Genomic DNA, 60948 nt, shown 5'->3' on the forward strand with positions numbered 1-60948 from the left:
CACCCCTTCGGTTTCTTTTTAACACCAAGGAGCTAAGCAATACACTAGTTTAACAGCATATACCTCATCTTGGTAGCAACCACATACTACAACATGTCAAAGACTGCTAGAACTATGTAATAAAAGTAAAGCAACCATGGTATTGTGGAGTTCCGAGTAAAAATGAACTTAAGTTGAACAGCTCACTAAACATTTTGATACCCCGGAGGAGGCTTGAATGGTTCATTCTGCTATGTGCATTAAGAATTATACAAAGCTAAGCAGCAAAGATGAGCTCACATATTTTGATTACAGAAGATAACAGTAGGAACACAGTCCCCCACCCCCACAATAAAAAAGCCCATCAAAGAATTGTATAAAGAGCTAAACACAAGTAATGCCCACCACTCACCAGGAAATATTAATTCTCAGGTAACTAGCTTGAAGTATAATTTTCTAAGAAGCAGATAAGGTGGCATCTTGTATGAAATGATTTAACTGAAAATTTCTCTACATAATTGCAAAAATCAGGTAAAATTGTTTTCCTTCTCCCTAACAAAAATAAAGAAAACAGGGAAAGGAACCAGACCAAACTTAATAGATTAAAGGAAATTACCTTGAGAGCTTCTTTGAGAATGGGTTCCTGGATGGGATTGAAGAAACACGCATTCACCGGAGACCCATTTGGCTTAGCAGATGCTGAGAACAGTGAAGGTAACCGTTCCCCTTTCCATCTCCTCTGTATCAAATTCTTCACACAGAAACAAGGCAAAATAAATTTCAGAATTAACAAGAGCTACAGTAACAGTGACAATTGAACTGTACTGACTGTGGTACAAGAAGGTGATGCAGCAGCACAATTCAAAACCATAGACATCTTCAACCTTGGGGTTCAGTACTACTGTATGTCGCAACCGGGAACCTTCGACAAGCAAGTGTAACAGACGAAACGGGCATCCGGATTCAACCCCACAGGATAAGGCCCAACGTACCAGCTCAAAGCCAAACAGATTTCGGGCCTATGATGACACCACGGGCCGGCCCAATAAGGCAAGGGTCATTTGCACTTTTGTCCCTTCAAAATCAAGTACACGCATAACTTATGCATCATAATATCCATAAGTTATACCAGAGCCCTAAAGAATTTATGCCCCTATAGATATAAGTAAGGGTAGGCATGGTACGGTATATACCGATTACCATACCAAAAACGAAATTTTTTATACCAGGATTTTGGTATTGTGGTATTTGGTATGCATTTTTAAGATGTTTGGTATTCGGTATTTATAAAGAGTATACCGAAATACTGAATATCATACTGAAGTATATAGTTACATATACAATTCATATATATTAGTATAATAATACTAACAAGTATATAATCTAGCATTATAGTATAAATTAATTGTTTAGACATTGGAATTTTGACTAATCTATCTTGATTGAAATGGCCTTTTTTGTAATTGATTTACGGAGGGAATTGCTTGTGTGCAAGGTGTTAGTACGATATAAATGAGACGTTTGTTGAATAGCCGCAGTAATAATTTTTATTATATGAGTCTATGGAAGTCGATGTCAAACAAACTATGGATACCGAATTATCATACCACAAATACCGAAACCGAACCTAAAAATACCGACCTTACCGAATTAATTTGATATGATAATGGTATAGTATTTTTAAAAATCGAAATTACCGTACCGAAGTTTCTAATACCGTACCATGCCCAGTTAGGCATAAATTCAATTTTGAATGACAAAAATTAAAAGACCAATCCATTTGAAGGGCAAAACTAAAGACCAGTCCATTTGAAGGACAAACCTTGCAATTACTTGGTTCATCAGTTGGACTTGCAAATTCATCATTTGCACTTTTGTTCCTATTTTTTGCTGGTCTTTACTTTTTGACCCTCAAGATGCATAATTTTTTCACAGCGCATTAGTTTATATATAATATCTCATAAGTTATTTCCCCACATCTTTAATGAATTTATACCCTGCAAGTAAAGGTGGCAACCGGTTCGGGCTAACCGGTTTTAACCGGTAACCGAACCGGTTAACCGTGTAAATGTTTACCGGTCCGGTTCCAATATTTTGAAAACCGGAACCGGTTAAACCGGTAAAACCGGAACCGGACCGGTTAAACCGGTGAAAATTTAAAAAAAAAAAAAGGATATATAGTATATAGTACATATATATAAGTATATATAGTATATATAAGTATATATAGTATATATAGTATATATAAAATATATGTGTATATATTAAGTTATACCTATATATAAGTATATATAGTATATAGTACATATATATTATATATATATTAAGTTATACATATATTTAGTGTATATGTTAAGTTATACATATATATAGTATATATATTAAGTTATATAGTATACTTAAACATATATAAGTATATATAGTATATATAGAAAAAATAGTATATATAGTATATAAGTATATATAGTATATAAGTAAGTATATATAGTATATAGTACATATATATAAGTATATATAGTATATGTAGTATATATATTAAGTTATACACATATATAAGTATATATAGTATATAAATATATATAGTATATATATTAAGTATATATAGTATATATGTATACATATATTTAGTATATATATTAAGTTATACATATATATAAGTATATGTAAGTTATACATATATATGTATACGAAAAGCACTATTCTGTATTGCTAACTTGCTGTTAGGCTGTTAGTCAGTAAATATTTAAACTTTAATTATAAAGTTGTATAACATATGTAAATATACCTACAATATACTAATAAATACTATAATATATATATATATATATATATAATACAAAAAATAAAAAAAACAAAAAGATTTTAACCACTCCAAACCGGACCGGTTCCGATTTGGAGTTTCAAACCGGTTAAACCGGAACCGGCCGGTTCCTTAACCGGTTACCGGTCCGATTCCGGTTGGAACCGGTTAACAGCTTTACCTGCAAGGCATAAGTTCAATTTTAAAGCATAAAAATTAAACACCAACCAATTTGAACGACAAAACTTAAAGACAAGCCCATTGAAGGCCGAATTGTGCAATTTCTTCTATTGGATTTCGGCCTATGATGCAGGATGGACGGGCCCAATAGGGGCCATTCAGTTGGAGCCCAATAGGGGCCATTCAGTTGGACTTGCACCATCAATCGGGCAATTTGCAGGATTGTCCTTCGCTGGGGATGGTTTTTAATTTTCGTCCCTCAAAATGGTGATCTTTAACTTTTGGCCTTCTGCCTTAAGGCAGAATTTGAGCCTTAAAGTCAGAATTTGCAAATTTTTGCCTTACGACAGAATTTTGCCTTGCGATTTTTTTTTAATTAAACTGGGGTTCGAACCCACAATCTCGGAGTATTAGGCGAAGGCCAAAACTTAAAGACCACCAATTTAAGGACAAAAATTAAAGATCACCCCAAATGAAGGACAATCCGCGCAAAAAAAGTCCAATATAGTTGGTTGTACATGGGCCGAAGTACCTATATAGCCAATTTTGAGATCTTCATTTAAGTCATGATCTAAATTTATAATTTCTTTTGTAAGTTTAGCCATTTCATATTAAAATACAACAAAATAGTGTTGAAAGTTATATATTTTGTCTGAAATTTGAATTACTAATTATGCAAGTAAACTTTCCATATACGTGTTAGAAGTTTGATTCGCTAATGTCTGAAGCTTCAGATATATATGTTCAAAACTGAAAATAATATTTTTTAATTTGAACTACCAATATTCTTTGGAAAATTATTTATCTGTTCTGTTGGTAATTGTACTGCTATGATAATTTTCTTTTCCTATATATGTTCTTCACATTTTTTTTAATTTCTCCTTGATTGTTTGTGTCACGCCCCGAATCATGGGCTGGGCGAAACACGGTACTCGGTGCCTTACTGCATGTGACCGAGCGAACCACATGGCTTGCTGAATCATCATGAGACATAACATGCGCGGAATATAACGTGAATGCATGATGAGCCCTTATAAGACGTAATAATGTCATAATACTTAATACTAGTTTAAACATCAGTGCGAAAATAACATGAATGAGCCAAAATGGCTATATGACTCCGAATGTCTGACACAACATAATTGACTTGTCTAGTCTGTGAAACCTCTATCATGAGTCTGACTAGAAAACATACTTACTGGGACAAGACCCCCAACATACCTTAGATGCATAACTAATCATAAAGCAAAAAGTTGACTAAACCCCGAATGAGATAGGGCTCACCAATAAGCTGATACGAATGCTGTCCTACTGAGCAGATGTGCCGTCCTGTAAATCAGTACCTGCATCGTGAAATGTAGGCCCCCGGGCAATAGAAAGGGAACGTCAGCACATTGAATGTACTGGTATGTAAAGCAACTGAATGAAATAACATGGGACATGAGATAGCATGATAAGAACTAAAACTATACATGAGCATGAGCATGAGCATGGATATATATATATATATATATATATATATATAAAACATGGTAAGTAGGGAGAGCATTTTATAAACCGACAATAAGATATCACCACGTGGGTACGTGGAGTCTGGGACCTCACCGGACTAGCAGAGCCCCCATACCTTGCCAGGGTATAAGGTGGTAACGTGCCTGATAGATCCATTCAGTGTAAAATTAAGGAATCGTCCTATTTGGACGGAGCGATCCTTGTCCTACGGTGGCTACATAGTTTCAGGCTATCTGAGCCTTCTCGGCAATTCGTGCAACTCCCAAAAACATGAACATGATATAATTGGCTAAGAAGCCCATGATTTTCGTGAATTAACTTGTACTTGACTTGTAATCATGATTTCACGAAATAACTTGTAAACATGATTTCATGAAATAGCTTGTATTTAGCATGTATGTATCTTGTATCATGGCATGAAAGTAATTATATAATGTAGTTGCATGAAAACTTGTAGGCATGTAGGATATTCATGAAATAATCATTTTAAGCTAAAAACATGCATGCAAGAACCCATGGAATACAAGATATGGATTTTCATGGATTACGGACTGATTCTCAATAATCATATGGAGTTATTAAGAATACAATGATAGAATAATAGCAATTCATACATAATATAATCATGAACATGGACCTAGGGTTGTCATGAGCATGATATAAAAACCTTAGTTTTCGTAAGGATTCATACTTTATGGATTAAGAGGCGTAGGGAAGAACAATGATGTTCCCACACGTAGATAGCAACCCTACATACCTGGTAATGCTCCAACACTTGAATTAAAGACTTGAACTTTGAAGAAGATTTCCAAAATTTTGAATCTTGAACCTTGAGATAGGTTTTCTTGAAAACCCTAGGTTAGGAATAATGATTTCTTGTTTAGATTACAAGGATATATATTAGAATTGACTTGGAATGATTAGAATAGGCTTACCTTGGTGTTCTCGATGATGGGAGAGGGTAGGAGGTCATTCTAGGGCTTGAAGGAATGAAAAATAATGATTTGAATTGATATGGACGAATATATACTGTTCTGGAAAATTAAATTTTACGCCCAGTAAAATACTGGCCGTATTTTGAAATACGGTCCGTATTATGTGTGGACTGCACTGCGGCTCTTCAGTAAAATGGCCATAACTCTTTGCACAGATGTCCGTTTGACTCTCATAATATATCATTGGAAAGGTATTTCAAAGGTCTACAACTTTCATCAAGAACTTTTTCCCAAATTCCAAATACGTATTGAAATAAGGGCCGTATTTCAAAATACGATCTGTATTTAACAATGTAACCTCCAAATGCCAAATTTCAGAATGCTCAGAAATCTTTGGTACCAGTTTACACTTGAAATACGGGCTGTATAATGAAATACAGTCACTGTTCATGGGCTTAAACCCCCATCTTACAACTGAAGAGGAAATTTTAAATTCCCACATTCTTTATCTGGTTTTCTAAGTCTAGGATCATGGTCAAAGCTTAGATTTAAAATACGGGGTGTTACAGTTTGATTTCCTCCCAAAACTTCAACATGCTTTTAAGTGAAAATGCATATTCAAACATAATTTTCAGCTTTCAAATACTTTTTCTTAACTTCAAATACTATTTTTTCCCCCAAATATCACTGAATCCATGGCAAAATACATATTATAAACGAGGTATGATTTTTGGAGTCCGGAACCAAAATGCCCCCAAAAAACCACTTTGAACCAAAATACCCCACAAAAAAAAAATGTTACAAAACTATCTTTAGCGCAGTAATTTACTGCGCTAAAGCAGTTCACGGAGACGGAGCCGTTAACTGCTTTAGCGCAATATTTTACTGCGTTATAGAAGCAGTTAAAAAAAATAATAATTCTATAACGCAGTATTTTACTGCGTTATAGAAACAGTATAAAAAAAAATTGGCCAACTTTATTTTTTGCAACACTTAGTTTTTTGCCATACTTTGACCAACGATTAGTCGTGTGTCAAGACTCTGAAATGTCAATATTTTATATAGAACCTGATATTTTTTTTCTGCGTACAATAATGTAGGCTCAATACATTAAGGATACGTAAACGTTTGGATCGTCATTTTAGGGGTTGAAAAGGTTTTTTATTTTTAGGGTTTAGATTTATTGAAAATAAAGCCATTGCCAAAAGGTTTTTAACTGCTTTATACTGCGCTAAATAATTTTTTTTTGTATAGCGCAGTAAAATAGCGAGCACTAAAAAAAAATTTGGCAATTTTTTTTTTTTTGCAACACTTAGTGTGTTTTTTCATACTTTGACTAACGATTAGTCGTGTGTCAAGACTCCGAAACGTCAATATTTTATATAGAACCTGATATTTTCTTCTGCGTACAATAATGTAGGCTCAATACATCAAGGATACGTATACGTTCGGATCGTCATTTTAGGGGTTGAAAGAAAACTTACTTCGGACACCTTTTCAACCCCTAAAATGACGATCCGAACGTTTACGTATCCTTGATGTATCGAGCCTACATTATTGTACGCAGAAAAAAAATCAGGTTCTATATAAAATATTGACATTTTGAAGTCTTGACACACGACTAATCGTCGGTCAAAGTATGGAAAAAAAATTAAGTGTTGCAAAAAATAAAGTTGGCCAATTTTTTTTTTTATGGTACTGTTTCTATAACGCAGTAAAATATTGCGTTATAGATTTTTTTTTTAACTGCTTCTATAACGCAGTAAAATACTGCGCTAAAGCAGTTAACGACTCCGTCTCCGTGAACTGCTTTTGCGCAGTAAATTACTGCGCTAAAGGTAATTTTGTAACATTTTTTTTTGTTGGGATATTTTGGTTCAAAGTAATTTTTTTGGGGGCATCTGATTTTTGAACCGTTTAAAAGTCACATAATTTTCAACAACAAAATAAGTTTGAGTAGTTTAAACCACTGACAAAATTAGAACTGCAGAGAAGTGCCAGAAATCTAGGGTGGTTGTGCTGCTTTTCTGTCCCTAGGTTGACTATTACAGTGGCTCCTGTAATTTCATATGCTATTACTAGTAGTTGTAATATTTATCGAAAGTCATCGCCTCACCTTGCCAAAAAGATTCAAGAAATGACATTTTTTTATTTGCATATGTCGGGATTGTTCCTAACAAAGCAAAAACAATTTCTCCTCAAACATTAATGACAAAGCCAGCGATCTAAAGGTGGGGTTGAAGCATTCATCATATTATTATCATCCTATATGTATTTACTACTATATATATTATGGGGCTCGACAGAACTTGACTAGTCCAAACCTCGAGCCTTTAAAAACAACCAAAGGTTACATAACTTGAAGGAGAAGAGAATAAAATTGGGAATGTAACAAAAGAAAGTCAAAAGTATGGATCTTAGCTCTTAAGACTGGATGAATAATTAAAATTAAAGAAATCAGATTAGAAAACTCAAACTGGATCATATACTAATATCTAACTTTTCTACAACTAAAGTTTTTTTATCCTAGTCTTTTGCTCCGACACAACATGAAAATTTTCATTTTTATCGACTCATCTTAAAAGAATATCTCTATACAATTGTATCCATAGGTGTAATACAACAATCAATGAAGTAAGCGAAAATCATGAAAGATCATATTTAAAATTTTAGAAGAGACAAAAATATTAGGTGATTTCATCTATACTCTTTAAGTTTTGGTGGCCAGAGTTATCTATGCGTGTGAGAGATAACATATATCCAATAAAATAGTTAGGGAAACTAATTCAAATATTATCACCATAAAAAAAGAAAATCCATATAATTAGATTATTTAAAAGCTTGAGTGCGTGCTTGCACTATAGTGGGGATGGAATAGAAAGATGAATAACTTATTGAAATCGATCAAATTATGCTAATGATGTAAATTTTTGAGCTCGAAACTTTTCTAACCCAAAAAATAACGTTTGGAACCAAACTAATCCTTAAAAAAAAGAATCAAACTAGGCTTCACGCACAGAATCTGAGCGTGAAAGGGCTAAAGTGTACATTTACACTTTGGTCCTCTGTGCGTGAAATCCTGTTTTTCCCGACTCCAACCTTTGTTCGTTGGAAATTAAACTCAAAATTAATCTTTTTCCCTTACTTTGACCGAAGATTAGTCACGTTTCAAAATACCGGAATATAAATATTTTATATAGAATTTAATATTTTTTTTAGCGTAAAATAATGTCGGCTCATTACATCAAGTATACATATATGTTTGGATCATAGTGTTAGGGGTTGTAAAGTGCCTTGAAGTAAGTTTGGAAACTTAAGTATACATATATGTTTGGATCATAGTGTTAGGGGTTGTAAAGTGCCTTGAAGTAAGTTTGGAAACTTGTTATCTTTAAGTTTTAGGGGTTGTAAACTTGTATTTACACCCCATGCTTGATTTGACTACACGCCATGCATGCCAATTTCAGCTTTTTTATATCACATAAAGGATCAATTTGACAATACATTATGCATGCCAATTTCAGTTTTTTATGACACATAAAGGACCGATTCGGCAATACATCATGCATGCCAATTTCAATCTTTTTATGACCCATAAATGACCGATTTGATAATACAATGATGCATTGTTTGACCATTTTATTAGACATTAATTCATATTGCGCAACATTTCAATGCGCAATACAAGTGTATTTATACCCCATGCTTGATTTGACTACACGCCATGCATGTCAATTTCAGCTTTTTATCACATATAAAGGACTGATTTGACAATACAATGCATGAAATGACGAAAATAGTGACTATTGTGCAACATTTCAATGCACAATAGGGATTAATATGAATCTATTTAAGAAGAACGTTGGAAGAGGTAAAAACTCATCCATTTCATAAGTTTAACTAGAGGTGTTCATGGTTCGGTTTGACTCGGTTTTTGGCTAAAACCAAACCAAACCAGTTAAGGCGGTTTTTTTTAATATTCAAACCAAACCAAACCATTATAGTATAAATTCTATCGGTTTCGGTTTTATCGGTTTTATCGGTTTGGTTCGGTTTTTCCGGATTGTAATAATATATTTTATAATGCAAAAAAATTGACAAACTTATTTACAAACTTGCACTTGTTATTTGCCCATGTTGGGATCGGATATATGAATCCTTATAAGTTACTATCTAAAGCCCAAGCTAGAGCTATAAGAGAAGAAGCAAATATGGTTCCAATAATAACAAACATGAATATGTCCACTGGAACTATGTCTGATGTTCTAGTAAAGTATATAAGCTAAAATGATAAGCTTGCTACTTTACCTTCCTCCAAGATGAAACTATTTGAAAGAAAACTGAAAGCAGGGATCAGCACAGCAGCATATGCAAAAATAGCCTCGAAAGAAATTACAAAATTTCCACCACGAGGAAGATAGCAACTACTACATAGTAGTACAATCTCCACAGCAACAAAATTAAGAAGGCTAGCCCAAAAATGGTTAATTATATACATTACTTTTTCATTAATCAAGTTGAGCAAAATAACAAGGTCTTTAAACAGTCCTCCGAATGATCAACACAAAAGAACCACATACCCAACTGTCACCAGAGAAAGATCACTTAATTGCTTGCATAAAAGTGTGATTAAATACAAAAAACAAGTCAATAGCATAATCCAAAAGTACTTCTGGTGAAGCAGCAGCAAAAACCTGAAAATTAACTACCAAAGAGCAAAACAGTTGCACTACGAATTTCAATTGCAACATCCAAACTAATCAATGCTCAAGGTTGTGCCAGCATATTCTGAAAAAAAGAAAGAAGAAAGTTTAACAAAGTAGGCGCTAAAACTTTTTAAAACATAAAAGACATATTCATAAAGAGTTAAATGTGTAAATTTACCTTTTTCAACTATCTCAAGTTTCTGAATTTCTTCTAAAAGATCTTCAAGCTTGCATTCTTTGGAAGTTGATCTTAACCATTGTTGAGTGCGAATAAGAGCTTCTACTGTCTTTGGAGATAAAGAACTTCGATAAGAGTCAAGAATCCGACCACCGGTGCTAAAAGCTGATTCAGAAGCAACAGTAGAAATAGGAATAGAAAGAACATCTCTTGCCATCCTAGAAATAATTGGATATCTAGCCGAAGAAACTTTCCACCAAGCCAAAATATCTAACTCTTTGGTCTTTTCCAAATCATCTACCAAGTACTTCTCAAGTTCTGATTTATTTTCAGTATTGTCTTCATCTGCCAAATATTTCTCCCATTGTGATTGCCACATCTCGTCACTATGCATGGTATCAATTTCATCATTCAATCTTGTTTGACCACCAATTTTATCGGTATGAGTCCCACAAAAAGAGCTCATGTAGTAATCATACAAGCGACTCAAAGTATCCATCACCTTTTTCGATTTTTCGGCTCCCACCAAACAACCATAAGAGTTTTTAAACAGATATTCCACATATTTTAACTTGTATCGAGGATCCAAAACAACAGCAATGAATAATAACTTGTTCATACTTTCAAAAGTACCCCAGTATTTGTTAAATTTAAGCTCCATCTTTTTAGCCATGCCACTCAAAATAGAATCTTCACTATGAACATATTTGCAAATTATCTTTTGAAGATTAAAGATCTCATGGAAGAAAGAATTGGAAGTAACATATGAAGTTCCTGAGAATTTCAAAGTTACCTGGTAGAAAATCTCAAGGAACTTAATGAAAACTTTAACATTCTTCCAATCATCTATCGATGGATGCCTTCCCACATTATTTGTTTCTAAACAATACTTGAGGTACTTGTGATCATCATCATACATTCTTGAAAATGCCTTTTCAAATTTTACAGCTGTATCTAGCATCATATATGTGGAGTTCCACCTAGTCTCAATATCTAAAGTCAAAAGACCATGAGTGTCAATCTTAACCTTCTCGACAAACGACTTAAAGGAATCAAACCTTCCAGCTGAGGACTTAACGTATTTGATAGCATTTCTTACTCGAGAAATAGACTCATTTTGTTCACTGAGTCCTTCTTTCACGATCAAATTTAGAATATGAGCATTACATCTAACATGTAAGAACTCATTTCCTAAGATGCCTCCTTTCCAATCCTCAATTCTTCTCTTCAAGTGTTTAATTGCAGAATCATTAGCAGTTGCATTATCTAAGGTCACCGTGAATATGTTCTCAATTTCCCAATCAAATAAGCACGCCTCAATCCCCTTAGCAATTGTCTCACCCTTATGATCTGATGTTTGGAAAAAGTTGAGATTTTTTTTTTTCAGATTCCACTCATCATTGATCCAATGGGCAGTGACAACCATATAAGTTAGATTTTGAAGTGATGTCCACGTATCACTAGTAACACATACACGTTGATTATGAATAAGCTTTTTAAGCTTTTCTTTCTCCTCTTGATATATTTTCAAACATTGTCTAGCAACAGTCAAGCGAGAAGGTAATTGAAAATTAGGCAAAGCAACTGCCATTAATCTCCTAAAACCTTCCCCTTCAACAACTTTAAAAGGTTGTTAGTCAATAATGACAAACTCAGCAATGGCTCTCCTAATCTCATTGACGTTAATCACAACCTTTTCTACAGTACATGTACTATATGCTTGTTCCCCTTTTTTAACTACCTTGATTCTTGATTGATTTCTATCAATAATTCTAAGAGGGGAATTAGGACAAACCTCATTTAAATGTCTCCATAGCGTTGAGGTCCCATTCGTACTTTCAGAAGCAAAGTTACTAGTACAGTATTTACATTTCGCCCTTTTCTTACCCCATTTATCAAGATATTCAGAATAGTGGTTCCAAACGCCAGATGTTCTCCTGTCACTACTCACAAGGCTACGATCAGGGTCGCAAAGAGTTGTTTGTTTTCGCTTTTTATCATGATTGGGAGTAATATCACGAGTTTTATCACCGTCAAGCTCAGGTTCCAGCAACATAGTTGGAGATACTTTGTTGGTTACCTCCACTGGCTCCACCTCTTTTTGAGTAGTTGTAGTTTCCATCTGAAAAAAAGTATCCAAAAATCTAAATAAATAGAGAAATCCAAAATCATTAGATAAAAACTAAATCAACAGAAAAAACCTAAATCAGTGGAGAAAATCTAAAATAACAGAGAAATAAAATAAAAAACACATACAAGATGAAAGACTAGAGAAGCAATTCATTCAAATAAAACTTCAAAGACACAAAAATAATTACACAAACAAAGAGTAGGGAGCATACAAAAAGTAACCAAAAAAGAAAAGGGAAGAAAAAGTTACAGACTTACATGATTAAAGCTTCTTGTACTTAATTGTTATTGTGAGAGGAGAATAGAGGTAGGGTTTGGGAGGAAATAAGAGGAGGGAACTAAAATCTAACGAGGGAATGGTGTAGAAGAGGAATAGGAAAGTGCAGATTAGGAAAAGTGGCTTTTCATTTCATTTGGTGTACTTTACGTTTTGTGCTTTTCTTTTGCTTTGTAAGTTGTATTATTTAGTTCAATAAAATAACACCCACTAAGTTCTACTTAGTGGCATTAAAATAAAATAAAATGATTTTTATTTTACTTTAAACTTAAATAGGTTTGGGGAACATGGGCTAGACTTTTCTCTTGGAATGGTCCTAAATTATGAAGAATTTAAAAAATAGATAAATTTTAATTAACATATATAAATATATATAATATTTTAAATATGTACATATTTATCGGTTCGGTTCGGTTTAGTTCGGTTTTTTTTATGGGTAACACCAAACCAAACCAAATGTTATCGGTTTTTAAAAATCTAAAACCAAACCAAACCAAACCGAGCCGGTTTTCGGTTTATTAAATCGGTTTGACTTGGTTTATCGGTTCGGATCAGTTTTTCGGTCTCGTTTGAACACCCCTAAGTTTAAGTCTCTTAAGTCATTCAAAAAAACCTCTCTTAAGTCATTCAAAAAAATAATAATCAAACTTCATACAAAAAATGGCTCAAGATATTCCATCAGTTAGGGTTTCACTATATTGGGATGGTATTATCCTTGATGACAATAGTACGGTTTGTTACAATAAAAGACCAAAAGTTCATGTTAAATGTCCACTTGAAATATCTTATGAATCATTAGTCACTTACATACATGAAAAAATGAACATTAGTCCAGATGAGTATGAAATCTCTATAGCAGGCAGATATCCAGGTCGTGGAGCGATTTGAGGATAGGACAAGGCAGGCCAGAGCCATATTAGCCGAGGACGGAACATGGATGCGAAAGCCCTACAAAAAGATGGAGCACCATAGAAGAAAAGCAGAGGGTCACCGCATAACCGAGTATGACGTCGTTCAACGAGTGTATGAAGTTAGAACGGGTTATTATGTCGGTAAAGGAGGAAACAAACATATCGTTACTGAGCGTACAAGATCATGCACTTGTGATAAGTGACAAACGTACCACATGCCATGTTCTCATGCAGTCAAGTGCTTTGAGAGAATGACTAGAAATGTAACTGATTATGTGGCGGGGGAATATAAGGTCGTAAATTACCTTAAAGCATATTCAGGCCACTTCCATCCCCTTGGTAATCAAGCTTATTGGCCAGCCGCACCGTTTTCTATGGTTGCGAACAAGGAGCATATCCGTAAATTGGAAAAAACAAGCTAACCCGTTATCCCAATCAAATGGATGTTAGAGAAAAGACTTACTCTCGCAAGAGCAATTTGGGCATGATAAGAGTTCATGTGGGCAAAACTCCCGTGGTGGCAGCACATCTGGAAGTAGAAGAGTGTCTAGAACTTGATTTTTTTTTTAAGTATATTGTAATTTAATGATGTATTTCGTTGCTAATGGAATGAAATATTTTTCAATTATTATGAACCTCTCGTATTGGATGGATTATTTTTAAATATTATATTTATTTTTGCACATTCAAAAGGTGCGGATTACACAATACAATAACAAAATAAAAAAGACATAAAAGAAAAAAACAACCTAATACAAAGCAGAGTAATTTTTTCTTTTCTATCTTTCTTGAACAAGAAAAGTACTTTCATAACTTTGGGAGTAAAACAAAAGAGATTAATCAAAACCCTATAAAATATGACACTTAAACCTAAATATAACAAGTTTTGAAACTTACTTTGGAGCACTTTACAACCCCTAAAACGACGATCCAAATGTATATGTATACTTGATGTAATGAGCCGATATTATTGTACGCTAAAAAAATATTAAGTTCTATATAAAATATTTATATTCCGATGTTTTGAAACGTGACTAATCTTCAGTCAAAGTACGAAAAAAAACTTAAAGATAACAAGTTTCCAAACTTACTTCGAGACACTTTACAACCCCTAAAACGACGATCCAAACATATATATGTATACTTGATGTAATGAACCGACATTATTTTACGCTAAAAAAAATATTAAGTTCTATATAAAATATTTATATTCCAGTGTTTTGAAACGTAACTAATCTTCGGTCAAAGTACGGAGAAAAACTTAATTTTGAGTTTGATTTTCAAAGAATAAAGGTTGGGGTCAGGGGAAAGACGATTTCACACACATATTCTGTGCGTGAAGTCTAGTTTGATTCTTTTTTTTTTTTAAGGGTTAGTTTGGTTCCAAACGTTATTTTTTGGGTTAAAAAAGTTCGGACTCGTAAATTTTTGCATCATCACCAATAAAAAACAATTAAGAAAAATCAATTATTTTTCTTACAAAAGGTACATTTTGCAGCATCAGACTGCTCCGCTGTTCGTGTCCTCGTCCTCGTCCTCCTCCGTTAAAAAGGGAAAAATCTATTGTGAGAGAGTAAACAATTGATGCTTAATTAATTTCTTTTGTTACCAATATATACTACTACGTAAATGTTATTATTTCCAATACCAATAAGTAATGATATTGAGCGACAATTCTGAGATCTGCAGGCTACAAAAATGGAAAACTTTCAGATTAAACTATGATAATTCACAGCAAACTTGAGTCCCAATTATTAAACTCTGGCTTGAGAAATGCAAGGGAGAACAAAAAGAAGCAAATCTCACTTGGGAAGAGATCTAGGATGATTATTGTCTAAAATTTAAAAAAGAGAATAAAAATCTGAAGCTCAGATTATAACTAAAAGAATGGGATCATATCTAACAGCAAAAGAATGTAAAGAATACTTTCTTTAATAACATAACTAACTATGATGATGAGTTGACAATTCTTTTTTAGTTGTTGTTATTCCTCAATACAATTATGTGGTGTGAAATTCCTATATTACTTGAGCTGCAAATAATACTTCAGACGTGGGTCTACAGATCTTGGGTCAACGAACGCTTATTTGCCCTTCACACCACCATCTTTTGTTTGTATTTGGCTTTATTTCTCCATTATTTATTTAATTTAAAATTAAAATAAAAGTATTAATAATGCATTAAGCAATTCATTTTTTATCGGTAAGGATTGTGGTGGAGTGGTAAGCAGCAGCAGAGTCAGAATTTGAACTTATACGAACATATTTTAATTTAATTTCTTACACATTTAGTGAAATTTTTAATACAAAGATTTGAACTAAAATTATTGGGTTCGGCCGAACCCCTATATGGCTTCTAGCTGCGTCTTTGGTGGTAAATACTCATTCATCCTTAACAACAAATCTCGGATTCTAGCCAAGACGTCTTTATTATGGAGCGTTTTACCCCTGTGTGGAACTTTCCAGGACAAATCCAGATTTAATCAGGCCTCAATGTAGATACCGAATACCTGGTAAGAAGAAATAAAAAAAGAATTTTCTGATTAGACTTAGGCTAATAATTATGAATGTCAACTTCCATTCAACTCTTCTCCTTATCATTTGCAGATGGCTTTTTCTCTCAGAGTCTCATAATTCCTTCTGCTCCATCTGTAATGGAAATTTGTTCCGAATTTTGGGTGTTAATCATCAGCATTCTGTTTTTTCTTGTATTCATCATTCAATACAAGAAGGCAAAATCCCAGAAAGGAAATGTGAAGAAATTTCCTCCTGGAAGAAGAGGCTGGCCAATTATTGGTGACAGCTTCAATTGGTATAATGCAGTTGCCAGTTCTCACCCCCCTTGTTTTGTTGAACAACAAGTTCAAAAGTAAGTAATCAAAAAAAAAAAAAAAACACCCTTTTTTTCTTGAATTTCATTACACCAAATCCTATGTTTTCTTTTTCTAACATAAATTTCTGAACAGGTATGGGGAGATATTCTCATGTAGCTTACATGGTAAATGGGCTGTGGTATCAGTGGACCCTGTTTTTAACAAATTTGTAATGCAAAATGAAGGGAAGTTATTTCAATCAAGTTATCCAAAATCTTTTAGAGATTTAGTGGGGAAGAATGGAGTGATCACAGCACAAGGAGAACAACAGAGGAAACTGCACTCTATTGCTTCCAATATGATGAGATTGGACAAACTTAAATTCCATTTCTTGAGGGATATACAAAGGGTTATTCAAGAAACCTTGAACAATTTTCAAGATAATGAGGTTATTCTTCTCCAAGATGTTTGCAGAAAGGTATGTTAATTACAATTCTTTCATAAAAGCGAGGCGGATCCAGAATTTTAAGTTTATGAGTTCTGAATTCTTAAAAAACTAGCTTACTGGATTCTGAATAAATTATTCATACATATTAAGTAAGAAGCCAAAGCTACTGAATGTTGTTGAACTCGTAACCAGAACTCTAACTCCGCCCCTGCATATAAGTTTATTGTGTTTAGCTTCTTGTTTAATAAAAGTGGAAACAAAACATTGAATTAATTTTCAGCTAGCCATTAATTTGATGGTTAATCAACTGCTGGGAGTGTCAAGTGAATCAGAGGTGAATGAGATGGCTCAGTTATTCTCCGATTTTGTGGATGGATGCCTCTCTGTTCCAATCAATATGCCTGGTTTTGCTTACCATACTGCTATGAAGGTAAACATAATTCAAGTTTTAGAGTATGTTTGGCATGACGAAAAATATTTTCTGAAATACTTTTTCCAGAACACAATTTTCCTGCGTTCGGTTCCACAAAATATTTGTCATCAAAAGAGGAAAAATGACTTTTCTCACTTTTCAGCCGATGTCATTTTCCTTCAGGACTATTTATATTTAATTCGAATAAAATTCGTCAAAACACTATCGGATTTGCTACTACATATTATATCAAATTTTGATAAATATTTTTTCGGAACTTCATTCTTCAGCTAAACACTGGCAAAACACTTTTCCAGGAAAATATTTTCCGGAAAGAAGTAATACTTCCGAAAACATTTTCCAGAAAATGACGTCCATCCTACCAAACACGCTCTTAGAATATAAATTTGCTCAATTGTTTTTTAGGTTGTTAATCTAGCATTATTTGTGGGAATTGAATGCTCCCTTTAAGATAATAATTAGTTGAAAAGCCATTACAGAATTAATGATGAAGTGTGTCTCATATCTTATTAATTGAATAGGCAAGGGAGAATATTATAATCAAGATCAACAAGATAATTGAGAAACATAGAAGGGAACCATCCAGTGGAAATGGGAATGGTGTGATTTATAGACTGCTGGAGGAAGACAGCTTACCAGATGAAGCTGTTGCTGATTTCATTATAAACCTCTTGTTTGCTGGGAATGAGACTACTGCTAAAACCATGGCATTTGCTGTTTATTTCCTGACTCAATGTCCCAAGGCCATGAAGCAATTACTGGTATATAATCTGCATTAATTCCCTTCTACAAAAGAATGACAATCATTATGTTGAATATTTTATGAATGTAATGTCACTCTAAAAAGAATATTAAGTTATATGCACCGATAACATAGAGAATTATATCGTTAGCAGCAGTGACAGAGCTACCTTTGTCCAACGGTGTTAATTGATACTCTTTCAATGGAAAAATACGTTGTGTAGATAGACAACTTTTTTTTTCTTTATGTGTATATTGATTCCTCTTAATTTTTTTTTTATGTATTTACTTTTTTATATTTTGAGACCTTTAATAAAAATCCTGCCTTTGCCGCTAATTAGCAGAAGTTAAGTGTTGATACCAAGTTATTATTATATTTTTTCAGGTTATCTTATTAGATTTGTACGAAATATTACATGGTATTATTGGTCAACTTAACTTGATGATGTAAGAAATTTATATACTGTCAGTGCACAAAACTTTTTTTTTAGTCGAACTGTCAAATTTATTCCACCAAGTCAACTTTGTGTCGGTGCACAAAACTTAAAATCAAAAACTTTATAAAAAAATTGCAACAAATATTGTGCAAGTAATACCAAGCTACTGGAAAATTTAATTTTTGTCTTGTGTCCCTAAGAATAGAATGAGCAAGAGAGCTTTAGAAATCAGAAGGGTAGCAGCTTTGATAGTGAGGAGATGCTCACTTGGCAAGATTACAAAGCCATGCCTTGTACTCAATGTGTAAGTACTACCTCTTCCTTTTGGATATCATTTTATCTTTTATTTTTTTCCTCTTTCATGATTAGCACCTTTTTGATCTTATGAAAAAACTTGTATATATTGACAGGTAATAGATGAAACTCTTCGGCTAGGAGGTATTGCAATATGGTTGATGAGAGAAGCCACGAATGATGTAGTATATGGAGGTATGTCTGGTTTTATCTCAATCCATAAAGAATTTCACATTTATTATTCAAAATTATTACTAGTGTGAGTGGAAATATTGCATCAAATAAATGAAAGTGTATCTATCTCTAATAAATTACGCTTTTAGATGAAACGCTTGATGTGTAGAGATTCTTTTTCGAGTATTACGTTTATCAATAGAAAAATATTTCACTAGTTCAAGGAAAAAAAAAAAAAAAGGAGGCCGAGCGGTCAAATGTTAACATCCTCTAAAGATAGTCTCACATATATGTACTTTTTTCTAATAACTTAGAACTTTTATACGGAGGTGGTTCACATAATTTAACCGAGTGGAATTCCCTCACTTTATTCTATTTACCATATTTGTCACCTAACATTCGAATCACATTTCAAAATATTATTCATTAAAAAGTTTTTAAAGGAATAACATTATTTTGTATGAAAAACATTTACTCCCAATTTTACACAATATTTGCTTTGTGTTCTTTTATGGGTGTAGACTATGTTATCCCAAAAGGGTGCTTTGTGGTTCCATTTCTCTCAGCAGTTCATCTAAATGAGAGCATCTATGATGATCCTAGAATTTTCAACCCTTGGAGATGGAACAATCCTGATAACCAGGTTAGCCATTTATAGAATCTACATTTTCAACCATTTTTTGGTTATTTTTGTAACATAAGCTATGTACTGATGAAATTATTTTCCTTATGTGAAATCATAATTGCCTAAAAAAGGAAAAAAGAAATTGGAGAGGTGGCCCATTTTTTGCCCCATTTGGAGGAGGGGGACGCTTTTGTCCTGGTGCTGAATTGGCTCGTCTTCAAATTGCGCTATTTCTTCATTATTTTGTCACTACTTATAGGTACGTGCTTCATTTCTCTTATTACTTTCAGTCGATATGATCACAAAATTCCGACATTACTTTGTTACACATATTTGTACATAGAAGTAACATGTTAATTGCTTAATTCGAGTGCATCTTGTAATACAATCAAAGAGCATGATCGGATCATACGATATCAAAATCTGTGGTATAAAAAAAACTAATTTTGTACTCATCTGATGCGATTGTTGTTGAGTACTGTTCACGCGTATAAATACGCGATTTACTGTTCACAAGTGTTACTGTTCACGCGTATAAAACGTGGTTTACTGTTCACGCGTGTTGCTGTTCACGCGTATAAATACGCGGTTTACTGTTCACGCGTGTTACTGTTCACGCGTTATTTGAAGCTTATAAATAGAGCTCTAAGCTTCATTTGGAAATATCACCAAAAATTGAAGAAGACAACACATCCCAAAGAGAAAAAAATCTAAGAGAAATACTCTTAGGGAAAGGCCTAAGTAAGAGAAGGTTCTTTGAGAGAATTTTTAGTAAAAAAATTCTTGAGTGTAATTGGGATTGGGGTTGTGAGGTTGAGTGTTGTAAACACTTGTAATATTTCTTCTTTAATAAGATCTGCAGCAGCAACGTGGACGTAGCTCTCACAAGGGTGAACCACTATAAATCTGTGTGTGTTATTTATTTATTCTTCGCTTACATCACGGCGTAAGTAGGTTCTGTCTAAGGAGGTTGATATTTAAGTGGTCCAGCTGTGACCCTCCAATCTTTCCTGGGAACCTGCTTACAAAGGTCGGATTTGGGATTCAAATCCTAACAACTGGTATCAGAGCAACATGTTGTGTTGTGATTTAGAAACGATGGAAGGCGAAGATGGTACGACGCACAACATCGGTAAATTCGATGGTACAGATTTTTGTGTTCTGGAGAATGCAAATTGAAGATTATTTATATGGCAGAAAGCTTCATGAACCTCTGAGTCCGAAACCAGAGGAGATGAAGTAAGCAGATTGGGATCTCCTCGACAGACAAGTTTTGGGAGTCATTCGGCTGACGCTGTCGAAGAACATTGCTCACAACGTGACAAAGGAGAAGACCACCGCCGATATGATGAAGGTATTGTCTGACATGTATGAGAAACCTTCGGCAAATAATAAGGTATTTCTCATAAAGAAACTATTTCATCTAAAGATTATGGAAAATGCCCATGTTGCTGCACACATAAATGAATTCAATACCATTGTAAATCAATTGTCATCGGTAAAAATTGATTTCGATGATGAAGTACAAGCTCTAATTTTGTGGGCATCCCTACCAAATAGCTGGGAGCCAATGAGAGCAGCGGTTAGTAATTCTGTCGGCAGTGACAAACTAAAGTTCAACGATGTTAGGGATCGTATCCTTGCTGAGGAGGTGCGCAGGATAGATTCTGGAGAGGCATCGACGAGTTCTGCTTTTAATGTTGAAAACAGAAGCAGAAATTATGACAGAAACTACAACCGAAATAGGGGCAGATCGAAGTCAAGGAATGGCAGGGGTCAATCCAGACCAGGACGAACACTTGAGTGTTGGAACTGTGGAAAACCAGGTCACTTCAAGAAGAACTGCAGGGCGCCAAAGAAGGAGGACAACAAGGGGGTTGGAATCAACGCTGCTACGGAAGACATTGGCGATGCGTTGTTGCTATCGGTTGACAGCCCGATAGACTCTTGGGTGCTTGACTTAGGAGCGTCCTTTCATACCACCCTACATCATGATATAATGACAAACTACGTGGCTAGGAATCTCGGCAAAATTTATTTAGCCGATGGAGAGCCGCTAGACGTTGTTGGCACGGGAGACATTAATTTGAAGATGTCAAATGGATCCTCGGGGAAGATTACAAAAGTTAGACATGTTCCAAAGCTGATGCGAAACCTGATCTCAGTAGGTCAGCTTGATGATGAGGGATATGATCTCAACTTTGGTAATGGGTCTTGGAAGGTGGCGAAAGGTGCTATGGTAGTTGGCCGAGGAAAGAAGATTGACACTCTCTACATGACGACTAGCTGTCGTGATACTGTTGCTGTGGTTGACAACACAAAGAAGACAGATTTATGGCATTGTCGGCTGGGGCATATCAGCCAGAAGGGGATGAAGCTGTTGGTGACAAATGGCTTAATTCCGGAGCTGAAGACGGTGGACCTTCATACGTGTGAGAGCTGCATTCTCGGAAAACAAAAGCGAGTAAGCTTCTCAAATGCAGGCAGGGAGTTGAAGGTCGAGAAGCTGGAATTGGTGCACACAGACGTGTGGGGACCTACCACTGTCCCCTCTCTTGGAGGATCACACTACTATGTGACCTTCATTGTTGATTCAACCAGGAAGGTATGGGTTTATTTTATGAAAAATAAATCCGATGTGTTTAGTGTATTCAAAAGATGGAAAGCCATGGTCGAGAATGAAACAAACCTCAAGTTGAAGTGTTTGAGGTCCGACAACGGCGGAGAATACACCGATGGTGATTTCAAACGGTACTGTGCCGATAATGGGATCAAGATGATGAAGACTATTCCTGGAACGCCGCAACAAAATGGAATAGCCGAAAGAATGAACCGAACGTTGAACGAGCATGCTCGGAGTATGAGAATACACTCTGGACTTCCCAAGACATTCTGGGCAGATACAGTTAATACCGCGACCTTCTTAATTAACCGAGGATCGTCAGTTCCCTTGGATTTCAGAATTCCAGAAGAAGTCTGGAGTGGCAAGAAGGTAAATCTTTCATTTCTGAAAGTGTTCGGCTGCTTATCATATGTTCATAATGATGATACGGCTAGAAGCAAGCTTGATGCAAAGTCAAAGAAGTGTTACTTTATTGGCTATGGTGACACCGAGCTTGGTTACCGATTTTGGGATGAACAAAATCGGAAGATCATCCGAAGCAAGAATGTTGTCTTCAACGAAGAGGTACTGTACAAAGACAAGTTGCAAAAAAAAAAATTCAGAATGTCAGGACAAGGAAACGGAAATAGTCGATTTGAGGGACTTTCCGACACCTGAGTCGCAGCTAGGTACAGCCGAGGCAGAGGAACAAACAATCCGAGAAGGTGCTGATGAAAGTGCTGATTCTGAAACAAATAAACAGACGCCAATCACAGAACTGCGTAGATCATCCAGGATCAGGAAGCCGATTCACAGGTACTCTCCATCCCTCAACTACATTCTACTCACTGATAGAGGGGAGCCGGAATGTTATGAAGAAGCAATGCAAGTTGATGAATCGACTAAGTGGGAGCTGGCAATGAAATATGAGATGGATTCACTATCGGCAAAGCATACATGGGAGTTAGCCGAGTTGCCAAAGGATAAGAGGGCATTGCAAAACAAATGGATTTATCGGATAAAGGAAGAACCCAATGGAAGCAAGCGTTATAAAGCAAGGCTGGTTGCAAAGGGATTTCAACAGAAAGAAGGCACCGACTATACGGAGATCTTCTCTCCCGTAGTCAAGATGGTGACTATCAGAACTGTTCTTGGACTGGTAGCAAAGGAAAATCTACATCTGCAATAGATGGACGTGAAAACTGCATTTCTTCACGGTGATCTAGACGAGGAAATCTACATGCGACAGCCGAGGGATTCAAAGTCAAAGGAAAGGAGAATCTGGTGTGCAAACTTCAAAAGAGTCCGTACGGACTAAAACAGGCTCCAAGACAGTGGTATTTAAAGTTTGACAGCTTTATGAAGAAAGCTGATTTTTCAAGGTGCGAGGCAGATCACTGTTGTTACTTCAAGAAATTTGAAGATTCGTACATGATACTGCTACTCTATGTCGACGACATGCTAATCGTAGGAGCAAACCTACAGGAGATTGATCGGTTGAAAAAAGGGTTATCGGAAGAGTTTGCAATGAAGGATTTGGGAGCTGCAAAGCAAATCCTTGGGATGAGAATCGACCGAAGCAAGGAGGGCATCAAACTCTCACAAGAAGAATATGTGAGGAAAGTTATCAAAAGGTTTAACATGCATGATGCCAAGCCAGTCAACACTCCCTTGGTTGGCCACTTTCGGTTGTCAAAGGATCAGTCGTCGACAACCGAGGATGAAAAGAAGCAGATGGACAAGATACCTTATGCATCTGCAATCGGTAGTCTTATGTATGCAATGATATGTACAAGGCCAGACATTGCACATGCAGTGGGAGTTGTCAGCCGATTTATGAGCAATCCGGGAAAGCAACACTGGGGGGCTGTGAAGTTGATATTCAGATATCTGAAAGGCAGCTCGAGTTCAGCTCTGTATTTTCGAAAATCAGAAATAGGATTGCAAGGGTATGTTGATGCTGACAATGGTGGTGATGTTGATAGCAGAAAGAGCACATCCGGGTATGTTTACACCTTCGGAGGTACTGCAATCTCTTGGGTTTCCAAGTTGCAAAAGATAGTAGCTCTCTCTAGTTGTGAGGCTGAGTACGTTGCTGTGACGGAGGCCACAAAGGAAATGATGTGGCTACAATCTTTTATGCGGGAATTGAATCAGGACCACGAGGGAAGTGTGCTATATTGTGATAGCCAAAGTGCCATTCATTTGGCAAAGAACCCGGTCTACCATGCTCGAACGAAGCACATACAACTCTGGTACCATTTCATTAGATCAGCTTTGGAAGATGGAGCGTTAGTGCTTGAGAAGATCACAGGGAGTCAGAATCCAGCAGACATGCTGACAAAGGCAGTGACGATAGACAAACTGAAGTTATGTTCAGCTTCAGTTGGCCTGCACGAAGTATGAAACTAGGAAAGAGCTGCTGCATCGATCAAAGTGTGAAGACAAATTAAAATTAGCCTTCAAGTAGGAGAATTGTTGAGTACTGTTTACGCGTATAAATACGCGGTTTACTGTTCACACGTATAAAACGCTATTTACTGTTCACGCGTATAAATGTGCGGTTTACTGTTCACGAGTGTTACTGTTCACGCGTTATTTGAAGCTTATAAATAGAGCTCTAAGCTTCATTTGGAAATATCACCAAAAATTGAAGAAGACAACACATCCCAAAGAAAGAAAAATCTAAGAGAAATACTCTTAGTGAAAGGCCTAAGTAAGAGAAGGTTCTTTGAGAGAATTTTTAGTAAAAACTTCTTGAGTGTAATTGGGATTGGGGTTGCGAGGTTGAGTGTTGTAAACACTTGTAATATTTCTTCTTTAATAAGATCTGCAGCAGCAACGTGGACGTAGCTCTCACATTGAGGGTGAACCACTATAAATCTGTGTGTGTTATTTATTTATTCTTCGCTTACATCACGGCGTAAGTAGGTTCTGTCTAAGGAGGTTGGTATTTAAGTGGTCCAGCTGTGACCCTCCAATCTTTCCTGGGAACCTGCTTACAAAGGTCGAATTTGGAATTCAAATCCTAACAATTGTTCCTATTGGAAAAAGGTTTAAAAGGAAACAATGTTTTCCTTTTCATAATTAAGGTCTCGAAACTTTATTTGGTCTTTATACTATTTACTTAATTGATATAGTAGTTTAATTAGTAGCATAGAATGAATAGAGAATAACAGATGCCGCTTCTAAAATAGTTTCTCTTTCGAAAAATGAACAATTTATTTACATTTTAATCTAATTCAACTTTAATTTTAACGTGGAATTTATATAGGATCGTTAATCTTTCTTATTGTTCCCACCTCCCATAGTGTTTTTTAAAAAAAAAACTTTTCAAATGGATAACTCTTAGAAAACGATAAATTAGAAGTAAAAATTGTAAAAGTAATTAACGATCATTTTTGCAAGAAAACCTCTTCAATATAATACTTTTCATTTCTTTCTTTTGTGGCCAATTGTTAAGTTCTATTTTTGATTATATATCTGATAATATGATTAACTTGAGAAAAATAAAACAATACCAGGCCACCTTGATCTAAATGAATGAAATGTCATGCACCCAAGGATGTAACCTAGTGATCAACAATTAATGAAATGAGATGAGAACCATGAGATTCCAGGTTCAAATTCTAGCTAGAGACTAACAACAGTACTAAGTGATTTTTTTTTTTTCATTTATCTAAACTTTGGTGGATAGAGTAACCCAATACACATCTTAGTCAGAGGTAGTAGATTGATATCCGATATAATAGTTGATGTGTAAGCAAATTGCCCCAACACCATCGTCATAAAAAGATGAAGAAAATAAGGTCTAATTTTCTTCCTAACAAATTGAATGATTATTGAATTGCAGGTGGAAGCAACTCAAGCAAGATCGCATGTCTTTCTTTCCATCTGCTCGTTTGGTCAATGGCTTCCAGATACAATTAACCAGAAAATAATTAAGCCCCCACACAATGTATTATTGCTTTGATGTTTATCAAATTCCAATTTGCAATTAATCATGTACTCTCTAACTATTTGTTTGTTTATTTTCATGTTGTGTAAAATCATGTTATAATAAAAATCGAATTTAATTGTCCATAGTGTGATTTCTTTGTAAAAATTAATGTTCAGAGTCGTAATTCTTGTGTACTGGTTCAAGTGATTCCATGTGAAATATTGCCACAATTTTCTGCTATTGTTAAGCCTAACATTATTTGTAGTGAAAGTGAAGAAAAGCAAAACTCCAACAACATCGTGTGACGTGCGCAACTTAGTAATGGTATAATTAATGCTAACAATAAATGTAAGAAGTTTGTTGCCATTTTGAGCAATAGTTTTGTTTGTAGTATTAAGTTAGCTTAAACTAAATTGCCAATCTCTTATTGACATTCTTCTGGTGGCGTTATATACTTTTCAAAAAATTTGGGTAGAAATTACAGAAGATGCAAAAGCGAAATTCTTGAACGCTTATAAGATACTTACTATATAGTATATACAATTCCAATACTAGGTTTTTTAAGCTTGTGAAAATATCACCCATCAAACTCGACCAAGTTTACTAGGTTAACGATCCGGCTAAGTTTGAATAGATATTTATTAGACTTAATGCATATGCGGCCCCCTAATCTTGCACTTTTTTTTTTCTTTTCATTTTGGCACCTCAACTAAGTGTTGTTCCTATTGAACTCCTAAACTCATCCTCAAGTATGTCTATCAACACAATCCGACTTAAATAGCGTTTTCAACTAGTAAATATGAACCCATTTCTTTGAATATCTAAGCATACTATTACAAAACTAGCCATCTGGTCAATGGACTATCTTAAACCCAAATTCCATATATTTTTCTTCATTTCCAGAAACTTCAAACAAGATTGTCTTCTGTAAAGTGTAAACCCCATGTAGTTTATATTACTAAATCAGATACCCCGCAACAAAATCTTTAGAATATTTTCAATTATTTGACTACCTAAATGCAACAAAACAGTAATACCTATTAGAAATCAATTTAATCAATGATCAACCAAAAATCGTGGCACATAAACTGGAAGTTGGTAATTAAGTAAGAAAATGACACTAATGAAACTAATTGGGTATTTGCTCGAGCATACAAAGACTAATTCTATCCTATTGCAAAGTTTTCTATGTAAGTCAGAGTGCAAGTTTAGGGAGCTGCATATGCATTAAGCCTATTTATTAACTCTACCTATATTGATATCAACTCAAATTAAGTCATCCAAAAGTTGTGCTGATTTGAAGTTAAAGTATATAGTCTATGAAATAGTAAAAAGTATTTTTTACCGACACACAAAAAAAATTGGATCTATGAGAAACCTTATTGGAATATTTAAATATTTTTTGTTTGATTTTTTATATATAATTATAATACAGTGTAAAAAATTATTAATTTTATTTGGTAATTAAATAATTGAAAAAGCGTCAAAACTGCCTTAAAGTAACGGAATTAAACAACATCATCCCCCGTCAAATCAGTCTTGCATCGACCGTTGTTGTTACCATTGCCCTTTTGAACTAACAAACCCTCATTATTATTTTTATTTCATCTTTAATTGATATTTTTCATCACAAATGATGTGCCACTTGTCCTGATTACATTAACGCGAACTATATTACCCTTAGGGGTCGTTTGGTTTAAGGTATAAGCTGGGTTATCCCAGCACTAATTTTTATACCATGTTTGGTAGAAGGTATAAATTAGTGCTGGGATAAATTTATACCTTGTACGAAACATGGTATAAAAATTAGTGTTGGGATAACCCAACTTATACCTTCTTATCCCACTTATACTGAGATTATTTTATACCATCTTTTAGATGGTATAAAATAATCCCATCTATTGGGATAAATTAGTCTCGGGATTATAATCCCGGGACTAATGAGTCAATCTACCAAACGACCCCTTACAGTGTATGCATGATTTAATTTTGCCCATATACTATTTGCATGATTAAAGTTTGCCTCCGGCCCTCCTCTCCCACCATCACCTCTCCTACCATGTGCCCTTGATTAAACACCCCCCTCCCCCCCCCCCCCCCCCCAAAAAAAAAAACAAAAACAAAAAACAAACAAACAACCAACTCACCAACCACTTCCATATCATATACATTACATTACAATACACAACGAAAAAATGTTGGCTAAGTAGCCTCTTAAACTTGGCACGTTTGATAAACGAGTTAATGGTCAAAAACACACTTAAATTATCACTTTCTTTATATTAAAACACATATTGATGCTGAGTTGGCCAAATATTGAAATCAATCGACAACCAACTCATTTCTCTGAATAGCATTCTATTTGTAAAGTGAATGATAAGTTCACCAATGGATTGAAACTTAAAAATGTAATGCTGAGTGGAAGGAAAGTCGTGTAACATATACTATAGTATTTTGGTAGCTTATGACTGAAAATTGCATCAATGTTTCACTGAAACATGCCAGTACTCTAAACATGTTTGGTCTTCTCTGCTGAACTGATTGGGTTATTCTAGACCTATAGGTGATTGGAACCACGAAATACAATGGTTTTTACAAAGGATGGGTAATAGCAGGCCAAGAGCCAGCATACTGGGGTTCTGTTTTGCAGCAGCAATTTATCATATATGGGCTGAGCGAAATGGTAGACGATTCTCACATCAGGCAATGAGCAATTTGAAACGACCGAAAGACAATCACCATACAACTGCACATTGAAGGCCAAAGGCATATCAAATGGAGAAGTCACTTGGAGCAATTAGTTTCTTACCCTTCTTAGTCTTTTTGTTGCTTATAGGTAACTGAATGCAATCACAGTAGAGAATGTATAGCTAAAGTTAGTTTGAGATCTAGCTCTGAGTCCAAAAAGAGCTAGTGCCTATGTACAGTACAGATACTTTAGGTTGAATGAAAAATTTAAGCTTTTAACCGAAAAAAAAAAAATTGCATCAATGAAAAGAAAACTGTGAGAAGCCTATGCTTTAATGTAGTTCACGAATTATATTGTTCACAAGAGGTAACAGTCTGAACATCTTGCGTCAATTTGGTTTTAACAGAACAGAAAAGGGTTAAAAATAAATGAAAAGCCATCTTTTAATAGCACAGATTGCACACACCTAATGAACTTTTAGGTGATTCTCAAGGTTTTCATTTATAGGAACACTTAACTACAATACATTCATGATCTCATGAAGAGTTCTATTGAGTAATGTAAAGTTCTTGCTTAATTATGAAATAACGACCGATGTTTGCCTGCTCTACAATAAACTGCTCATGAAAGGTCCCCATTCGTTTGCTTGGTATATCGATAGAGAGATCTTTTAAGTTTGGTAGACCCTCAACTTGCATACCATCTCCACAAATAAGGAACTGATTCCCAACTATAAAAGATCCAGAGACACGAATTGCTACTCCGTCCTGACCATTAGCACGACATTGAAGTTTCTCTACAACGTGGACAAGCTTTTCTGGAGGCCATTCACCAGCTAATGTCTTCCGTATGTCGGACAAGGTTGAGAAAATATTGCTGGAACCAATGGATTCTTTCCCGCCAAAACTTAAAAAGTTGATTATAGATAAAAATGTAAGCCAAGAGGACCACAAAGAACTTCAAAAATTAATAATACTTGAGTGCATAAAAGCATTATATTCCTTGGATCCCACAATATCTCTATGTGAGTATATAGATGCTGTGGGCATCGTGTTGATACACAAGCAGAGAAACAGAGTAAGAACTTCGTTCAATACTGCATGCGCAGTTTCATGGAAATACGATCCAAGGCATGCGCAAAGGAGCCTCAAATTACTCGGATCCTACAATATTCCCAGAGTAAGACCTAACCGCTAACTCTAAGAGCCTTAAATTCCTCAATTTCCACAATATCCATGTCAGTTTATATATATGTGTGTTACGTGCGTTAATATACATACAAACAACAGAGACAGACCTATGCTAAAAACAACTTTCTGCTTGCAACAAACAGGTGTAGATTTAACATAGCAAATGTCAAATACCTGAAAGTGGAGCATTCATTATATAATGTCTTGGTGTGCTGCCAAAATTCATAGGGTCCATCAAAAAGTAAATAGTAATGTATCGCCAGCATCTGACCACCAAACAACAAACATGAATTTAGCATCACGTCCTCTGGAGAGTTTTGGCACGCCTATGCTCTCTAGGATATCTTAGTTCTTAGATTTTTCACTAAAAGAAGAAATTAGAGCTACTGAAAAGGTAAAATGAAGTAGAAGACTCACATCTGCCAGGTCCTTCATCCTCTGTGTAGGATCAAAAATACCTCTGACAAAAGCACCCAAGTCCACTGCAGAATCACTATACTTGGTAATAAATGGATGTGAAAGAAGCTGCAATTAAAGAGGACACTGAGCCACCATGCAATCTTAAACCAATCTACCTTGTATATCATAACTTAAATCATTATATGTCATGAAGGTCCTGAATGTATAAGTCTACGTAGAAAACTCTATGGTCATCAAAGTAACTGCACCCACCCTTTTCATGCAGGTTAAATAAAATCCAGTTCCAGTTCCAACAATGATAAGCAATATGCAACAGGTAGCTCCGTGTTCAGTGACTATATATGCACCTACATAATATCCATCCAGCTCCAACAATGGAAAACTATATTAAATAACGTTAAACCGCTTGCTTTGTTGTATCACGTTGAATGAAAATATATACTCATTTACATTTGTAATTTTTCGGAATAGGAAAAGTAAACTTGACAGGAGATAGGAGAATCGTAGACAAAGCACTTGACAGGAGAATCGTAGACAGATTAATAACTAAAACTGCAATTATTCCAGGTGATTTGAGTAAAATTGACAGTCTGGTTCTACTTCCATCAGAATCACAGTGCCTAACAACTTGCTTAAAGACAATGACCAAAATGTGCAATAACTATTGACCGGGTACTATTGAGCTCAACTAGAGCACCCATTCTTGCAAGCGTTGACCTCTTTGCTATTTTAAGTTTCCTCAAGAAATAACCAGAAACATCACTTGTATGTAAGTAGTGTGATTAGTCATTAGATCAATTCTCATAAGTGTAATCCCGCTGTACCGGAGATACTGATTGTAGCAGTATTATCCCCATTCCCTCACAAAACAAATGGAAGTATTACTATAAGGGAACCATAACTACACTCCCTCTGTAGGACCTCCCAAATTTTCAACAGGGTTTGGTAGAATAACGATATTTACAGAGTTCTTACTTCTTTCGAGGATTCAGATACATTTAACCAATTCAACTGTAAAAAATAATGTGATGATTCCCTGATCATACAGACATTTTCACTTTTACTTTGTATCCTTCATACTTTTACTAATAAACTTTACCTCATAAAACTCAACGCAATCAAACTATATATAAAAAAAAAATGGAATGGAGGGATAATATTTCTTTTTTGGTTCAAAATAGGCATATGAAATGTACAAGTGATCATCATATCATTACTAGAGGTACAAGTGACTAATATTACTTGCCTCTATAGCCTATTTAGAATGTGTAAAATATCCACCCCTTCTTGTGATTTATTTCCTCGTAAAAAACTGTGCACTGACCTGCTCTGCTGTCGGCCTGTCATCAGGATTTTTTTTTAGGCAAGCATCAACGAATGAGCAGAATTCTGGTGAAAAGTTGTGCTTTGACAGTGAAGGAGATGGATCATCTAGGATCTGCCATCACAATTTTGGAAAAACAAGGATGAGATGTGATGATGGACTTAAGTTTATGTGTGTAATTCATCTAGGTTGTATCTGAATAGAAAAGAGACAAAATTCCCAACATGCTATCAGTGGCTGAGTGATATTCAATTTAGAGAATTTGATATATTCTTGTCAAGATTTGATACATTACCAAATTGGCCAAAAAATTGATGAATCATTTACTAACCTATCCTTATATGCACATCCACAGTAATGGATCAAATTACCAGCAAGTATTTTGATAATATAATTTGATAGAAGTGCATCCACGGGATGCAGCCTGTATGCATCAAACATCCACTATCAGCCTAACCAAGTCCAGTCTCTCTTCATCAAACAAAATTGTATCTGTCACCTCAAATCAAAAGACAGAAGGATAGCAAGACTATCATTCTAATATGATTTCTTTCCCTGAATCTGATTTCCCATTATCTCCTTTCTCCTTGTAGTTGATGTTACATCTAACCATTGTTGTTTGCATTCTCTTTTGCAGCTGGCCTTCTTTTTCTTCACAAGATTTCCTTTTAACTTGGTTCACCACCTTCTTGCCTTTCCTTTTCAAGTGGCTTTACCTCCTCCGTTCCTCGTCTGATCTCCACGAAATTTCGCTGTTAATATTCATTTCCAATATTCTGAGGGAATATATATACTCTTTTATTGGTGTTCTGAGGGAATATATTTTCATCACCCAATCCTGTATACATCATCAATTATCTGTTTTCTTCCATCAAAATTTGACCCATTATAGCCATTGCTTCCTTTGCAGTCTGACTCTTTTTCATCATTGGTGTCCTCTAAGGAACGTTATCTTCATTTTCTGGAGCATCACGCTCCAAAATTGTAAGCTTCCTAGCTGCAACCGTCTCATATGTTTCCTTTAAGCCCCGGAAATAGTAGTTTTCTTTTTCTAATTTCCTCTTCCTTTTTATCCTCTGATGGCACACTCTATTCCACCACAGAACGAGGATGAAACTTCCAGCTTTTAGATGTCGGCTTATACCTGAGATGGTTTCTGACCTAATGGTTTACAGCAAGTTTAAGGCTTATCTATGGAAATATGAATAGAGGAACTTTGCCATGCAAAACAAGTCCCCTAGCAATTCATGCAAATTTTACGAGAGTTTGAACTCAAGACTTGCATACTATATAATTGGTCTTTTCTGGGTGGGTGGGTTAAGTTACATATCCTGTTAAAATAATGAAGAACAAAAAGGTAAGAAAGGAAGCAGTGGAAGACTGACCTGCAACATGAGATTGACAGGCCCTTCATTAGCTGTATACGGAAATTCACCTGTACCACACTCAAACAGTGCAAGCCCAAGACTCCAAATGTCAGCTGGGTAAGAGTAATTCTCATTCCGTATTCGTTCCGGCGACATGTAAGTTACTGTTCCAACAAAAGTAGCACACTGGATAACAGAATAAATTAGAAGAATGAATCTGAAATAAGATAAACTTGAAGATTCGTTATCCATTTCCAGCAGAAAGATAAAGTGATATTGATATAACCTCTGTTAACTAACCATAGCAATTGAGCTTTCTAAGCCAGCACTAATGCCAAAATCAGTTATTTTGGGCTCCCCCTTGAGATTGACAAGCAAATTTGCTGGCTTTATGTCTCTGTGAACTAAATGCCGAACTCCGTGTAAATAACTGAGACCCTTAAAGAACAGAAAGTATCTATAAATAAAGCTGAAGGACAATACTGAGACTACCACTAAAGAAAGAACAGTCCTTACATGCAAGAGCTTTTGAACCATTGAGGAAAGGATAGGTTCTGGAATGCACTTCCTCACTTTTATGATATCTGCAAGAGAGCCCCCATCCATGTACTCTAAAGCAATGCTTATCTGCCCAGAATCTGGAGTATAAAATGCTCCATAGAACTCAACAAGGCCTTGGTAGCATGGTGCCTCGCACAATGTCCTTATTTCAGTAAGCAGTTGCTGCCTTTTCTCCTAAAACGCAGGAGGAAATATTTCAGATAATAGAAAATTGGATATTTCCCCTTTTCTTATGGCCAATCCCTGCTTAAATGATTACATAGATACATAACATTCAGTTATCAACAGGCACATAAATTCTTTTAAGTTTTAACATAAGATTACATATTGATACTATGACCTAGATGCTTCATGGCTGCATATATTATAGTTTGCTCACCTAAATAGAGTGTTTTTCTCCACACGTTAAGGGTATTTCCTTCTAGACATAATAGAAATTGGATAAAGGAAGCAAACATTAGAGGAAAGAACACATTAGAGGTGCTTCCTTCATGAAAATATTGCAGGGCTTATAATTAAAAAAGAAAGAAATCAAGTTAAACATTAAGATGGAAATTAGTAAAACTTACAGACCTTCTCAAAAATATTAATCTTCTTCAAGGCAATAATTCTATGAGTTGGAATGTGAATAGCCCTCTGAACAACACTACTGGCACCGCTACCTATGGCTCCAAAGACCCTCATCTCATGGGAAGCACATCTATATGTCTTTTCACCATGATCTGTGTCATCGACGGGCCATGAAGTACACTTTTGCAACCCCAGCTCATTGATGTTGTATTCGCCATATGATTGACTCAACAAATTCACAGTTCCAGCATCGGATAACTTCACGAAAACCAATATCAGCCCTCATATAAATTCAGTTCGCAACAATATTAATCAAATAAAAAGAACTTACAGAGTATGAATCAAAAGGATCCGATGTAGAGGCAGGGGAGAAACCCTTCTCAGCGTCAAACAAAGGCACAAGCTTCTTCTTCAATTCCTCCAGTCCAGCCATCATAGATGAATAATTTAATAAGTAGAATATAACATCCTTCCTCCCTGACCACATAAAGGGAATAAGGCTGATGGGATACACAATCTAACTTTTTCATTTTACAACCAGTGTTATCAAGAGTGAAAAGTGCAACAAAGCTCTAAAGTCAGTTGGGGCTTTAATCGCAAAGCGCAAATAAAGTGTGGGCTTCAATGAAAAAAGGCACAATGGCGCAAAAATACAAATATAGGTATATTTAGTCCAAGACTAATAATTATAAGCATGAATAACAAATATATGGACAAAGAAATTGTAAAAGCATTAATATCAGTTATCTAGTGTCATCTCTTCAAAAGAGGCTCATTGACAAGGAAAAGTATGTCTTAGAGAATTGAAGATGACACGAAGAGAACATAAAGCGAGGCGAAGTGCTCAACACGTTTTGAGCCTCGCTTCAGGTCTTAAGCGCGCCTTTGACAACACTGTTTACAACAACTACTAAGGCTCAATTGCGAACAAGTTGGAGTCCGTGATGTAAATCCATTACATCCATTTAGCTCTATTTCGACCTGTTTATCATATTTTTTTTTTCTTTCTTTCAAGTTACATATTTCCTACTTGGATTGATACTTCAATTAAACAGAATTAGGTACATATCAAATCATGGAAAAATATAGGCCAAACACATTGATAGGAACGTTTTTATCATATGTTCAATTGGAACAGGCCATAAGTGTCAAGTATCTAAATGAAATTTACAGGTAATTGTAATTGGCGGTCGATTTATTCAGCTAAACATATACTCATACTTTGCATTTATTTACGGAGCTTTCATGTAACTTTCTTAATCTTCTAAGCGATCGTAGAATATTCACAAACAGAGTAACTTAGCAAAAACTCAGAATATCAACATCAAACAATTACACATCCACGTGAGCTGAATTTGCAGAACGAAAACAATATAAAGAAAAATAAAACCTAAAAGGAAAGCGCTTTAACACTTACAGATTACTTCGGACGAAATCAATTCAATTACCGTCTTTATGGGCGACCTAGTTCCATTTGATGCAGACCTGTGCTTCTTTTAAGGTACAAGCAATTACGTGCTCAGATGATCAGACTGGTAAAAAGTACAACGAAGAAGATGGTGGATTGGTAGACGTTGGATTTGGAATACAAAATGAATATAAAAATCAGTTTGCAACTTTATAGTGTCTCCGTTTCAATTTATATGAACTCATTTAACTGACACGATATTTAAGAAAGAGGAAAACTTTTAAAATTTTTGATTTAAAATAAGTCTTGAAAATTTGTGTGGTTGTAAATACTTCGTAAAGTGAATTTGTTTCCAAATTAAAAAAAAAGTCATTCATTTTGACACGAACTAAAAACGAAATAAGTTAGAAATGTCATCCCCGTACATTTGTTTAGTTCAACAAGTCACCAATTTTTTTATTTTTTATTTTTTTTTGCCTTTTTTGGTTTTGTCACAAGGGTATTTACAAGTAGCCCAACCCCTACTGGTCTATCCGTCAGACCATCTCCAATCTTACATTAAATATTACACTATTCTATTTTACTGTAATATTTGATATTTTGGTGCTCCAACTTAATACCATTTTGGTATCTGAATAGGATTACATCAAATTTGGTGTAACAATATTCATCAACACCATTACTATTCATCATCATTTTATTTTTATTTTTATTATATAACTCTTTTAATTTAACATATTATAAATTTTAATGTTTTCATTTAGTTCCTTAATATACCTAATTATTTTTTATGTAATATCTTTATATTATTAATTTTACATCTTAATCTTGGAGTATAATTTTTATAAATTAATTTTCATATATATTATTTTTTACAAAGTTGTAAGTTAATTTATTATAAGTTATAATTGTATAAAAAAAAATATAACCTTCACAAAAATGAAAAGTGCAAATATTTCTATATATAATAAGCGGCTTGGGGGACGAACACGGCTCCCCAAGCTTGTACCAACAGCTTCACGAATTGTACCCGCATTAAATTCTTGTACCATGAGCTATATAATTTGTATACTTTATCTAATTATTTTTATATCCCATGTAGACATGTGTCATAGTACTTAATATTTATTCCCTTCTCATGTATAGACGTATGCACTTCAAATTTAATTCTCCGACACATTTATTTCCTCCGTGCACTTTTAATTGTTCACTTTTGATTTTTTGTTCTAACTGAATATTTATTCTCTTCTCATGTATAGACATATGCAGTTCAATTTTAATTCTCCTACACAAATTTATTTCCTCCGTGCACTTTAATTTGTTCATTTTTGACTTTTCACATTCTTTAAGAATTAATAAATTCCACGTGGATATATGCGATAGTACTGAATATTTATTCTCTTCTCATGTATACACGTGTGCACTTCTATTTTAATTCTCCGACACATATTTATTTCCTCCGTTTATTTTTACTTGTTCACTTTTGACTTTTCACGTTACTTAAGAATTAATAAATGAAGTACTCCTTCCGTCCCATATTACTTGGCCACATTACTATACTTGACTTTTCACGTTCTTTAAGAATTAATAAAACTAAAGTGCTCCCTTCGTCCATATTACTAAAAATATATGTCTATTTTTCTATTCTATATTTTTCTTCTTTTCTATTTCTATTATCCCCGTTTTCCTTCTTTGTCAATACTTTAAACGTGAAGAGAGGACGAACAATAACACCGCAAATTTGTACCAAAAGTTATTTTAATGCTCCTACACATAACTTGTTCACTTTTGACTTTTCACGTTCTTTGAAAATTAATAAATAAAGTATATATTTTATCATAATATTCATATTTATTGGTATATAGTCTCAATAGCCTCAAAAAATGATTTAAAAATGAATAATTAATGTGAAGAGTAAAATAAGAAGAAGATTTTTTTTCCCCTTGATATGTTAACGTCGACAAGTAAAAGTAAATGGAGGGATTGACATTCATCCCCGTTTTCCTTCACTGTCAATACTTTACTTATTTATTCTCCTTTGCAGTCTCTGATTATTGTTTCTTTACATTTATAAAATGTATTACTTTATATTTTCATTTCAAAATTAAAATTTGGTGATTAATGATATAACATATATCTTTCTAATTTTGATTTCTTTGTAACAATTAATATAAAAAATTATAATATATATTTTTAATTAATTTAATAAAAATATTTTAATCCAATATATACAACAATGGTTCTTATGTTTGGATCTGAACAGTTTATTTAATTGAAATGGATATCAACTTGTCAGTATATATATAAAATATTAAATAATTTAAAAGAAAAAATTTAGAATCAAAATATTAATTTTCCCTCATATTCTTACTAATGTTGTATGGGGAGATTGACGATGATGTCACACATCGTATTGGGGTAGGGTGGATGAAATGGAGGCTAGCTTCAGGAGTGCTATGTGACAAGAAGGTGCCACCACAACTGAAGGGCAAGTTCTACAGAGTGGTGGTTAGACCGGCTATGTTGTATGGGGCGGAGTGTTGGCCAGTTAAGATCTCTCACTCACGTTCAAAAGATGAAAGTTGTTGAGATGAGAATGTTGAGATGGATGTGTGGGCACACTAGGAGCGACAGGATTAGAAATGAGGCTATTCGGGATAAGGTGGGAGTGGCCTCGGTGGAAGACAAGATGCGGGAAATGCGACTGAGATGGTTTGGGCATGTGAAGAGGAGAGACATAGATGCCCCAGTGCGGAGGTGTGAGAGGTTAGCCATGGATGGTTTCAGAAGAGGTAGGGGTAGGCCAAAGAAATATTGGGGAGAGGTGATTAGACAGGACATGACGCAGTTACAGCTTACCGAGGACATGACCTTAGATAGGAAGGTGTGAAGGACCCACATTAGGGTAGAAGGCTAGTATATAAGTCTCGTTATCTTTCCTTATTAGTAGGCGCATTAGCGCATTATAATTTCTTGTGCTTTGATTTATGTTATTATTTGCTACTTTCTGTCCTTTGATTACTCTATTTTATCTGTGCCGCTTTCGTGATTTGCATTTCCATATCGCTTTGAATTCCTTGATTATCCTGTTTTACTGTGTCGCTTGCATTGTTTCATTGCAATATCGTTTTAAATCTTTTAACCTTATCTGACCCCCTTTTTATGCTTCTATTGAGCCGAGGGTCTCTCGGAAACAGCCATCCTACCTTGGTAGGAGTAAGGTCTGCGTACATTATACCCTCCCCAGACCCCAAGATGTGGGATTTCACTGGGCTGTTGTTGTTGTTGTTGTTGTTGTTGTATTCTTACTAATTTTCTTTTACATCAATGAACAAATTCCATTGTTATGATAATGATAAAAAAAAGTCCGACTCTTTCCATCTCATAGACTTTTAATTACAACTAAAGTGATGGTGCATAAAATAATTTTTTTATATATAATAACAATTAGAATGTTTTTAAAAGTTATTTTCAAAATACAAACCTTAAAGACTGGCTAATGAAAGTGAATAGAGATGTTTGGCCCGTGCATCGCCCGGGCATGTATTGCTAGTAAAATATAATACGTTGTTAATAAATAACACAATGTTTAATAACATAATAATTAGAATTGAAAATACATTAAAATTATAACACAATGTTCAATAACATAATACATTAAAATTATAACACAATGTTCAACAAGAAAGGATTTGTTTTATGAAAGGAATATGAATTATATGGGATGAATATGTAAAAAAGAAAAAATGAAAGGATTTGTTTTATGAAATAAAAAAATAAAATTTAAATAAAGGAAAATAATATAATATAGAAGAGATAGAAGAATATAAAAGGGATTTTTTTTTTTTTGGGTGTAAAGAATAATGTAATGGGTTGGAGTTAATTTCTACCATTTTGGTGTAAAAAATAGTGCTTAAGGTTAGAAATGCCCTTAGAGACTCTACAGTTTACGTTACATTCACTAGCACATTCAATATTGCTTTTGATCAGGTACTGTCCACGGAGAAGTGTTACATTCACTAGCACATTCAATATTGCTTTTGATCAGGTACTGTCCACGGAGAAGTGTTACATTCACTAGCACATTCAATATTGCTTTTGATCAGGTACTGTCCACGGAGAAGTGTTGTTTTGCATGAGACAAAAGTTATTACGTGACAAACATAAGTTGTATGAGGATAATCTAGTTCATTGCTTATGTCTGTGAACTTATTTTAACATCTTCTGAAGAGATTCTCCTTCGTTCATATTAAAGAGCTCAGATGTTACTTGTATTAGCATTTCTTTTGTCTAACAATGATGCATTGATCGACGGAAGTGCACATATAGCGTATTTCAGGAGCCCTATTTAGGGCATAATCAAAGCTTTTAAATTTTGACAAATTCAACAGCGAATCTAAGTTCACGTATGAATTTTATCTTACTAAAGTCTAAGCTCAGACAAATTGTAAGCAAGTAAAACTTAACATTTTTGTGAAGTAACCTTAGAGTCCCAAACTTTTGACATTTTTATCAGAAATTAAGCCTGGCAGTCCCAAACTTCATACCCGAATCCATGTAACTCCTAATTAGTTCCACGGTATTTTTTTCTTCGAATAGCATAGCATAGAGGAGTCAAAAAATTGATCTATATTTCTATCGATATTCATATTTATCTAAACCTTTCTGATTTAACTTCGTTGATTCTTTCTTTTGAAAGTCTCTATGAGTTTTCTAAATACTTGTGAATATCCAATGACAAACCAAAGAGAATATCACTTTGGATTCTAAAGATCCATGTATCGTTTATTTGCTACTTCAAAAGCAAAAGAGATCAGACAATTAGACAATAACAAAGAGGAACTGTATCAACTTATTCCATCAAGAAAAAGCTAGTAACAGAACTCATGAACACAAGTTTGATCAGCTAAGCAATTTCCAAAAAGAAGTGGTCCTCCATACCAGGAGGCTTTTAAAATGTGGTTGCGCCTTAAATGGCAAACCCCCCCCCCCCCCCCCCCCCCCTCTACAATTGAGGCATTGGCAAATCAGCAAAAGCAGCCAAATGAATTCGACAGGGCAACACTAGCTGAATTTTTTTATCTATTACCATCTTGCTGCCTTGGCTGACTTTGAATTTCTCAGAATAAAACAATTCAACTTCCCAGCAAAAAAGGCGTGGATAGCAAGGACCAGAAAAGAAACAGATGAAAATCATTGGTCAGCTTGTTTATGATATTTACATGAGCATGCATCTCCAGTGAGGATAGCACTACAATAATTATGTCCTACCAAGAGGTTCCTATCTTGTAAAGGGGGAAGAACTACTCCAAGAAAACGATCCTCCATCATCAGTCTCTCACTATTGACCATTTACTAAGAATTAGAGGTTTCATTGCACACTTGGCTGCATAACATAATACTAATAAGATTTCTCAAGTTGACGTAAATGTTGTCCATCTATTCCTTGTTTTTGATCTAACTCTGCAGAACCAAGAAAGTATGTTTAGAGGAAGTAGTCAGTTTAGAGAGAGCTCTTAGCTATAGTACGGGACGATAAAAATAGTATCAGGTCTAAATGGAAGAATTCAAGAACTAGAGACCACCTGGGCACTAATCTACCGTTTCCACCAAATGTTTAGAATTCCATCTGCAAAAGATTTCAGATTTTTCCACATGGAGGGTTTGCTTTCAGCTTGTGTCTCAGCCTTGCGTTCATTGGATAAATCCCTATATGAAGCTAGTTCATGTCAGATAAGGTCTATACATACTCGTCAAATATAAATGATCTAAATAAAAACCAATAAAATATAACAAGATTGGAGATCTCTGATTGTCTGCTGATCTGTCAAAATGCAGGCATAAGTATAAACATAATTATGAGTTTTTTTTTTTTTTTTTTTAAGAAGGATAGACCCTGGGAAGGTTGCAGGTATCAAAAAAAATTATCATCCTTCAACGAATATCGATTTAGATAGCAAGGTTACCTCCTAGACTTTTCCACATCAAGTGAATGTTTTTGCTCATCCATCTGCTTCAGGCTATCAAATTTGAAATCTTCAACAGGGGAGTCTTCCTGTTTTATGTTATTCTCAGGTTCCTCGGAACGCGAAAAAGATTCTAGCTCCGATTCAAGAACTTGCGCAGCAGCATCTTTATTATCCTGCATTAGAAACTTAATTATTTTACCACATGCAACATACAAGTGAAAGATCGCGGAAACATAACAAATTCAGATTCATGACTCAGAAAGGAAATAGTAAGATAGCTTGCTATGTCTTTTGTCTCTTTAAAAGCCTGATACTATGGAGTCCTCAGAAGAGGATTCAAAAGCCTACTTGAAAAATCAGCATAGTGGTGGATAGTGATTAAATCATTGAACGTCTTACAACTGCTATAAATTCAAGGTCAAGAACTGTCATCACATCAGGGTCAAAATTGTGATCAAACTTCAATATCTCAGTCAAATTCAAATGCATTAAGTGATTTTCTAGTCTTCCTCTAATTTCAGTCCAGTTCACAGAATCATAGCAGATAACCTTGATGATTTTTTTTCTGATCAGTCATAACCTTGGTGAATTTTATTTGATTAAAAGCCAGAATCTTGCAGGAAACAGGTCTATTGCATACTTACACTTCCAGAAATTGACATCTCCTGCAACAAAGTATGCTCTGCTGCAATTGGAATTTGTAGGTCCGCCTCTGTCTCATGGTTGCTATTGGTATCCCCGCCTTCCACCCCACTTAGGGTTAATGATTGAGTTTCTTGAGATATGCCTCCATCAACTGTTAGTAGATCACTTGGGATTTCTTTGAGTTCAAGTGACGGCTTCCTATTCTGAGTCGATTCTTTTTCCAATAAAATCCCATTGGTTAACTGACCATCTTCGCATGCTCCATGTTCAAGAGCTGTTGCACTGCTTAATGTCTCTTCAACTTTCGTCAGTAACTTGTCCTTCCTAATTGCAGCTTTTCCTGCGGAAGCTTCTTTGAGCACAGTGTCTTTATCTACTGGCATTTTAGCATTGTACTGCAGTTCTTGGACAATCTTCTTGACAGTATAATACGAGCCACCAACTTCTTTCATTGCCGCCTTAGTAGGTGGAAATTTTCCACCATTCATGGTTCTATATCTGCAAAGGGGATAACAGATAATTAGCTGACCTAAGAATTCAGAACTCCACCATAAATCCTGCAAACCAAATTAAAGACCTGTTTCAATGCTTACACACTAGCTATAATAAGTATTCACTCTTTGCTTTAGACTGGAGCCGTGTAGTCTTAGTGATACCTTGAAAAGTGGGGTAAAGGAACAGATATAGACCTAACTAGTAGTCTGATTGACATAAAAACTTCCCATACAGAAAAATGGTCAGGACTAAAAGGCAATTTTATTCCACTTGAATACAGAAAAGATACAATATCTCTACACATCAGCTCCTGCATGACATCCTTATTGACACCAGGATTACTCACAAATAAATTCCAACTCAGTTCAGACACAAGTTCGATGACTAAGGACCCCGCCGTCCAGAGACAGCAATACCTTTCAGGAACTCCTAAAGGGCATCCAGAAGCTCTATTATGCTTGAAAAATAAGCCACTATTCAGTAACATTGACAAAGACGATAATATATCCAGTATCCCTTCATCTTTCTCCACTACCACTAGACATCTTCTCCTACTTATGAGTAAATAGAAGAAAATTTTATCAAAGGACATCCCAAAGTGATGAATAAACATATGAAAATATACGTCTCATTTTCCATGAAAATAAGAGTAACATATTCTTGTTGGTTACTAGAACACCTCCAAAAATAAAAACTCAGTTTGCACAAAATATTTCATTTCAACTTCTAAAAATCTGCCCCCAGGATTACCAATTCACTTGGCCATACTCCTACATATTGTAGCTTTCAAACATCAACCAAATAACCAATTCAAGAACGCTATTTTTTGAGAAGGGATCTCATTACTGTGGACTAATCAAGAGATAAAGAGCATCATACAACCATTAAGAATCTACTAGGCCGTTGATATTGTATACAGAATGTTACATAACAGGTTTTTGCAGCCAAATTTACACATAGGACTTGAAAGACGCCAGGGAAGTTCTTCTTGATCAAGTATCCAAGCGGCTAGATACAACTGAGAGCAATGATTTCCAAGAAAACACGTGACCATCTCAGTGCCATATTTGAATACATGATAAGTAGCACAATTTGAGCGAGGGGGGAGGGAAACAATTCAACAAGAAGTAAAATATTCTCCACCATATTCAAGAACCCTAATGGAACCTCGCCTTTTTCCTCTAATTAGTCAACCATCAATAACCAAATTGAACAAAACGCATGAAACTTTATTTGTAAAAGATGAAGTGGAAAAAGCACGACATGACTTCCCTTAATAATGAGTAAAAACTAATACAAAATTATCCAATATCCACTTTTCTATTGCCTCCATAAATTTGCATATATGGAACTTTGTTGAAATCCTCCTTCACTCTCTAACGAACTTGTAAATGAAATTCAGAGAATTCTTTATGCCTATTTGGTTAGACATAGGCCTTTGCATCAGTCTTTCTAAAATCGTCAAGGGTTGAATCTGAAAATAGAAATCTCCAGCAAAATCCCTGTCATACAACTTAAAATATATAGCACCAAACTTCATAACATATCAAATACTAATGGGTCCCAAAGTCTAACTTGTAATGCATGCTGCTACTTGGTATCACCGTATCAGGTAGTAAAACTGAAACAGTTCTATCCGCTCTCCATGTTGAATGACAACAACCATTATTATGTCTCAATCAATAATTAGTTGTGATCAGTATATGAATCCTCAAAATTCAAGCCATAGGAAAGGTATCGATGTGCAAGCATTTAAAAAAATCTCTAATTACTTGTCAAAAAAAAAAAACTCTCTCTGTCTTCAGAATAGCAGCCTTTCATATTTAAGGGCACCCAAATCCTTGCTATTACTTCTTGTTGACAAAAGTATGTTAAGTTCAACTTTTAGTCAGCTTGTGGCTTAATTTTGAGTTTATACAGTCAAATCAGTGCCACAATAGAGTTGCTCATTCGGTGATTGTAGGTCACGGGTTCGAGGAGTGGGAACAACATTTTTTGCAGAAATTTAACAGGAAGACTACATACAGTATATGACCACTCTCTCCCTATGGCACACTAGCTGAAAAGCACGGAAGGTGTGTTTGGTATGTTTTCCTCTTTTCCCATGTTTGGTTAGTCAAAATTTTTGAAAAACATTTTCTCCAGAAAAACAAGTTCCTTAAAAATGAGGTTCATGGAACTAGAGAAAACAAGTTCAGCAATTGGCAATCCAGACTTACTGTCTCCTCCCGACCTTCCAGCACAGTCTACCCTCATGCCCCCACCCTCATAGTATTTCTCTAGATTTTATACAAATATTTTTGGGATAATATTTTCTGCCAAGAAAATAAATAAGAAAACCACTTATTTTCCTTCATACCAAACATACCCTTAGTGCACAACTAACATATCATGAAGAAATAAAACACACAATTGATAAGGATTCAACAATCATGGCATCAATTAAACACAAATTAAAAGGCAGGAGCTCAACCTAAAAAAGAGGGGAAAACGATATACTACTTGTTAACAAAAGCTTCAGCCATTGCTTTCCTTTCTTCCTTTGTTACCCTTTTCCCTTTCCTCTTATCTGCCGTTGAATCAGACTGAACACTGGCCGCAAATGACTTCCAACGCCGAACTGAATTTGAAGCATTTCCAAGTACTGTCACACATCAGATTAAGCATGCATTTCGTTATTTCCAATAATTAATATAATATTTGCTCAAATGTTTGAAGATCACAGAATAACAAACCTCGTTTGGACAGATTTATAGAGACTCGCCGAGCAATCTGCATCTGAAAGTATATGAAATCAACCTAAAATTCGTATACTAATATATTTGAAGTGAAAGCTTTGAAACACTGGGAGTTGGCGAAGCACGGCTTAAGAATACAAAATTAATGTTTTTTTTTTCATTTTGGGGACTAAGGTTTAAGACAGCTTTTGTGAGTCAGAGTTTTTTTTTTTTTTTTCTTTACTGGGTTTTTTTTTTTTTTTTTTTTTTTTGATGAAAGGCCAAATATATCCCTGTACTATTGAAAAAGAGTCAAATATATCTCTCGTTATACTTTGGGTCCAAATATACCTTTAATATTATACTTTGAGCACAAATATATCCCTCTACCGTTAAAGTTGATTAAGGTAGACATCTAATTCTATGTGACACTAACATTTGATGAAGTGAATGTCATGTGACATGCCACCTCATCACGACTAACCCATTTTACTCCACCTCTCTTTTAGTACTAAAATTTCCTTCCCCTCCACCACCGTTACCGTCACTAATATGGGCGTGTTTTGCAAGAATAGACTTGAAGGATCGACGGATGAATCGAGGCAAACCTGTTATTTTAGAGGTGTATTGCTATACTACCATGATTTTTTTTATTTTTATTTTTGCAGCTAGCTGTTGAATTGAGTTCATTCGTCGGAAATTATGGAAATTCTTGGACAATATTTCTGCGAGCTAGCCGTCAGAAAGCATGTCGCATCAAGATTTTTCTTGCAGCTTGCCATCAGAAATTCTTGTTTCTTTAAGATAATGCAAGTTTCTTTGGCAGCAACCCTGCACAAGTGTGGGGTCCAGTCCCCTATTTCATATTTTAAGGAAGGAAGATTTTTCTTCCTTTGACAAAATCACATTGGTAGAAATTGTGGAATTGGCCAACAAGCCAATTCTTTTGTTCACATAGTCGTGATGTAAGCGCTTACCTCATCATAGTCGTGATGTAAGCGCTTACCTCATCATAGGAAATTCATTCCTATAAATAAGCAGCTTATGGTTCATTTGTAACACACTAAAAAATCTCAGACAATACATCTGAGTGAGAGCAAAGTGAGGTATATCATAGACTGTGTAAGAAAATAGTCTGTGAAGAAAAATAGAGTGTGAGTGATATTGTAGTGAGGTGGGAAAATCAAAAGAGTGTTTTTCTTTTGAGGGTGTAGTGGTCTTAGGAGTATTTGTACTCGTTACTACACAGTGTAAAATTCCTTGCTATAGTGATATCAGCTGCTCCTCTTGGCCGTGGTTTTTTCCTTATTCAAAAGGGTTTCCACGTAAAATCTTGGTGTCATTATTGCTGCATTTTATTCTTACTGATTTAACCATAACTTAGTGTTCCGTGTTTATCACGAATACCGTGAATATTATTTTTGCGGGTCTATTTTATTCCCAACAAGTGGTATCAGAGCCAAGGTTCTGTCTGAGTATGCTCTGTGGTTGCAGCACATTCTGAACTTCCACATCAGAAAAGAATTACTTTGGTCTTCGAATAAAATAGTATTTGTATTTGTGATAAACGATGGAAGCCAACGCTAGTAGAATGGTTACTTTGAGTGGCGTAAATTATGCCATTTGGAAGGGCAAAATGGAAGATTTGCTCTATGTCAAGAATTTTCATCAACCTGTCTTTGGAAATAAAAAGCCTGATAATAAATCAGATGAAGAGTGGAATTTGTTGCATCGGCAGGTTTGCGGCTTTATTAGACAGTGGGTTGACGATAATGTGTTGAACCATATTTCCGGAGAGACATATGCTCGGACCCTATGGGAGCATCTTGAAAGTTTGTATGCTCGAAAAACTGGTAACAACAAGATGTTTCTGATAAAGCAAATGCTGGGTTTAAAATACCACGATGGTTCCGCAATGACAGATCATCTAACTATTTTTCAGGGGATCATGAACCAGTTATCTGCTATGGGCATTAATTTTGATGAAGAAATTCAAGGCTTGTTTCTACTTGGCTCCCTACCAGATTCTTGGTAAATTATTAGAACTTCATTATCAAATTCTGCTCTGAATGGTGTGATCTCTATGGATCTTGCCAAGAGCAGTCTTTTAAATGAAGAGATGAGAAGAAAATCTCAAGGTTCCTCCTCATCAGATGTCTTGGTGACTGACACTAGGGGGAGAGGCAAGAATCGTGGTTCTCAAAATAGAGAACATCATAAAAGCAAATCCAGAAGCAGACTTAAAGATATTGAGTGCTATCATTGCGGGAAGAAAGGGCACACAAAAAAGTTCTGCCGGATTTTGAAAAAAGAGAATAGAGAAAAGAAGGAAAAGAAAGAAGATGGCAATCGTGTTGCCGCTATCACTACAGAAGATCTTGTTACTGTCCTTGATACGGATCTGATAAATATTGCTTGTGATGAGTGAAGCTGGGTTGTGGACAGTGGTGCCGCATCTCATGTGACATCAAGGAAGGAATTTTTCTCATCTTATACTCCGGGTGATTTTGGAACTTTGAGTATGGGTAATGAGACTGTATCTAGGGTGGCTGGTGTTGGAACGATTTGTTTGAAAACTAGTATTGGAACTAAACTAGTTTTAAACAATGTAAAGCATGCACCTGATGTTCGTTTGCACTTGATCTCTGTTGGTGTTTTGGATGATGAGGGATATGTCAGTACCAATGGTGCTAGAAAGTGGAAGCTTACTAAAGGTTCCATGATTGTGGCTCGTGGCGAAAAGCGTCGTGGTCTATACTGGACTACGGCCTCTACCTATATTGATATGGTGAATGCAGTTGAGAGCAATAGCTCTTCAACGTTATGACATAAGAGGCTTAGCCACATTAGCGAGAGAGGACTAAATGTTCTGGCCAAAAAGAAATTATTGTCAAATTTCGAAATTGCTAAATTAAAAAAGTGTGAGCACTGCTTGGCTGGAAAACAAAATAGAGTTTCTTTCAAGTCTCATCCTTCTTCAAGAAAGACAGAGTTGCTTGAGTTGGTGCATTCAGATTTATGTGGTCCAATGAAGACAAGGACCTTGGGTGGTGCACTTTATTTTGCTACCTTTATTGATGATTGCTCAAGGAAACTTTGGGTCTACGTCTTAAAGACTAAAGACCAAGTATTGGGTGTCTTTAAGCAGTTTCAGGCCTCAGTTGAAAGGGAAACTGGAAAAAAGCTGAAGTGTATTCGTACTGATAACGGTGGTGAATATTGTGGACCGTTTGACGAATACTGCAAGCAAAAGGGTATTAGACACCAGAAGACTCCTCCTAAGACTCCTCAGCTTAATGGTTTAGCAGAGAGGATGAACAGGACCTTGATGGAAAGAGTCAGATGTTTGCTTTCTGAAGCAAAGTTGCCGAATTCCTTTTGGGGTGAGGCTTTATTGACCGCCGCACATGTTATTAATCTATCCCCTGCGGTTGCTTTGCAAAGTGATGTTCCAAACAGAGTTTGGTATGGCAAGGACGTTTCCTATGACCACTTGAAAGTGTTTGGTTGCAAAGCTTTTGTACATGTGCCTAAAGATGAGAGGTCAAAATTAACTGCCAAGACAAGGCAGTGCATCTTCATTGGTTATGGCCTTGATGAGTTTGGTTACAGGCTATATGATCCAATTGAGAAGAAGGTTGTGAGAAGCCATGATGTTATCTTCGTGGAGGATCAAACCATTGAAGATATTAACAAAGCGGAGAAGATAAAATCTTCAAGTTCTGAAGGGTTAGTTAATCTTGATCAAGTCCCTCATACAAATGTTGATGACGTTGGTGGGCTCGATGACGATGGTAATGCCCATAATCATGTTCCAGATCATCATGTTGATGATGATAACGATGCTGCTATTGATGAAGTAGATGCTTCTACTCATGAAGTCGTGGATGAGCCAGATATTCCACTTAGAAGGTCTACTAGACAGCATGTTCCTTCTTTCCGTTATTCACCTAATGAGTATGTATTACTCACTGATGGGGGAGAACCTGAATGTTATGAGGAGGCCATGAAAGATGAGCACAAGGATCAATGGATTGAAGCCATGCAAGATGAGATGAAATCTTTGCGTGAGAACCATACTTATGAGTTGGTGAAATTGCCTAAGGGCATGAGAGCTTTGAAGAACAAATGGGTGTTCAAAGTTAAAGCCGAAGAACATAGCTTGAAGCCCATATACAAAGGTAGATTGGTTGTTAAGGGATTTGGTCAAAGGAAAGGTATTGACTTTGACGAAATATTTTCTCCTGTCGTGAAAATTTCCTCCATTCGGACAGTTCTTGGTTTGACTGCTAGTCTTGATTTGGAGATTGAACAGATGGATGTGAAGACTGCTTTTCTTCACGGTGACTTAGAAGAGGAGATTTATATGGAACAACCTGAGGGCTTCAAGGCAAAAGGTAAAGAAAATCTTGTATGCAAACTCAAGAAGAGTCTATATGAGGGAGCAAGGCTACAAGAAGACTTTTTCAGATCACTGCGTGTTTGTACAAAGATTTTCTGATGATGACTTTATCATCGTTCAGCTATATGTGGATGATATGTTGATTGTAGGCAAGAATGATTCCAGGATTGACGAGTTGAAGAAACAGTTGAGTAAGTCTTTTGCAATGAAAGACTTGGGTCATGCTAAGCAGATTTTGGGCATGAGAATTACTCGTTCAAGAGATGAAAGGAAGTTTTATTTGTCACAGAAAAAATACATAGAACGTGTACTAGAGCGCTTCAATGTGAGTGCTAAGTGGGTTAGCACACCTCTTCCTGGTCATCTGAAATTGAGCAAAAAGATGTGTCCTACAACAAAGGAGGAAAAATAGAGAATGGCCAAGATTCCTTATTCCTCTGCCGTCGGAATTTTGATATATGCAATAGTATGCACTCGACCAGATATTGTTCATGCAGTCGGTGTTGTTAGCAGATTTCTCGAAAATCCAGGGAAAGAGCATTGGGAAGCTGTGAAGTGGATACTCAGGTATCTAAGAGGAGGCTCAGATGAATGCTTGTGTTTTGGAGGATCAAATCCAATTTTGAAGGGCTATACAGATTCTGATATGGCAGGTGACCTTGATAACAGAAAATCCACCACTGGATATTTGTTTACTTTTTCAGGGGGAGCTATATCATGGCAGTCGAAGTTGCAGAAGTGTGTCGCACTGTCTACAACGGAAGCGGAGTATATTGCGGCTACTGAAGCTGGCAAAGAGATGATATGGCTCAAGAGATTCCTTCAAGAACTTGGATTGCAGCAAATGGAGTATGTTGTCTATTGTGACAGTCAGAGTGCAATAGACTTGAGCAAGAACTCCATGTACCATGCGAGAACAAAACACATCGATGTCAGATATCATTGGATTCGTGAGCAATTGGAAAGTGAATTGTTCCAAGTCAAGAAGATTCACACGAATGAAAATCCTGCAGATATGTTGACCAAGGCGGTACCGAGAGACAAGTTCGAATCGTGCAAAGAACTTGCACTCAAATTAGAAGTCAGTGTACCCTCCTTCAGGTGAATGGGACTGGAGGGGGAGATTTGTGTGGTCTAGTCCCCTATCCCATATTTTAAGAAAGGAAGATTTTCTTCCTTTGACAAAATCACATTGATAGAAATTGTGGAATTGGCCAACAAGCCAATTCTTTTGTTCACATAGTCGTGATGTAAGCGCTTACCTCATCATAGTCGTGATGTAAGCGCTTACCTCATCATAGGAAATTCATTCCTATAAATAGGAAGCTTATGGTTCATTTGTAACACAGCAAAACATCTCAGACAATACATCTGAGTGAGAGCAAAGTGAGGTATACCATAGACTGTGTAAGAAAATAGTCTGTGAAGAAAAATAGAGTGTGAGTGATATTGTAGTGAGGTGGGAAAATCAAAAGAGTGTTTTTCTTTTGAGGGTGTAGTGGTCTTAGGAGTATTTGTACTCGTTACTACACAGTGTAAAATTCCTTGCTATAGTGATATCAGCTGCTCCTCTTGGCCGTGGTTTTTCCCTTATTCAGAAGGGTTTCCACGTAAAATCTTGGTGTCATTATTGTTGCATTTTATTCTTGATGATTTAACCATAACTTAGTGTTCCGTGTTTATCACTAATATCGTGAATATTATTTTTGCGGGTCTATTTTATTCCCAACAACAAGTGCCTATACTAGGCACGCCTAAACAACAAGCAATAGGCACATGTGTCAGCCAAAAACAACAAACAATTGCAAAGAAATTAAAAAATAAAAATAAAAAATGGCAAGTTCCCACCAAATCTTGCACAGCACATGGACATTAGTGGCGGTTATGGTAGCAATGGTGGTAGAGGGGAAGGAAATTTAGCGGTTAAAGAGGGGAGGAGTAAAATGGGTTGGTGGTGATGAGGTTGCATGCCACCTCATCAAATATTGCTGCCATATAGAATTAGATGTCCATCTTAGGCAACTTTCACGGTAGAGGGTATATTTGTGCCCAAAATATAACGGTAAAGGTATAATTGAACCCAAAGTATAATATTTGACCCTTTTCCAATCCAGGGTATATTTGGCCCTTTTCAGTTTTATCTTTCTCCCCCCTCTTTTTTGCTTTAATTTCTAGTAAAAAATAATTTGCTAAATTCGTGGATGTTTTCTTTTTCTTTCTAAGATAAATCCTATTCTATTGGGGAGTCAGGGAGGAGGAAGAAGAAGAAAAGGGATACAGACATAAGAATAAAATCAAACACTTATTATATGAGAAACTCCAATTAGTGTGTCTTTTTTAAGGCCTATTTGTACTTAATAAAATTTTGGATTTTAAAATTTTAAATTAGCCATTAAATGTGTTTTTTTAGGTCTTAATTTTAGATATTTTTACTCATTTGAATGATCAAGATTTATACCAAAATCTAAATATCATTAAGAACTCGTTTGTTAATTTTTTTTAATGTAAAAACAACATTTCACTACTATTCTAACCACTTTTACACTCACGGTGCGGACGGTACAATTCACAACTGCCATTTTCAATCACTACCATCAAGAATCATCAACAATCAGTTATTGCCAACATTAGCCACTAATTAAAATCATCACGAATTATCACTGACAATCACCACAATCAATTACTGCTATCAATTGCCACCACCATTATCTATTATCATCACTATAATTATCAACCGCCATCACCAAATTTATGTATTCAGATGTTGAGAAAACGAATGATCTCAACAAGAAAAAAATAATATTTAAATGCTATTCAAATTCAAACATATTAATTTTAATGCATAGTCTCACCATTTTTGTTTTCGGTTATGTCATTAGAATATTTATTTTAGCGCCAAACCCCCTAACCCCCACCCCCGACCCCTACTGGTCTACCCTGTCAGAGACTCTGCAGTTTACATTACGTTCACTAGCACACTCAATATTACTTTTGTACAGGTACTGTCCGCAGAGAAGTTTTGTTATGCATGAGACAAAAGTTATTACGTGACAGACATAAGTTATATGAGAATAATCTAGTTCATTGGTTATGTCAGTGAACCTATTGAACATCTCTTGAAGGAAATCTCCTTCGTTCATCTTAAAGAGCTCAGATCCTCATACAACTTATGTCAATAAATTGTCTCATGCATACAAAATTTCTCTATGTGAGCTCGCTCACATTGCCGGTCCCAAGCCCGGATAAAGGAGGAGGGTTGCCGAGGGTCAATCGGAAACAACCTCCCTACCCAGGTAGGGGTAAGGCTGCGTACATCTTACCCTCCCCAGACCCCACTATTGTGGGATTACACTGGGTAGTGACCAACCATACAAAATTTCTCTATGAACAGTACCTGTACAAAAGCAATATTGAGTGTGCTAGTAAATGTTATGGACAGAAGTTAATGTTTCAACCAAACGGCAAATAAGAGAGAATTTTTCAGTTTTTATAAGGACTGTTTTCTTGGCAATTCATTGCGAAAAAGTTTTTGCAAAAACACAGGGAAGTTTTGCAAGAACTCATTTACTGGCCGACCATATTTAGTGTGGTTGGATTGGATCATGGATGTTACTAGCATTAGCATTTCTTTTGTCCAACAATGACGCATTGATCGACGGAAGTGCACATATAGCGTATTTCAGGATCCCTATTTAGGGCATAATCAAAGATTTAAATTTTTTATAAATCAACAGCGAATTTAAGTTCAGATACACACATATGAAGTTTATCTTACTAAAGTCTAACTTCAGACAATTTGTAAGCAAGTAAAACTGTAAAACTTAAAATATTTTTGTGAAGTTAAACCTTACAGTCCCAAACTTATACCTATGTCCAAAGTTTGAGACTTTTAGACCAAACTTCATACTCAATCCATTTAACTCCTAATTAGTTCCACGGTATTTTTTTTTTGCCTTCGAATAGCATAGCGTAGAGTCATCTACAAATTGATCTATATTTCTGTCGATATGCACATTTATCTAAACCTTTCTGATTTAACTTCGTTGATTCTTTCCTTTGAAAGTCCGTATGAATTTTCTTAATACTTCTGAATATCATATGACAAATCAAAGATAATATCATTTGGATTCTAAAGATCCATGTATCGCTTATTTGCTACTTCAAAAGCAAAAGAGATCTGACAATAATAACAAAGAAGAATTATATCAACTTATTCCATCAAGAAATAGCTAGTAATAGAACTCATGAACACAAGTTTGGTCAGCTAAGCAATTTCCAAAAAGAAGTGGTCCTCCGTACCAGGAGGCTTTTTAAAATGTGGCTGCGCCTTAAATGGCTCCATGCAAATAGGCTCCCCCACGAAACTTTCACCGGATAGATCTTGCAATTGAGGCCAGAGGCGGATCCAGGATTTGAAGTTTCCGGGTGCCATGCGTCATTCAATCAATTTGGGCTTCGGGTCGGATTATTCGTCTTTTCGAACTTTGATTTGGGTTATTCGTCTTTTCCGATGAAACATTTATTTATAGCAATATACAGAAGAGAAAAGCATAAAACTTTCAATAATATTACTAATATCATAAATATCCATCATTCATTTACAATTGTCCTCGACGAGGTTTCATCTTCTGAAAATGATCAATGACGACATCATTACTTACATTTGTGAATACAACACGCTCTATGTAACAAACTGAAGTAAAGCACCGCAAATTTAAGCAGCCAACAAAAAACACACAAAGCAATATGCCAACTTCTTTACAAAAATGTACATACCCACAAGCAAAATTACACTTTTATACATAACTCTACAAAAAGCACAAGCAAGATTACAACTTTTCTATAAAACAGTACACACCCACAAGAAATTACAACTTTTATACATAAATGTACAAAACCCACAATCAAGATTACAACTTTTATACGTAAATGTACAAAACCCACAAGCAAAATGACAACTTTTATACATAAATATACAAAACTCACAAGCAAGATTGCAATTTTAACACAAAAAAGCATTTTTGTAAGAAAAAAAACTCAAAAGAAATCAAGAAAGAAAGACGAAAAGATCCTTACAATGGGTCAATGGAGGAAGCAGCCGAATGGGATTTTGACTTTGGAGCAATGAAGAGGGTTTGTTTAGTTGATGAGAATTGAGAAGAGAGAGAGGGTTTGTGTCTTTTTTTTAATGAGAAGGAAGAGGGAAAATTCTATTTTTAACTTTAAGAAATAAACAAGTCAAAGATTAATAAATTAAATTAAGTCAACAAAGATTGCTACTGCTCATTATTATCTGTTGAGCAGCACTGCAGCAAGGGTTAAAAAAATAAAAACATTTATGCAATCGATGGGGCTCGATCCCGCGACCAGAGAGCAGAAATCAGAGCCTCTGTCCACTGGCACCAGCAGGTTACTTTGTAGTGGGGGTGCCACTTTAAATATTTGTACATAGCTTCTGTATATATACATATATATACACAGGGTTTCGGGTGAGGCTTGCGGGTGGCGTGGCACCCTCCCGACCCTTAATAGATCCGCCCCTGATTGAGGCATTGGCGAATCAGCAAAAGCAGCCAAATGAATTCGACCGGCCAACACTAGTTGAATATTTTTTATCTATTGCCATCTTGCCGCCTTGGCTGACTTTGAATTTATCAGAATAAAACAATTCAACTTCCCGGCAAAAAAGGTGTATAAGGCAAGGACCAGAAAAGAAACAGATGAAAATCATTGGTCAGCTTGTTTATGATATTTACATGAACATGCATCTCCAGTGAGGTTCCTATCTTGTAAAGGGGAAAGAACTACTCCAAGAAAACGATCCCCCATCATCATCGCCTCTCACTATTGATCATTTACTAAGAATCATTGCACGCACTTGGCTGCATAACATAATACTAATAAGATTTCTCAAGTTGACGTAAATGTTGTCCATCTACTCCTTGTTTTCGATCTAACTCTGCAAAACCAAGAAAGTATGTTTAGACGAAGTAGTCAGTTTAGAGAGAGCTCTTAGCTATAGTACGGGACGATAAAAATAGTATCATGTCTAAATGGAAGAATTCAAAAACTAGAGACCACCTGGGCCCCAATCTACTGTTTCCACCACATGTTGAGGATTCCATCTGCAAAAGATTTCAGATTTTTCCACATGGAGGTTTTGCTTTCAGCTTGTTTCTCAGCCTTGCGTTCATTGGATAAATCCCTATATGAAGCTAGTTCATGTCAGATAAGGTCTATACATACTCGTCATATATGAATGATCTAAATAAAAACCAATAAAATATAACAAGATTGGAGATCTCTGATTGTCTGCTGATCTGTCAAAATGCAAGCATAAGTAAAAACATAAATATGAGCGGTTTTTTTTTTTTTTTTTTTTTTTTGAAAGATAGACCCTCGGAAGGTAGTAGGTATCAAAAAAAATTATCATCCTTCAATGAATATCGATTTAGATAACAAGGTTACCTCCTAGGCTTTTCCAATTCAAGTGAATGTTTTTGCTCATCCATCTACTTCAGGCTATCAAATTTGAAATCTTCGACAGGGGAATTTTCCTGTTTTATGTTATTCTCAGGCTCCTCGGAACGCGAAAAAGATTCTAGCTCCGATTCAAGAACTTGCGCTGCAGCGTCTTTATTATCCTGCATTAGAAACTTAATTATTTTACCACATGCAACACACAAGTCAAAGATCGCGGAAATTCTTGACATCTCCTCCAACAAAGTCTGCTCTGCTGCAATTGAAGTTTGTAGCTTTGCCTCTGCCTCATGCTTGCTATTAGTATCCCCACCTTCCACCCCATCTATGGTTAATGACTGAGCTTCTTGGGGTATGCCTCCATCAACTGTTTGTCGATTACTTGGAATTTCTTCGAGTTCAGGTGAGGGCTTTATATTCTGAGTCAATTCTTTTTCCAATAAAAACCCATTGGTTAACAGGCCATCTTCACATTCTCCATGTTTAAGAGCTGTTGCACTGCTTAAAGTCTCTTCAACCTTTGTCGGTAACTTTTCCTTCCTAATTGCAGCTTCTCCTGCAGAGGCTTCTAAATAAGATACAGTTCTTGTACTACTTAATTGACTGGTAAGAAAGAGCTTCCGTAAGAACTGGAAGACTCTTGTATGTACGGTAACCCTCTCTTCTGCTACTGGTGGACTTTAACCACAGTGGCTTTATGTTCTACTGGCATTTAGCATTGTACTGAAGTTCTGGGACAATCTTCTTGACAGTGTAATACGAGCCACCGACTTCTTTCATTGCCGCCTTAGGAGGTGGAAACTTTCCACCATTCATGGCTCTGTATCTGCAAAATGGATAATAGATGATTAACTGACCTTAAAATTCAGAAATCCACCGTAAATCCTGCAAGCAAAATTAAGGACTATTTCGATTATAAATAAATGTTTTTGGGATAATAATTTCTGCTTACGTACCGAACACAAGAAAATAAGTAAGAAAATCACTTATTTTCCTTCATACCAAACATACCCTTCAACACAGAATTAACAAATCATGAACAAATAAAATACACAGTTGAGTAGGATTCAACAATTATGGGATCAATTAAACACAAATTAAAAGGCAGGAGCTCAACCTAAAAAAGAGGGGAAAACGATATACTACTTGTTAACAAAAGCTTCAGCCATTGCTGTCCTTTCTTCCTTTGTTACCCTTTTCCCTTTCCTTTTATCTGCCGTTGAATCAGACTGAACACTGGCCGCAAATGACTTCCAACGCCGAACTGAATTTGAAGCATTTCCAAGTACTGTCATACATCAGATTAAGCATGCATTTCGTTATTTCCAATAATTAATATAATATTTGCTCAAATGTTTGAAGATCACAGAATAACAAACCTCGTTTGGACAGATTTATAGAGACTCGCCGAGAAATCTGCATCTGAAAGTATATGAAATCAACCTAAAATTGCACTATTATATACACTTAATAATATTGCTGCTATATTTGAAGTGAAAAGAAAGCTTTACGAGTTGGCGCGGGAGGGTTTAAAAAATTACTGACGTTTTTCACTTTGGGGACTGAGGTTTAGGTAAGTCTGTTAACCGGAACCGGTGGACCAGTTTACCGGTGTTTTTTTACCGGTCCGATTTTCAATTTTTGGGACCGGTTAACTGGTAAATTGGAACTGGCCGGTTAAAACCGGTTAACAGGTCAATTTTTTTTAATTTTTTTTTTATATATAGCCGTTGGCTGACTGGGCTGGACCGTTGGGCAACGGTCCATCTTGCAAAAATGGCCATTGCCAACGGCTCCAAACGCCCCTTTTGGCCCCCCAACCCCCCCAACTTTTTTTTTTTACACTTTAACCCATCCCCCACCCCTATATAAACCCCTTTCCATTTCCAATTTTAATCCACACCAATTCAAGCTTCTTTTTCTCTCAATTATAGTTACTTTGCAACAATTAGCTACTTTAAATTTTTCTCAATTAAATATTATAAAGTTTTATTCTAGTTTCAATACATACACAAGACAAACCGCCAAGAACTCGTAGGCCAACCGCTAAGAATTCTTATGTGCAAAATGGCCTTAGACCTAGGAAAATTCAAGTAAAAGTTGACACTAGGTGGAACTACACTTATATTATGTTACAACAAGCACATGATTATAGGATTCCCATACAACAAGTTCACAACCATTTTAATACGGATAGTGATGATTGGTTAAATATTACCGATTGGGAAGATGTTAAGGAATGTATTGAACTTTTACAAAAAATTTATAATGCAACTCTTGCTTTTTCTAGACAATTCTATCCCACGGTAACCGGAATTTTAGTCTGCTTAGCGGAAATAGCTGGAGTTTTACATGAGTATAAAGATAAATCCAGTTATCAAGCGGCTATTTTTAATATGACAACAAAATTTAAGAATTATATTTCTCCCATCCCAACTTTATTTATTTTGGGTTCTATTTTAAATCCTTGTTTTAAAATGTCTTATACTAGAGCATTGGTTGGTCAAATTTATAACTATTTAGAAATTGACGAGCAACTTGAACCGTCTTTAGAACAAGCCGAGCTCGCGATTGATGTTGAGTTTAAAAAAGTTTTTAGTCATTATTCTAATTTGGAAGAAAGTGTCACACCCTGTTGACACCCAATTTTGTCCCTCCTTTATTTCAATTTATTTCCTGGAGCTTCTAAATTTATTGACGAGCTGAACACTTTATTTTCACTACTATTAATTTTCACTATTTTACTATCAACATTGCTAGTATTACTTTATCACAATTTAAATGGTTCGTCATCGTTTCATTTTAGGATTCGTACTCGTTAAATTATTTTTTTACCTTATACACACCAATTACTATTTGTCTTCACCTAATATATTTTGTACTAGTTAAAAGCCCAATGAAATTTATATGGAGGAGGAATTTCAGCCAAATCAACAACTCAAATAATTCAGCCCATACCCGCAACAACCCGACCCAAAAAAACCTTCACTCGGTTGAAGCCAAAAACAAACTGAACCCATTACCCAATCGGCCCACCATCAATTCAAACTACCAGCCCAATTAATTCCTACCCGGTACCAGCCCACTAGCACTACCCGACCCGATCCACTTCCACTCCTCTTCATCATTTGAAACCTAAACCCATTTCACTCGTTTCCCTTCATCTCACCGCCGTCTCCTTCATTCTCACTCTCCCTCACGCTCTCTCCTCTCTCTACCCTACTCTTTCTCCCTTTCATCATCATCACCGCCTCCGCTACCCCACTCTCCACTCACCGACGTTACCCCACTCTCCACTCACCGCCGCTCCCCTACGCTCCTCTTCCTCCGCTCCACTACGCTCCTCCATTTTTTCCCATAAAAAGAGGATCATTCAGTTTTTTTGGAGGAGGAGAGCTTCCATACTTGATTTTTCCTTTTTCCGGTGAACTTTAGTCGTGACCAACATTTACTCTATTTTCATTTTTTTTTTTCGTTTTGAAACTTAGTTACTTTAATAGGGATCGGGTTCGTTCGAGTTCGAGCATAGATTCGAGACCTCGACGTTCAGTTCATTGCACACAAAAAAGGTAAACTTTCCTCCTTTTAGCATAATGCCTTTAATTTGGTGTTTTACGTTCACATGTTTGATATCTGGTGGTAGTTGTCAGATTAGTCTACAATTAGTCTTAATGGGTCTGTTTTAGGTTTAATTATTGTTGTTAAGTTGTTGGTTGTTGATGATTACATGGATTAAACTGGGTCGATTTGTTCAGAGCATGCTCTATTTATGATTTGGTTAGTTTCACATGAATTCAAGTAGTAGAAATGGCTAGGTGCAGTACATGGTTGGTTCTGAGTTTTATTTTAAATGTATGATAGTTCAGCTCTGTCTGTTTGTGCTTAAATCCCCGAGTGTTATTTTTCAGGTTAAGTATGTCAAAAAATGTATGTTTTACTCTTTAGTGGGTAATTTGATCCCCATTGTGTCGTTTGAGTAAATACTAGTATGTTACTAGCGGTTTTAATGCTGTGTGTGGCCATTACTTTCTCGGTTTCAGGCTGGTTTATATTCTTAATGTGTTTGTAGTTTATTTACATGTGTGCAATGTATTCTATTAATTGTTGAAAACATGTCTTTGTGATAAAGTGTTAAGTCTTTTGTATCTGTTATGTCTAAAGTGTGCTAAGTCGAAGCTAAGACATTATCCACCAGCTAATGTAGAAACATACCCATTTTGGATGTTGAGTTCCCATCAAGTGTAGTTAAGTATGGATTTTAGTCTCTTGTTAACACTAAAATTAGCTTGAAAAGTTGAGCAGCCTTCTTGCTTTCTCTGGATTCAAGTTTCCCCTTGCTTTTGTCCTTAAAATGTATTAAAGGTCGTCATTTGCCTTACCCATATTCTCCAGTAAAACATCTCATTTGGGGTTCGTTTGATCCCATGTTTAAAAGTGATTAATAAGTGAATCTATTTCTTATGAGATGAATTGGACTGCCTGCGGGTTTATGTAAAGTGGAAGCTGGATCAGCTGTGTTCATCTAAGTCTCATTTTAATTGAATTAGTTTTGATGTGTAGGAATCGCAGGGTTTAATTATATTAAATTTTCAAACTA

General features: G+C 35.6%; 5 protein-coding genes across 7 annotated transcripts in view; 1 reads left to right on the forward strand and 4 right to left on the reverse strand.

Annotated features, from left to right (window-relative positions):
* LOC132632448 (UPF0426 protein At1g28150, chloroplastic) overlaps positions 1–967 on the reverse strand; it is a 3335-nt gene extending 2368 nt beyond the window's left edge. Inside the window, exons 1-2 of the mRNA XM_060348381.1 lie at positions 809–967; positions 596–730 (exon numbers count right to left, since the gene is read on the reverse strand). Of these exons, the coding sequence (XP_060204364.1) occupies positions 596–730; positions 809–856 (183 nt within the window). The 5' untranslated portion in view covers positions 857–967. The remainder of the gene's footprint in view (positions 1–595; positions 731–808) is intronic.
* Positions 968–16136: 15169 nt separating this feature from the next.
* LOC132634164 (abietadienol/abietadienal oxidase) lies at positions 16137–26253 on the forward strand. Its single transcript, XM_060350456.1, has 9 exons — positions 16137–16476; positions 16574–16898; positions 17149–17298; positions 17823–18062; positions 18685–18783; positions 18890–18968; positions 19469–19590; positions 19704–19831; positions 26028–26253. The coding sequence occupies exons 1-9, from the start codon at positions 16175–16177 to the stop codon at positions 26113–26115; spliced, it is 1533 nt and encodes a 510-aa protein (XP_060206439.1). The 5' UTR covers positions 16137–16174; the 3' UTR covers positions 26116–26253.
* A 2877-nt stretch (positions 26254–29130) lies between these two features.
* LOC132632449 (mitogen-activated protein kinase kinase 3) lies at positions 29131–35831 on the reverse strand. Of its 2 annotated transcripts, XM_060348382.1 has the most exons (10): positions 35653–35831; positions 34567–34712; positions 34239–34493; positions 33621–33839; positions 33405–33542; positions 33123–33290; positions 31738–31851; positions 30411–30518; positions 30168–30259; positions 29131–29709 (listed from the first exon to the last, which is right to left on the reverse strand). In XM_060348382.1, the coding sequence occupies exons 2-10, from the start codon at positions 34669–34671 to the stop codon at positions 29352–29354; spliced, it is 1557 nt and encodes a 518-aa protein (XP_060204365.1). In that variant the 5' UTR covers positions 34672–34712; positions 35653–35831; the 3' UTR covers positions 29131–29351. The 2 variants fall into 2 exon arrangements, with proteins under 2 accessions (XP_060204365.1, XP_060204367.1); XM_060348384.1 differs by lacking the exon at positions 31738–31851.
* A 4952-nt stretch (positions 35832–40783) lies between these two features.
* Positions 40784–57814, reverse strand: LOC132632450 (uncharacterized). Of its 2 annotated transcripts, none has more exons than XM_060348386.1 (6): positions 57731–57814; positions 57498–57639; positions 42257–42755; positions 41610–41785; positions 41229–41352; positions 40784–41106 (listed from the first exon to the last, which is right to left on the reverse strand). In XM_060348386.1, exons 1-5 carry the CDS (start codon positions 57771–57773, stop codon positions 41241–41243), a joined length of 972 nt encoding a protein of 323 aa, XP_060204369.1. In that variant the 5' UTR covers positions 57774–57814; the 3' UTR covers positions 40784–41106; positions 41229–41240. The 2 variants fall into 2 exon arrangements, with proteins under 2 accessions (XP_060204369.1, XP_060204368.1); XM_060348385.1 differs by lacking the exons at positions 57498–57639; positions 57731–57814 and adding exons at positions 45255–45396; positions 45488–45671.
* LOC132633755 (uncharacterized) lies at positions 54048–57167 on the reverse strand. Its single transcript, XM_060350238.1, has 3 exons — positions 57076–57167; positions 54948–57029; positions 54048–54373 (listed from the first exon to the last, which is right to left on the reverse strand). The coding sequence occupies exons 1-2, from the start codon at positions 57165–57167 to the stop codon at positions 56384–56386; spliced, it is 738 nt and encodes a 245-aa protein (XP_060206221.1). The 3' UTR covers positions 54048–54373; positions 54948–56383.
* Positions 57815–60948: the final 3134 nt, after the last annotated feature.

The sequence above is a fragment of the Lycium barbarum genome, chromosome 3, assembly GCF_019175385.1.
Source record: "Lycium barbarum isolate Lr01 chromosome 3, ASM1917538v2, whole genome shotgun sequence".
Lineage (NCBI taxonomy): Eukaryota > Viridiplantae > Streptophyta > Magnoliopsida > Solanales > Solanaceae > Lycium > Lycium barbarum.

Coding starts and splice junctions, on each gene's coding strand:
- LOC132633755 (XM_060350238.1), bottom strand. CDS start 57,167: ATGAATGGTGGAAAGTTTCCACCTCCTAAGGCGGCAATGAAAGAAGTC. Junction 57,030..57,075: donor AAGATTGTCCCAGAACTTCA/GTACAATGCTAA, acceptor CTGTGGTTAAAG/TCCACCAGTAGCAGAAGAGA.
- LOC132634164 (XM_060350456.1), top strand. CDS start 16,175: ATGTCAACTTCCATTCAACTCTTCTCCTTATCATTTGCAGATGGCTTT. Junction 18,969..19,468: donor GAATGATGTAGTATATGGAG/GTATGTCTGGTT, acceptor TTATGGGTGTAG/ACTATGTTATCCCAAAAGGG. Junction 19,591..19,703: donor GGAACAATCCTGATAACCAG/GTTAGCCATTTA, acceptor TGCCTAAAAAAG/GAAAAAAGAAATTGGAGAGG.
- LOC132632449 (XM_060348382.1), bottom strand. CDS start 34,671: ATGATGGCTGGACTGGAGGAATTGAAGAAGAAGCTTGTGCCTTTGTTT. Junction 30,519..31,737: donor ACAGGCCGACAGCAGAGCAG/GTCAGTGCACAG, acceptor CTTTAATTGCAG/CTTCTTTCACATCCATTTAT. Junction 29,710..30,167: donor AATGAATGCTCCACTTTCAG/GTATTTGACATT, acceptor CAACTTTTTAAG/TTTTGGCGGGAAAGAATCCA.
- LOC132632450 (XM_060348386.1), bottom strand. CDS start 57,773: ATGCAGATTTCTCGGCGAGTCTCTATAAATCTGTCCAAACGAG. Junction 57,640..57,730: donor TATAAATCTGTCCAAACGAG/GTTTGTTATTCT, acceptor GATGTATGACAG/TACTTGGAAATGCTTCAAAT. Junction 41,786..42,256: donor AGATGTCAATTTCTGGAAGT/GTAAGTATGCAA, acceptor TTTCTAATGCAG/GATAATAAAGATGCTGCTGC.